General features: G+C 38.1%; 1 protein-coding gene and 1 long non-coding RNA gene across 2 annotated transcripts; both read right to left on the bottom strand.

Moving 5' to 3' along the window:
- Positions 1-4,854: 4,854 nt before the first annotated feature.
- LOC124949069 lies at positions 4,855-6,044 on the bottom strand. The gene is made up of 3 exons (XR_007100957.1): positions 5,853-6,044; positions 5,423-5,733; positions 4,855-5,357 (listed from the first exon to the last, which is right to left on the bottom strand). It is a non-coding gene; the product is annotated as an uncharacterized LOC124949069 (long non-coding RNA).
- A 3,321-nt stretch (positions 6,045-9,365) lies between these two features.
- LOC124949416 (phospholipase A1 VesT1.02-like) lies at positions 9,366-42,964 on the bottom strand. The gene is made up of 5 exons (XM_047494417.1): positions 42,889-42,964; positions 11,890-12,246; positions 11,488-11,730; positions 10,997-11,353; positions 9,366-9,481 (listed from the first exon to the last, which is right to left on the bottom strand). Exons 1-5 carry the CDS (start codon positions 42,962-42,964, stop codon positions 9,366-9,368), a joined length of 1,149 nt encoding a protein of 382 aa, XP_047350373.1.
- Between the last annotated feature and the right edge of the window lie 29,125 nt (positions 42,965-72,089).

Below are 72,089 nucleotides of genomic sequence, written 5' to 3' on the forward strand. Positions count from 1 at the left end.
AGGCTCAGCTCTTTTAAAGGATTCTCTTCGAGCTATTTAGATTATTATAAGGACGAGAAATGGAACGAGGAGCGTCGAAAGGGTGACCATTCGCTCCCAGCCATTTCCTAGCAATTTCCTGACGCTGTTTTTCATGTGAACTTTTGAACTCATCCTCCTCTCTCCTCTCACCGTTCCTTGTGTCCAGCCTATGGGCCACTTTTCCACTGTAAAATAGCCACTAAGTAGTCGCGGCTAGTGGAACTGGTCAGTTATAAATGGCCACACGAAAATATAGTTGGCTTTTGCGGATTGCACAGATGTGGCTGGTATCCTTAATGCCTCTCTTGGACATTCCTCGACGTCTACTCGAGAACGTCAACTTTCAAGATAAACGATCTCCTAGACGGAAAGAAAAATTATATATATATATATATATATATATATATATATATATATATATATATAGTACAGTATGTAGAAGAGTGTATAAGCATTATTTATGGAGTTACTAAAATTGTTGCAAATATTATATATATATATACATCTATACATATGTATTGCATATAATATTTTTCGTAAATGCATTAATACATTGCACTATGTATATATTTATTCTCATACGGAGTAGGTATTATAACTTCGATCGCAAAGTTACATCGAGTCGTAATGCATAAATTATCAACATTTCCTAATTTTACGATGTAACATTTGCGATTATTTACCACAATGAGCTACGAAAGTTTTGCTATTTGTGAGCACCGATTATTAATCACCCTTTTAAACATCGATTATTAATCATATCTTTCCTACTTTATCCTATGCAAAAGTTAATTATTAATGAACTCATGTTATAATGAAGAAGAACGCGTGTACCAATGAAGAATTAGTTAATGACGAGTATATTGTTGTCCCTTATTTTTATTACATTTGTAATTTCACTCCAAATTTTCTTAAATATTTCATTTCATCGAGAGTCTCATTTCGAAAGAACGAAAGATCGATAGAATATTTATGAACATGATTTTGTTTGTGCGTTTCGAACTGTTAATGAGCGATCGATTTAAGATAGCTAATGTAAAAAATTCTACTCTGGCCTTGAATCAGATAGTAAAATATTTCATTTCGTATTCAATTACTATACTATATTCGTGAAGTATTGTTTAAAACGAGCCTTTGATAGATTCGCAAGATAACGAGAGACTCGATATTCTCGTTATCAACACTTAAGTTAAAATTTCTAGTCGATATAACAGCAAACAAAGTTTTATACGTACATAAAATGTATTACTCTTTCGTGATTACGTTTTAACAATTTTAATAAAGCATCGTAATGGTAATTAAAGATTGCTTTGTTTACACAAAGTTGAAAACTAATTATTAACCTTTTTAATTATAAAATGTATAAATTAATTGTAACAGATAGAAATAATGATTACGGGCCGTTACCTTTGCGGCTGATAAATAAATAGTAAATAATGTAAATTAATTAGTTTCATAGTCGACATACGCTAACGTGACGCGCACACTTGTAATCGGGACCGTTTCGTACTCACCTCCCTATTGACTTCTCTCTTTAGTCTTTACGATATATATATATATATATATATATATATATATATATATATAGCGCTTTGCATTTATTGCCTTTATTATATAGCTAGCGCTATTTAATGTTCACGCCTGATGAATGTACGATTATCGATTACAATAATTGTATGGATTTTTCCAACGTTTATTTATCATGTAATTCATTACGCAAGTTCTTACGTTTGTAAAATCATTAGCTTATAACTTGTTCGACGATTTTTAATTAATGACGATTAAAGTATGAATGAAAAGTTTCGTACTTTTCTCTCTATTGACTCCTCTCTTTAGTCTTTACAAGAGAGGTATATATCACGTATAGCGTTTTGTGTATATTGCATTTATTTTTACTTACGCTCTTGAATGTTCATGCCTGATGAATGATCATCAATTAAAATAATTGTGTGAACTTTTCCAATGTTTATTTATTACCTTAATTTATAACACAGATTTTTAAGTTTTATAAAATTATTAACTCATGACATGTTCGACGATTTTTAATTAATGACGATTATAGAATAAATCTTTTATAAACACGTATGGTGCATTTTTTTTTTTTTGTTGCTATTTCTTGGATTTAGAACCATCAGTACTTTTAGATATTTCATCTGTTTTTTATTATTAAAATATTTACTCTTTTAAAAGGATTAGTCTCCGTTACTTGCAATAGGTAAACTGCGAAAGCGCCGTTTTTGAAAGACTAAAAATCGATCGACGCTGCTAAGTCAAGAAGGGTGGTCAGCCTTATTCATGTGCATACGTATATATGTATACGTGTGGTATTATGCATGTACGGAGGCACACGTGACCATTGGTACGCGGAATTCATTGGCCCTTGAAGGTCGGAGGGTAGCACTTTTCAGATCAATGCACCCTCATTGAAGGGTTGCTACGAGATCTTGCCCTTGCAGTACTCATTTAGGGCTATCGGAGAAGATGTTTCAAGCCACTCGATGATTCGATCATAGGTACTCAATACTAATTTATTATTAATTGTATCATGGAGAAAAGAAATTTTTTATTCTTATGAAAAGATTATAAGAAATGCTTATCTTAGTATTAAATTATGCATCTTCAAATGTGAAAAGATGCATATTAAGAAATTGTATCAAAAGTCAATCGACAAATCTATTCTTTCGCTTTTGTAATGATTTTTGATAATTTTTATTTACTTCAAATCTCTTTTTGACAAATACGAAGAAAATACTCGAATGTTGTGTAAAAATCTTAAAATAGACAGAATATTTGCCGGCAGCTTGGACTCGCGGGAAATCAGTGGACAAAACTTTGACTGTGCATTAAGCAGATCGCTGGTGCCATCTGTCGGTAAGTGTACGAACCAACGTTCCAAAGCGCATGCGTAATCTTTCAGAAAATTTTGAAGAATAAAGCTAGTCGGTAACGAAGATTCCTAGGAAGATCCGTGAAAGGAAAGGAACGCCAATGAAACCTTATCGAATTTTACGACCTTGGACATAAAAAAAAAATGTAAAAAAAAATAAAAAATAAAAAAAAAACTAAGAAAAAAATAAAAACTACAGAAAAATGAGAAAAATTCTTAAGATAATAAAAAAAAAAAAAAAAAAAAAAAAAAAAAAATATGAGAAAAGAATTCCGATGAAAGGCGGGTTTCGATCGTAAAAAAAAAAAAAAAATAAAAAACTGACGCACCAATACGATCCTTCCTTCTGTGCACGTTTGCCTGTAGGGTTGCATCAGACAGGCGTGCCTTATAATCATAAACTTAGAGTCACGATTTTTTATTATTCCACTTATACGCAAAAGTTTCGGATCAATTACAAAACTATCGAGTTCGCATTATTCGAACTAATTTATGTAAATTTGTGACATTTCTCTCTATTCCCTCCATTAATATGGAATCCAACATATCGAGTATTACTTGTATTACCTCGTGTACATTAATTAAAATTAGATATTGCAAGTAGGTGCGAAACAAAGATCTGACGGTATAACGACCTAACCATGAACGTTCACCCTTTTCCATCCTTCCCCGCTGATTCTCCAATGCGGCCACGGATTCAAATTGAAATTTTACCGTTAATGTTATTGATATTCCGTTAGTCCGTCTCGCTTTACATTCAAATTTTAACATCGCCTGGGTTGCAGAATTCGTACAACTGTCGGCGAAATGACGTACAGCCATGGGACCGGCTCGCACTGGATATCGGGTATCGATCAGGAAAATCACCCACGCACGGAAAAAAAGAATCGAGAGAAAGAGTGAGACAGAAAGAGTGAGATAGAAAGAGAATGAAAGAGAGAGAGAGAGAGAGAGAGAGAGAGAGAGAGAGAGAGAGAGAGAGAGAGAGAGAGAGAGAGAGAAAGAGCAATAGAGAGAAGCAATGGGAAAGGCTTATAGCCTGTGGGAAAAACAACATTCCTCACAAGGGTACACATTTTTACCGTTCTTTTTCATAACTCGGTCCGTACTGTGTATCTATTCGATATTGTACCTTTCAAGAGCGTTTTATGAAAAATCATGGTCAGACAACGAAAGGAAACCTAATAAGAATAAAATATAGTAAAGAATCGCAAACTTGCCGAATGAGAGACATAAAAATATCGGTGTAAAGTATGCAGAAGATTCCAATGACTATTGGTCAAAGGTTGCTTGAACGACAGGAGGTTAGTGGGGGGTGGAAGTGATAGCGGGCAACCGATAGGGTCCAGTCTTTCTCGTTTGGCCAATCGATCGAGCTGAAAATTTCCGACCCTTAATTAAGATAGCGAGAGCACTTGAGTTTTCAATTAAAAGGGAACGACGCTTCTCTATCGCTCTCTGTTTCTCTTCGATTCTCTTTTTCTCTTCTCTCTTTCTCTCTCTCTCTCTCTCTCTCTCTGTCTCTCTCTGTTTTCATCTGTCTCTATCTCTATTTCTATCTCTCTCACTCTGTTTGTATGATCTCACTCGCGCTCATATCACGTCGTCTTCCCAGTATCTCTTCCCTTTTTTATTTTGTCCGACTGATCGGACCGCAACATTAAATGCAATTTCGTATGGCGCATCCTAGAAGAGTACTCCTCTACCACTCATCGATTCTACACGATTTGCTTTTTCCTTCAGTCACTCCTCAACCCGTATTGTTTCGAAATACACGCGACATCGTGTGTGCTAACTCTCGGGTATACGAGGATCCTTTGTCGAGCAATATTCAAAAAATTATTTGCTGCTTCGTTATAACGCTCCAACGCTTTACTAATATTCTATCGACTATAAAAATTGAAAAATTTTGATACACTTTATACCATTTATTTCCTATTCCTCTATTCAATATTGATATTTGATTTAAATCTTGTCTTTTACAAAATAATAACTTTGATCTGTATTATAGATGAAAATTAGAATTTAAGAATTAATTAATAGGAATTTCAGATCGTATTAGTTTGATGAGAAGAGTATAGACACATTCTCTCGCGTGGACATATAGACATATAGCGAGTAGTGTAGAGGAGAGGAAAGGAAAGAGGAGACGAGAGGGAGAGGGTGGAGATAATCGCAGAGAAGGGGTGGTATTTTTGGCGAGGCAGGTCCATCCTCCCTGGTTGCTATCGGCACGATGCGATCTATCTCTCTCTCAGGCTCATTCTGCGTACAGGGTTAGCCCTCGCGCAATGACAATTTTTGCAGAGGCAGGAAACACGAGCCGCGTGCCGGCGCCCTGCCGCTCTTTCCCACCCACGCACACGCACCACCAGCCGGATACATACGTCCGATGATACCACAGCACCATGACCATGGGACACGGGACTGATTGGGGTGTGCAGTCGAGCTATGCAGTTTAATTTATGTTGCATCACCAGCCAGTCGGACGTGTATCAAACTCCTACGACCTACCTCGGCTCGTTTCTCTCTTCTTCTCCTTTACTTTATTACTTTCCTTCCTCCTTCGTTCGAAGTGACGACATTCCAATCGTGTAAACTCTTCGATTTGGCGTATTGGTGCTGATATAAATTTACTCGTGCTTTCACTCGTGACGTTTTTATGTGTACATACGTGTGTCTCTGTTTTATCACCCCAGTCCCTTTCCTTTGCTATCTCTTTTTTGTTCGTAACAGGTATCACGCACACATCACGTACCTCTGTGTAGAAGCTTCTGCGATTACAGGTTCGTAATCAGTCACATTGGTTTCGTTGTATTCGAAAGCTTAAAAATTTTTTATTAAATGCAAAGAATTTATTACTATTTACGAAAAACTAAAAGTCAAAGAATTCGTGATAAAATGAACAAAAGATTAACAAAATTTTTGGGTTCGGAAACATTACAAGTATTGCAGCTAGAGTGATGACTATTTCCAACTTCACGGTTCTCTCTCTCTCTCTCTCTCTCTCTCTTTCAAACTCGCAGATGCGAAACGCGAGAGATCAAATGAGCTATGAAGAGGCACGACGAGCTCGAGTCGCTACGTATTCACGATACGGAAACGGAATTCGAGAAAGAACGTGGAGGAAAGCTAATTAGCGTCGATCAAAGTTTTCCAAGCGTAATAAATGAACGGTCAATATTTGAATCGAGGATGTCCCCTCCTCCATTCCAACCCTTCGATTTTCCCCCTCTTTCATCCTCCGTTAGTTCGTTATCAGTTTTCTCCTTCTCCTATCTATTTTTGACTTCTTTAAATCCTTTCTCCGTTCGCATAAGAGGGTGAATCGTTTTACTACTTAGAACTTAGCTCTTAGAACATCCACGATGGAAATATTTTGTCTCTGTGCTATTTACTTTGTGCAGAGAGCAGCACGAGTCCGAGATAGCCGATGATTAATGGTCCTTCTTCAAGGTTTATTAACGAGCCGTCTACCCAGTGTACCACACGTTCTCCCGTATGGGACAGCCACCTTGAACGCTTTTTCGAAAATTTGACGGTTAGTAGAAGCTTGGGATACGCGTTAATGCTCTTTTCGAGTTTCTCTCAACGAACCTATCGCTCAAAGGAAACCTCAAATCATCTTTTTCCTTTTTTTTCCTTTATTTTCACTCGCGAAAAATAAATATAAATATTTTATTACCTTACGCACGTTCGACAACCGTTCTTTCTCTCTCTCTCTCTCTCTCTCTCTCTCTCTCTCTTTCTCTCTCTTTCGATGCGCGAGAGAAATTAATATAAATGGAATATTAATTTTACCTGTTGCGTAACAATTCTAACACGGATATCGTATCTCGCCTGAAAATAATCATTCAATTAAGTATTTTTATTGCTCTACCAATATCGCCCCGGTCGTTACCCGTGTTTATTATGTATCATTTATAAAATTAAGCGCTGGTAATCGGTACGATTGAAATCGCATACCCTTGAAATTATCCATCGATCGTGAATCTATGGATGTATTTATCAGGGTCACGCGGCCACCAGTTCGCTATTTATTTTCATTGCGTTTTTTCTTTTTTCTTTTTATTCGACGTAATTAATAATTGACCGAGTGTAATTAAATGTGCAATGTAAAGAGACAGAGACAGAGAGAGAGAGAGAGAGAGAGAGAGAAAAAAAAGGAATAAAGGAGAAACAGAAAGGAATACGAGAACGGAGCATGTATTACGAAACGAAAAATTAGATTAGATTACCACCAAAATAATGTAGAATGAGTCGATATAATGATAGTAAGGATTAATAAAGGGGTCACGATGAAGGACAGACAGGAAACGTGACTTCTTTCGTTTGAAGTCGACCACGACGTCACGCCATAAGGCACCGTATAAATAGATGGTAATCGAATCCGATAATAGTCAGTACGGTCAATTAAGATGACCGCTGGTAAGGACCAATTAAACCTAAGTGCCTGACCGTACTGGTTCGAATTACGTATTTACGATCTAAAATTATGCCTTCTCGTAGCACGTTCTCGCATTCATTATGAGCTTTATGATTTTACGACGTTCAACGTTCGACTTAATTTTTATGAAATAACATTTGATTGTAAATGTACGTAATCGTTCTTTTAAGAAACGTCAAAGAAATCGTAGGAAACGACGATTGACAATCATTCTCGAGAGGCGTACTCGAGCGTACGCGAAAATCGAGCTCATCGTTTTGCTGCGCGTGACCTTGGTGATTAATTGCCGTGTTAATTGAAACGTTCGCTTAATAATTACACCGAGAACAACGGCGATGCGCGATTCATTTAGCAATCATTTTATTTTGTGTGCGTACGGTCCGTACCGTGTGCTCTGGCCCTTCAACGCAACTCACACAGGCATACGTACTATGCCGACACGATAATGCGGAAAATTCTGAAAATGAACGGTGACCGTAGATAATGACCGATTTATATTCGATTTTCGGCATTTCACGAACGATTGCTCGCGGGGTGTCGAGGGATAATAGCCACGGTCAACGATACACTTTTGCTTTTCACGCGAAACGCGCGAATTCCGATTCTGCCGGATTAGATGAATGAATGAAAGTGTACTACCTCCTATTAGACGTATGTATGTGTATCTGTGAATACATATACATGCTTCTCTGTATTTGCATCTCTGTTTAGCCATGCTCAAGCCACGTCTTCCGAGACGTATACTCTTTCGACCCTTTTCCTGCGGTTTTCCCACGACCACGAATGGTCGGCAAACGAGTTTCCGCGAGGTCATAAAAAAATAAAAGAGAGAGAGAGAGAGAGAGAGAGAGAGATAAATAGATAGAGAGAAAGAGAGAGAGAGAGAGAGAGAGAGAGAGAGAGAGAGGAAACAAGAAGTGGTTATTAAATATACCTACCTCGAAAAATAACAAAAAAGAACGTGTAAGTTACATCATCGTGTTTCTCTTTTCACACTTCTCTCGACACCGTATGTTCTATTTAAAGAAAGTCACGCTTCCTAAGGATATTTAACGTCGGTCGTTTAATTATGTTTTTAAGTAGTTTTCTATCAACTAGTTGGTTTTACTCGTAAAAATTTTTCAAAGGCAAGTATCCTTCAGATTCGATACATTATACGAAGTATATGAACGATCATTTTGTATTTTTCATGAATAATTATTGAATTACAAAGTTGCAAGGAATTAATTACGTCTCTTAATTTACTAATTATATTAATTAGATCGAAAATGAAAATGAAATGCAATATGGAATTATTTCGTGAATGCTTCCGTCTCGAAAATCGGATCTAATCTTGCTCGTAACCGATTTCCAAGAGTAATAGCCGATCGCATGTGAAGGGTGCCGAACGAAAAACATCTGAATAGCTCCGATCGAGGAATTTTAATTTACGAACAATACTGTACTACCGGTCACGGTTAAACGTGCACGAAACGAGAAGGCCAATGCAACACGCGAAAGAGAGAAAGAAAAAGAGAGAAAGAAAAAAGAGGGAGAAAGAGAGAATAGAAGAGCGATCTCGTTCGGGCATCGATTCTCTCAGAAAAATAAATGGCGCGTGAGTCGGCCGTTGGATGGAAGAAGTTTATTCTATTTTTTCAACGTACGAACGTACATCTCCACCCGGACAATACTTTTACCATTGAACACGTAGGAAACGGAGGCTATGTTCGCTGATGTATGGAGCCGTCTCTCGTTGATAGATAACAGAAACTTTACAGGCAGAACTTTTTTCCCGGTGCGTCAATGTCGACCTTTAATTTTGACCAGCGACCCACTCTCGCGCGTCCAAGTGGACAAAGCTCGACGAAATGTGGCTGAAGAGGTCATTTTCGAAATATCCCAGTGCCTAATGAATAATTTCACGCCCACAGTCGTGATCGTTCCGCTCATTATGATGATTTTTCATTGGGACTGAAGAAAATTAGTAACGATTATTCGATCGATGAGTCTGCGCGAGATGAACGCGACTCATCGAAAGTATAATCGCGTTGGTAGCCTCCACGATGGTCGAGATATCGGCACGCCAATTATCTCCGAGTCGATCAATTGAAAAACCAGCTGTTGGTGATTGGCAGCTTCCAATCCTGAAGCAACATTAATTGTTTCGTGCGAAACGCCCAAATCGGTCATCATAACGGGAAATATATTTTTGAAATTCGGATAAAATCAATATATCCATATTCAGTCTCAAAAATGGCTTAATATTTCAGTTTTTACCTTTATTTTAAATTTTCATATCTCAAGGAACATTGTGCCAGTTGATATCATCTTCGAATTTAATATTGACGATTACGCGACAAATCTAACATGCGGGCAGCCTACTTGACCACGATATAAAAACGTAATGGCGATCTGGCAAATGCGAGAGATAGATAATATCTTCGGCATTTACATTGAAACGATAAAGTATGACGGTGCGGCAACAATTGAATAAATCCGAAGCCGTGCCGGCCGGCGTAATATTTATTCCCGCGGTAGAGGTTAATCACAATTAACGCCAAATATTTGTCATGCCGATGAGAGCCACGATTTTACGTGTATATTTAACTGTATCCATTCTTTCACTCACATCCCTATTATCACTCTTTTGCGGTAAAAGATATAATAAGATTTTCGAATGAAAGAACTTTTTGAAATTTGTATATCATATCATTGCTAATATTCGCTTGAGTACGAAGATAAAACATTGTCAGATTAGATTAATAAGTATATATATATATATATAAGTATGTAAGATGTGTTAAGGTTAACGAGTGAAAATGACTTTTTTTTTTTCTTGAAAAAATATGGATTTTATCTGTACAAGAATACTCTAGTATATACAAAACACAAATCTTATCAGCTTGTATCATTACAAATCGTAACATAAATTGAACTATCTTTCGTTATCATTGTTTTAAGTGGTTCAAGATATATAGAAAAAAACGAATATCAATGCGAAATTCATATAAAACTTCGACTGATATTTATCCATATATTCTACTCGAGGAATAAATAAGAGAAAGATTTCTATCTTATTCAATAAGAGATTATGAAATAGTAAAATTCTTATCGAAGTTGCATTCATTCGATTCCAATTACGCTGATAGGAAACGACAAATAATATGAATACCTCTCATAAAATAGATGACAATAGATGATCACATAATGTGATAATACGATTGACAAAAGAATATATGCATCAATTGCTGAAAAACAACTGAAACGAAACATATCCGATTATTTTATAAAAAAAATATTCTTTTATCAATTATTTCAATGAAACTTTCTCTAAGTATCGTTTATATATCTGTGTATCTCTTTCTCTTATTTCCAATTGCTTCTAATAATATACTCAATCAATTCTAATCACTTGTAATATAAAAACAGATAATTTTGTAGATTAGAATAATTACTTTCCAGTATAATTAAATTTTTTCGTTCGATTTCGAACCGTCCTTTTTCTCATTTATCCTGATCGATCAAACTATCTTATTATTTTATAGTTGACGAAAAAATATTCGATTAAGTAATAGACTAATAATTTCACGTATCGAGTGAATCTTTTAATTAACCCTTAGCAAAGGGTGAAACCGGATTAGTATCGAGAAAGAAGATACCTTTTTCGACGAAATGTTTCTTAATTCCTCCCATGATCAATGATAATTTTTTATTGCAAAGTCCAAGTTTGAACCGCACATAGTTTTCGCATTTCTTCCCACGGAATCCTATTTTACTGTTGATTGATTCGGCGAACAATTTATAAGCCCGTAAATGTGAACACGTACCAGTGGCGTCGACTGTACAGCCTGCTTGTTTTACACCTCCGTTTGGATAAAAATCTACATCACCAATAGAATTTAAAAAGCCGAGTACACCACCGTTCGTGTGAATGATCTCGACGTAATTAGCATCACCTTGTGAGATACGCGAGCCTTCTTTAGCTTTAATGAAACCCGGTAATGCTGGATCCAAACCTAAAAATTGGTATGTCTTTAATAAAATATAAAAATTCAATATATTTTATTAAACAATCAAATTTTATCGATGTTCGATTTTTATCGATATCAATGATCTTACATATTATATGGAAAGATTAAATCCGATTTACCAATGATATAATTGATGGTGCCTTTTGCGTAACGAGCAGCCAAGCCAACTATGTGAGCTCCGAGAGAGTGGCCAACCATTGTAGTCGTTGATAAATTCATACCTTCTTTTTCGAGGAAGTCTAACATAGTGCTGACATATTGGCCGACCATTTTCACACGTGTAATGGTCCAAAAATATGGCTTGACAGAGATCTTACTCCAATCGATTACAATAACGTTGTAATCATTGTGATTTAAATATGCTGTCAATGTAAACGATTGATGTTATATAAAAATAAAAAATAAAATCAATGTTAAATAATAAAAATATAGGAAGTGATTACTCATGAATTATATATGAGAATAAACTTTCGTTTGAAAAATAATTATATTTGATATTTCGTCAAATTTATATGACTCACCATCGCGAATTAATATGCATGAATCGCTATTATGAGAATTAATCCATCCATGAGTAATTATTTGAGTTGTTCTGTTGAAGTTGAAGTTACTTTTCTTCAATGATTCTAGATCGTTAATGGAAATAACATCAGGGTCTTTACGATTATTGATAGTGTATAGATAAAAGAAAACGCGATTATGTAAATCTGCTAAAGTATCTTTTTCCGACTCTGCATCTTCTTCGGCGTAAAGCAGATCCGTTGTTAGAGATACTAAATTATGATCGTCATTCAACACATAGAAGTAGCTATTCAAAAGTTCTATATCTTCTGGTCCAAATTGAAACTGGTTTTCAGTCTCCTCCGATACAGAAAGACCTATTTAACAAAATGTCAAATTTACAACCTGTTACAACATAAATAATTTATATATATATATATATATATATATATATATAAATTTTAAAATATTAAAACACTATCGTTTGTACAATTATATATAGACATTAAATGTTATGACGTAATATATATTTTTTTTATCATTCATAATAACTCGATTAGAGCAATATTGTAATGAAATTTGAAATGTATTTTTTACCGATAACGATGTAGAAGAACGTGAAACCAATCAGGAAGTGTGTCTTCATGTTCGTCGTATTTTGATTGTAATTTACTGCGAACTCTGATATATAAAGAAATTGATGTATTTACCAAATCATTTTCTACTCATATTGATAAGATAAAATATTTGTTTTCATATATATCAATAATGAAATCTTTGATCTTATTATAACTATCATTTTTATATCAACAAAATAAATTATTTATTCGGAATTAATCGATCAAAAGTAAAAATCGATTATTGTTTTATTTAAATTTTCTTCTTTTCGATTGTCCTTGAACTCGCTAAGATGATTTACAAAATGTAGACTATTCTTTAATCTAATTACGATAGATATTTCTTTGTAATGATAAACTTTATATCATTACGTTATATTACCCTCTATAAAGATATATATGTATAAGTATTAATAACAATACATTAATTTATATAATTAAAATTTTTATTTCATCGTGCTTTAAAACGATCGATATTATTTTTAAATTCTTATATTAATACCAATGTGATTTGTATTACTTGTCAATTTTAATTGTCATAAGAAATTCTTATATAATATCGATTGACTTTTATTTTTATCATTTGCAATATTATATCATACTTTTGATAAAATTTTAATAAATAAATATATGTAATTTGTATCTAAAAGATTCGTCGCAAAAAATATATATATATATATATATATATCTTATTGTTATCCTGATAATCAGTTTATTGTTATTCTGACAAGATCGCCGATCTTCTATTAAGTGTACATTAATAAGCTACTAATGATAACGTAACAAGTGTTACGAAGAAAAAGAGCAAGGAAAGAAGGGAAATTGATAAAAATGTTACAATCGATGAACAACAAATTAATATCAAGATTGATTGTACTAACATATATGATCGTTAACCTATAGATCTTCTTAGAAATATATCTCAATGTTATAATCATTTGCACTAAATTGGCGAACTAGTTAATGCAAGGACATATTATAATTCAGAAGATTCTAATAAATGAAAGAGTCTTAAAAAAAAAAAAAAAGAAAGAAAAAAACAAACAAGAAACAAATATCGCTTTTAAATGTTTAATTAACATTTAAATTGTATATTTCCATATATCAAATCTTTTCCGATATAATAATATTGATAACGTACGATAAGACTTACTTAGTTTTTATCCAAAATCGATGATTGGCTATTTAATTGGCCGGATATTGAAAAAAAAAAAACCAATCGAAAGTTTTCTTTTTTTCTTTTTTTTTTTTTTTTTTCTTTTTTTTTTCAGATAATCGAGTTATATAAACACCAAACTTTCGAAATAAATTCAAAATCTTCGCCAGTAAGAATATTTTTCCTGTATGATATGAATGAATTTTCGAATATTCGATTCATTTTGAATAGATAATTATATCAATAGTTCCGAATTTCATTTAGATCGGATAAAGAAAATGACAAGGAAGAAACTATTTGTCGATTTCATCAAATTCACTCGTCATATTAAATTATTAACATATCGGAGGAACTCGTTAGTAATGCGAGTATTCTTTTTCATAAAAAAAACTTGTTCCGAGAGAAAATTCCAGCCTGTAAAGGAGCACTGGACAAAATCAAACAGGTTAGATTGTTGTGTCAAGGGTTGGAAACCTGTTTTCGAGAGCATAAGGCTTATGAACTTTTAACGTTACATTATCAAGGCTAAGATACCGAGATACTATATTCTTACGATCACCGAGAAAAAAGAAAAGGGAGAAACATTTTGTGAGCTTGAATAGAAGAAAAAAAAAAAAAAAAAAAAAAAAAAAAAAAAAAAAAAAAAAAAAGAGAGAAAGAAATAACAGGTGTTTAAAAAAGAAAAAAAGAAAGAAAGAAAGAAAGAAAAAAAGAAAAAAAAAAGAAAAAAGAGAAAAAAAAAAGAGAAAGGACGAAAAGTCGATAGTTTTTTTTGCGACGGCGCAGGTCATCGTTCCGGGCGATGCCAAAATCATGCTTAGATGACCGAAGCGAAGAATCTACAGAGGCGAACAGGGTGCGGGCGCTTGCGTGAAGCTCGAAAATGAGGCTCGCGCGTTGGACGCTCGTGGGAAGGGGGGTGCGTTTGGGGGTTGTGAAAGCGAGGGCGCCTGCAGTGACTAGCCTCCATCGATTTACCGTGCGCCGCCATCTTGCCACCCTACGCCATAGGGGTTGACCACCCCTTTTCCTCCACACCACCACCTCCTCCCCATCCCCCTTCCGTCCCGCCTTCACCATCGAGTTACCCCCCTCGAGGCAACGGTAGAGGCAGACATTTTGAAAAATGATTCCGAAAGTCATCACCGTATCCTCTCTTGTTTTTGTCCAGTGGCCGGTCGCTACGCTCCAGCAAACTCACCCTCTCGTTTCTTTTTTCCTCTCTGTGACCCTACCTCTCTTTGAATACGTCAGAGCATCCAGAAAAAAAAAAAAAGATTAGCGCGAAAAAGGAATACTTAGGCGGAGAAAAGGAAACAATGAGCCATGCTAAACGGTCAGTCTATCAAAGTCTATTAATCCTGAAAAATTTTTCGAAAGATATCTTTCCGATAATCTGAACAATAGATTCGAAGATTGATTTTCTTATGTTAGAAAAAGATACGTATCCTTTTTTCTGAACTATAATTTTACGTATAATTTTGTCGAACGGAATAGGTATATCTGAAACGTTATTTTTAATATTTTATTAAGATCTTTTAATACTATTCAGACATAATCGATTTTATTAAAGAATGAAATCGCATAAAATTTTGTCGATTTAGAAATACGTCGTAGAAATGTGTTTCGTTTTCTCAGCCGTCATCGCTATTATTATTCTCAAATAGAAAATATCGACGGGAAACGACACTCGTTACCTCATTTTACTTTAATTTATTCCAAATGAAATTGTCGTTAGCAGGACGATTTATAGTTACAACGATACATCTGACTCGACGATCCGTCCATGCGATATTACACTTATCTTTAGACGTGCGATAAACGTTCCGCTTCAGGGGGCTGCCGTACACCAATTTTTCCATGTGCTGAATTTACGTTGGATAATCGCAAAAGTAGCAAAATGGATGAATACCTAGATCATTTTTAACGATCAATGATACAATCAAATAAGTGTACATCACTTTATACCTTTTTCATATGCATTTTTTCTTTCTTTTTTTTTTCTTTTTTTTTTCTTTTTTTTTTCTTTTTTTTCTTTTTTTTTCTATAAATCTCAATATCTACGAGTATTTTTCTTAAATGAATTTTTACATAAAATTAAGACATTTTGTATTTTCCTAAATTGCCAATCGAATCTCATTTCAAGAGAAAGGTGATAGGTAGGTTTAAAACTCGTGATGCCAACGACAACGAGAAAATAAAAAAAACAACGGAGAAAAGTGGAAGGAACAAAAGTAAATACGTGGTAGGAAGATTTCAATCGACGCTATACCAATCGAGGGACGAACAATACCTAGCCCCTTGGACTACCCGTCGTCCAGTTGATTGGCTCTCGATTAACCTAAAAAATATCTCCGTTCGTAAAAAGGCCACAGCTGAAAGCAACGGGATTCTGGATTGCGATACACGCCGTCGATATATCTTTTTCGATGGAACAGGAAAGCTTATAGTCGATTGAAAGAAGACATGCGATTACGCTAAAAAAAAAATCAGGAATGATGTACATGCGAATTTTAATTTATTATTCTTTCACGCAAAATTTCAATAATATTTCAGTTCATATAAAATAAATCAAATAGAAATAATTTCAGAAAGAGAAAGAAGATGATAAATAGAGACAGAAATCAAAAAGAAAAAATGAAAAAAAAGGAAAAAGATAAAATGAATTTTATACGTTGATTAAATGAGACTAAAAAGTATATGCCGCGACCTAGTCTCTTGTTCGACCAATAAAGAAAGTAGTCGTATTAGAAGATCAGAAGAAAAAGGGTCAGAAACTAGGTGGTTCAGGCTTTGTGTGCGTGACTCGAGGGAAGGAAAGGGAAAGGTAGGGAAGGGAAGGGAGATGAAAGCTTGCTAAGATCGAATGTCCGGCGTGTGCAAGAAGCCGACCGGGTGTGTACGGATCGTCGCAAAAATAGTATTACCGGGCGGACGTGGTAATTGAATTTCGAGGACGATAATGGCCGAGCGACAAATACAGCGAGAGCGGCCGCGTTAGATCGCTTTCGATGTGTGGCGTGCGGGCATTCAGCCAGGCCAGGATGGATCCTTGATGACTAGATTTAAAAAACTGTCCCTCTACGGCACCCAACCCTCCCACCCTCTCTTCCTCTCTCCTCTCTTCGGCTTCCACCGCCATGTGTTACGGGGATGGGGGTGAAAACGAGGGGTGAGAACGGGGAGTGAGAGAGGGTGGATTGTCGGTGCCGCTGCTGTTGGTTCGGTCGGCGGCTTCTGTATAACTGATGGTGCTTCTGAGTGTCAGGGCCAGGCTGTCCACTTCTTTGCAAACGTGTGTGTTCGCGTTCACGCTCGCGCGCGTGTACGTTATCTCTCGACGTAAGCTCCATCGTTGATCGTACGATCAAAGATTTTCCTTTTCGAACGTCGATCGACGAAAGATTTTCCTCCGATTTGTCATTCTTACGAATGCATATATTAGAAGTAATAATTGCAATCTTTATATTTTTTCGTCATTTTTTCGTCTTTTTGTCTTTTTTTCTCTCTCTGTTTTTTTTTCTTTTTTTTTTTATTTGGTTCATCCCATTAATCAACTTCTTTTTCTCAAATCTGTCTTGATAATTAATATTCTTCATAAAACCTATAATCATTGAGAAACTATTCTTTTATCAAAATAAGTGATAAACACGTTTGATCGGATGAGCAAAAAAGATGGAAAGTTAATCGACGTTTCTTAACTTCCTCGACACTTCTTTTTCCATCTCCCTTATCGCTTCTTATCGAAAGCGAGCACACATATTCTCATCCGCATTCTCCCCTTTCCCTATTTCGCATACTCATTACGGTATTACCTCGTTAAGTACCGCAAGGTCTTTGCTTTTATCGGCGATATTGAAAAGAGGAAGAGGCGCCGGAAAAAAAAAGAAACCGACGTCGAGAGGGGAAGGAAAAAAAAGGATAGCAGTCGGTCGAACGAGTCAATTAAGGTCGATCGAGGAAGCATCCTCTTTTCTATATATGCACGACGCGCGGAAACGTCTACATATGCGTCTACAGTCAAACGTACGAGCATACGGACGTACACGCACGTACATATCGGATCTATTGAAAGAGAGACAAGAGAGATATCGCCCGTTCGAGAGTACAGCAGTACGAGAGAGTGAAAGAGAGAGACAGAGAGAGAGAGAGAGAGAGAGAGAGAGAGAGACAGAGAGGTCGAGAAGAGCGATGGAGATGGCGGAGTGAGGAGGAGGGATAGTGCATTGTGGATACCAAGGGTCAATGGTGGTAAAACGTTAATAGGCATACACGAGCTCCGAGTGAAGGAACGGTGCCAAGTCCAATCCTCCTGACAATAATCGGATTGATTAAAAGTCGCCGTCCACCGGCAGCGACTCCATTGCTACCCCCACCAATCCCTTGTTTCTACACCCTCTACTCTATATCTGTTCTTTTCTACTCAGATATCGGTAGGCCAACACGGGGTCTCCGTTTGCGTACGAATAAATTCCATACATTCTTTGACGAAAAGTATATCTAGTATTTAGTAGTATGGTTACATATGTTTAAAAGAGAAAGAGAGAGAAAGAGAGAGAGAGAGAGAGAGAGAGAGAGAGAACCAAAAATCATCCGTTCAAAATCAACGTATTCATTGTTAATGAGTCGCTAATTACACTGCTATTCGGTACGAGCCTCGTAGCTTTGTAGTTTGAGTCACATGTTATACGATATTACAAAAATCAAAACGGCTTTTTCTTACAGGATGATTCTGAATATAGTCGAAGCTCAAAACGAGACGCATAACTAGGCTCTATAATATATGTGATTTTAATGATGGTTATTAGAGAGATTCATTTCGTTTGTTTAAATTTACCGTGCTCTTTATTTTCGAACTTCCACTATTATTACTGTCATGTTGTACTGTGGATTAAAGAGTTAAAAGTAGTTGATATTATTTATTCTTTTATTATCTTTTTACTTTTTTATTCTTTATTATCTCTCTGTACCGTAAGAGTATTTGTTATAGCATTAAAATTCCAAAATAATTATCATAAGAAACTAACATGCTATTAATTACAACAAATAGAAAAATTATTAATCATTGAAAATCCATGTAGTTAATATTTTCTTTAATTTTTGATAAGAATAAAAACTTATTTGATTTCGATAATTTTGTTTGAATATTTGACCAATATACGAGAAGTAAAATAATAATACTTGAAAATTTCTGAAGATTTAATCTGAAAAAAGATGAGAATATTTTACGTGTTTCGTAATGAAATATTCCAAAATATATCGCTCGTGTTCATCTATACTTTAAAATCGACTACAACTTTGCACCGTCAAATTTCCAACGTGGTCCTTTAGATCGGTAACATCCTTTTGTTCCATTTTCGAGCGAATTAAACTTAAATCAGAAAGCTCTTTGTAGTTATCAGGATGCATTGCTGTCCCAAAAGCTCCTCGTGCTGTTAAACAAAATGAACTCTACGAACACCGATAATTTCCATAATTTTTGAGTATAACGCATTTCAGCCGCAGATCGTATGGGAAGTTTTGAAATTATTATATAAAACTACCGTTGTAAATAATATTCGCGAAAGCTATCTCGCTCAATTGTATTTCGAACCTTCATTAACCGTTAATAATAATTATACTTCTTTAAATTCTTTCATCGGCTCGTAGTAATTTTATCGTAGTTTAATGAAAATCATCGTATTTGTGGTAGCATTCTTCGTTAAGCGATAATTACATAATTTTTCCAGAAGAATGATAATTGACTCGTTTATAAAAAATCATAAAATATTATCTCGAAAATGAAATGGTATTCTAATTTCATGTTTCAAAAACGGAAGTAAAGAGGTGATGCAAAAAGAAAAAAGAAAAAAGATCGAAGGAACGGAAAGGAATTGTGTATGTGTGTGTGTGTGTGTATGTGTGTGTGAGAGAAAAAGAGAGTGAGGGCGATAGAGGAAGTTTCGCTAGGAGTAATAAGGCGGTAGATCGGTATTTTTGAACTGTAATTCAGTCTGCATTTAATCAACGTTTAATCACCTTGTCTACGGACCGAGTTAATCCAAACAGGATACCTTGGTCGAGGCATGGATAGGTAGTTATGAAAATCTTGTAGAACAGCGCCATGTTTAGACTCATCGTTATTCGGAACGTTAATGGAGATACGAAGAAAAATAATGTTCATGAAATATAATGTTAAAATAATATGTGATGCAGCTGATATGATTCTTTGTGTTTGTTTATAAAAATAGAATTTCCTTATTGACGATAAATCTCTTTATATATCATATCAAGTAATTATTTTAATATATTTTAATAATCGTTTTAATAAAATTATATTGATGATAAATAAAATTAAAAGGATTGGCATTGCTAACAAAAGAACACTTTTCAACACTTTTCCTCTTTCTGTCTCCTTTTGTTCAGAAGAAAAGAAACGAAATTTCGTAAAAACAATTCATTGTTTAATCGCTAAGGGAAATTAACGTGGCATAGTTCACTTTGCATTTAGGCCTTCATGGGCCAAAGAGTCGTTGCGAAGGTCTAAATTACCACGGGTCCGGTCCTTCGAGTTTAGAAGCTACCCCCGTCGGAAGCACTGTTCTCCATTCCCCTCGGTCCCTTAACCCCCAACACGGCTGCCGACCTCTATAAATTCCCTCAGGATTTTTCTTTCCTCCACTTGCCTTAATTAAAGTCCTCCTCCCTTACTACCCTTATGACTGCGTCTATGGATCCGACCTTTCTCTCGCATTTATCCTAACCATGCGACGTCTTCATACCCGACAGGTACGCAACTCTGGCTAAATGTCAAACGAAACGAGTCAAGATAAGGGTCTTTTCAAACATTCAAGATACATGCACAATCTGATCTCTTTGTTTCCATAATTATTAATAAATTTACATGTGTATATTATCACAGATATATTCTGTAATTCATTCGTCTTCTAGTAAAAAAAAAAAAAAAAAGGAAAAGAAAAATGACTTTCAAATATAAGCGAGATTAAATAAGATTCCAAAATGATAGAAAAACAAGATGACAAAGATTCTATAATAATCAAAACGATAATATTGATGACACAATGAACATGTTAATGAAATTGTTCCGTAATGCAAGAACTTTATTTGATTTTAATAAAAAATAAAACGTTGAAATTAAAACGATCAAATACAACACGAAGGATTTCTTCTCAGTCGTGGCTTAGTATGCGGATCGACGTCATCCCACTTTAAATCCACCGTAAAACTTTCCAACGCTTGCTCTATCTCTCTTTCTCTCTCTCTCTCTCTCTCTCTTTCTCTCTCTCTCTCTTCTTCTCTTTGCGAATGCGCTGACGTGTAGAGGAAGGGGGCGAATGGTGAGAATCTGACAGGAGCGGTGGGGGATGGCTGAGGTAGTTTGAAAAGTTTTCGCGCGCAAAAAGCCGAGCTTTTCGCACTTTTCTTTGTCGCCTGCGCGGAAGGGTGCGCGTAAGAGTGCGCATTGCGTCGTTCGTAGAAGGGTGATGTCGTCGTGAGGATGGTTTTGTTAGTGGTGGTGAGTTGGCTCGTTTCAAGTGGTAGTGATGCCGACGCTAGGAGGGTGGTATCCGTGGGTGGCACGGTAAAGGACACTTCGAGAGTAGGGATTGGGGGGATACAGATAAGAGAAGATGAGTAAGAAAGAGAGAGGGAGAGAGATACAAGGATGAAGGGGTCGACAAGAGAAAGAGAGAGAAGGGAAGACGACAAATAGGAACCTTTCTCGGCATCCTAGATCACTCTACTGGAATATTGAAATCCTTTTGGGATTCGGTACGCGTTTTCTCGTCCAGCAAGGATACATTATTGCGATTTGAAAAGCAAGATGGACCGCCATGATTATTTCGCGAGCGTACAAATTATTCATTCATTAGTAGCTTCCTCGCTGGCGGCGGCGTAGTAATCACTTTGAAAGATGCCATATACCATATTTACCCCTATCTAGGAAATAAAGGGAGACAGTCAAGATAATACGATTGTGAACGAAATTATTTGATAAAAGGACATCTTCAGTGATTTAAAATTACATAAATCTTAGAAGAATTTATTATTTATCTAGATCAATAGATTGTATTTTAACTTTATTATTATTATTTATTTCCTACGCATAAATCCTTGATCCTGACTTTCCGCAGTATAACTTTATTAATTACATAAAAATAAAGAGATAAATTTTCAATGATTACCATCGCAAACAACCATTCGATAAACCAAAAAAAGAAACAAATAATAAAAATAAATAAATATATATATATATATATATATATGTAATTACAAGTATATTCTTTCGTTTAAATATTTAATATGCAATTCGCCTAATGTATAGTACCTTTGTGAAGCGGACATCTATAAGCTCTATATTATCATAAACTAAAATTCGCGTAGCCATTGTAGTGCGTCCCATGGAATGAGGTAGATGACTAGTAGTTTACATCAAAGGATACATCAGCAGGCAGCTCGTCTCGTCTAATTTCCCAGCTGGATGACGACGAGCTGCTAGAAACGACGTATATATATATATATATATATATATATATATATATATATATGTGAAATCGAAATTGTCCTTTGGACCTTTAAAAGAGACCTTATCACGCTTCGTTGAACGCTTTTTCCTTCTTTTTACTCGATCGTCGTCTTTTCGTAATCGAGACATCGTAGGTAAACATGCAGGTGCAAATGGAGCTTTAAAGGCAAAAGATGGGCTTGTTCGAGGATAGTGTGAGTAGGTTGGAATGTAGTGATGAGAAGGAGAACGAGAAGGTTCGAACAGGAGGAAGCGGAGATGGAGGTGGAGGTGGAGATAGAAGTGGAGGATGGGAAAGCATAGAGAAACTACCTAACTATACTCGTATATGGCGTCGTAAAAGAGGATCGACAAGAGGAGGAGCACGAGATGGGCTAGCTAGTATCCTCGAGAAGCTTTTGCAAACCGAGTCGAACTTGTCGCTTGCGTTGTGCGCGGTGCTGATGGTGGGGAAACTGGTCGGTCGATGCGCTCGGTCGCTGCTGGAGCTGCAGGGGGCTGTTTTTGCGGGTGTGGCTTAACGCACCCCCTGTCGCCCCACTGACCCTCGCTTCCTTGCCCCAGGAACTACCAACCCTTCTCTCTCTCTCTTTCTCTCTCTCTTTCTCTCCCTCTCTCTCTCTCTCTCTCTCTCTCTCTCTCTCTCTCTCTCTCTCTCTCTCTCTCTCTCTTTCTCTTCGACTCGCTTACTCTACGTCGATTTATCCTTCTCTCTCATACTGCGTGTTTCTCTCTTATCCCCCTTCTAACCCCTTACCTATCTTCTTCTCTTCCTAAACTACCCCCTTCTATCACCCCACCACCACACCTTCTCACCAACAGCCTTGTGTAGCCCGAGGACGAGTATGAGCACGAAACTAACGTTGCTCGATCGTGTCTACGTGATCACCGGGGAGCTTACCTCTGAAAATGCGCTCGAAATGTTGAGATTAATCTAAATATCCTTCTAGCCACGATCGGTATATCCTCCAAGACTGCCTTGCTCGCGCTTCGAGCTGCTTTCGGCCGGGGATCTCGATCCCGGCCGAACTCAAGCCACGAGCACGTTATTATGGAGATATAATATCACGAAAATTGACGAGGTATAATGAAACCATTCGAACTTAACCGCCTGTATGTTTTTCAAAAGTACGCTTGTTTCACGCTCGCTTGATTCTCTTAATTTTCGAACACAAAGTTTATTTTCGATGAAACTTCCATCATGCTTGAATCGATCTTTCAGAGTATTAAATACTTATCGTTTTATTTTATTTCATAATTACGAATCATTAATATTCTAAAGACTTAAATAGATTCGTTGCGATTATTAGTCTTTGTAATTTCACATTATGATTTTAACTTCGTGTCTTATATATATTAACGATCTTTAAAATGACAGATTTGTAAAAACCCAAAGAAATATTTATTTTTTAAACGAAACAACAGAGTATTCCAATGTTGATCAGCAAACAATGACCTACCCATTCGGTATTCCATCCATCGTACTCTTCTTAATTCGATTGGACACGGATTAACGTGACATGCTCATCCTCATCGATTGTTGCACAAGCTGTGATAAAATGTGGTTTTAACGAATTTGTGAAATCCTTTTTTTCCACCAAATAATACTATCTATGAATGTTTTATTCTGGTAACAATCGGTAAACAATCTTTCGATAAGATTCTATATCATGATCGTGTCGATATTAAATCGATATAGTATAATCGACATTTTTTATTTGTATTTAATATTATCTTCATTTGCTATGTATGAAAAATTATAGTCACTCCATAATAGTGGTATCGGAAAAATATTGTTTACATTTAATGAATAAATTTTTTACTCGTGGAAACTCCAAATCCATTTATTTTACGATTCGTCGTTATTATAATAACGAAGAACCTCGATACTACATCGAAAATGATTACATTTATTATAATGAAGAGCTTTGATATTACTCATAAAATAATAATTGGAACACACGCTCTCCAAGATCTTACTATTGAATCATATATTTATATTTTAGTCAAGTTCAATCTTACAGAAAATGTGCTTAATTACAATTTACTTTTTAAAATAAAAATTATTTTGTTTAAATTATTCGATACAAATCACATTAACCATTTATCGAATAAAATATAATAGATATAATCTTTATTGAAATCTATACACTATTTAAAACTGAAGAACAATGACATCGTTTAGGAAAGAGAAGTCATTAATCATTCATTGACGTTGTATCGAGATCGAACGCGCGCGCTATATGAACGCGTTAATCAGGCACCTTCATAAAACTTCTTAAAAGAGAATTCTCATGTAATTACGTTGAATTCGATTTGCGAATAAATATCAGAGGAAAAGCTATTGAATGTGTCGTGAGATATGTATCGTGATATATATATATATATATATATATATATACATATCGTTGTTCTTTGTGAGAAAAAAACGAAAAAGGAAAAATACACGAATACTAAATAAATTAATTTATGATAACTAATGTTGTTACATTAACAAAGAATTAAAAATACAATACGAATCTTTAAATAAAAAAAAAAACCAAAAAAAAAAAAGAGAAAAAATACACGTTTAACCGATCGTATGAGCATCTGGATTCTAATAAATCGATTCGAAATCAAGTACTTGGAACGGGATACGATATCTGAGGCAGATGGCATATAGAAACGTAGATTGTGTCCGACATGTATATAGAGATACATGTACGTAGAGGTTGTTTTCCTTTCAGCTCTGTTATCGACACGTTCGATTCGGGGTCTACGGTCCGGTTTGCTTACAAAAAAGTAAAGCGAGAGGCAGCGACATTGAAACAACGTGTTTCATATGATCGCACCGCGACGGGATACGACGTGTCGCGACGGCCAGGCCACGGCCGTTGCCCGACACGCTTTCGATTGTTGTGTTGCTGCTTTCCACCCCTTCCTCCTCATCTCCCCACCTTCCTACGCGTCACACTCATCCCACTTCGCCTACTTCTTCTTCCTTTTTTCTCCACCTTCTACTATAGCGAAACAGCTGTTACTTCGCCACCACCGCAACGACGACGGGGCGCAAACGCAAATTCAAATTCGTTCTTTTTCTTTATTTCTCTCTTTCTTTTTCTCTCTCTCTCTCTCTCTCTCTCTCTCTCGCTCTCGCTCTCGCTCTCGCTCTCTCTCTCGCTCTCTATCTATCTATCTATCTATTTATCTATCTACCTTTCTCTCCCACTCTCTTTATCCTTGCCTTTTTTCTTCGTTACACGTTACACATATATACATTTATAACATTTATATATATTCTAGTTCGATTTTGATATAGATCGAGTATTGCAAAAATTAATTGAATTAAAAATCATTTACTTTATTTACATCATCCAAGTCGAAATCAGTTATCATTTAACATATTTTTTATGGTTACAGAAATATTATATATTCATCTTGAAATAAGATATTTAGAATAATAATCATTAGATTATGCGCGTATTTATTTTACAAGTTTCTTGATTTTAACATTATCTTATTGACAGAACATTATCTTATTGATATCTTGATGATTGATTATGATCAATACGTGCTCGAGATAACAATCAAGTAATGCTATATATATATATAAATAATCGAACGAATATATATACATTCGATTCTTCATTAACGTATATTTTTGATATCGATAGTTATCTAATTGATCGATTATTTTCATGTTATTCTATGACAAATTGTTTTCTTCTTTTCCAATTGATTGTTAATGTGTAATAATTAATATATATATATATATATATATATATATATATATATTAATTATTACACATATATATATATATATCTTTATATATATATATATATATAAAGATTAGATATAAGCAAACCGTGATCTTATTTAAAAGGTGACTTTCTTAATGATTCTGAAATGGACATTAAGACGAGCAACTCGCGTGCTGAATGTACTCTCGGAAAGGTCAATTAACCACGTGACTGATTAGGAGCAAAAAATGAGCGTAGCAGCACTCAGATGTGCAAACATAATTAAGGGATAGTCGTCGAGAAATAAAGAAAAAGGGGTCGATTGTTTGAGGACACACGATCTGCCTTGCGCTTGCCTTCAGAGTCTACGATAACCGAGTGGTCATTGCTAATGGCGTCGGTAAAAAGTGTTTACCCGCGTTTACAAAGAGTTCGTGAGTGCGCGAGGTCAGAACATGGGAAGTTAACTTGGTAAGCTCACCGTCTACTCGATTAGATTCCCTGCAAAGACACATAAGACCGATAAAAAGTCTGTAAAAGAAATCGAAGATTATAAAGGAATATTTTTTTTAAATACCCCAACATCCTTTTTTAGAATGAATTTTACAACCTATACGAGTAACTAAAGTTCATTAAAATTTTTATCGCTAGGAGTAAACTTTTCCTTAAGTTACTACTTTACGAAGATAAAATTATATTCATTTAAACTGAAGACTTAATTACTATCCCATTTACTATTAAATAAAACTTCGTAAAGCTGTGATAATTTAGACATATTCCTTTGAATAGAAAACTTAATATACAAATCCATATTAACCGCGCCACCGCATAATGTGTTAAATTTGCCGTGAACGTTTATACATCTTTCGTCTCTCTCTCTCTCTCTCTCTCTCTCTCTCTCTCTCTCTCTCTCTCTCTCTCTCTCTCTCTCTCTCTTTCATACATACATGTATACGCACGCGCATTTCTCTCTTTCTCGTCTTCTCCTATGCTCTCTGATATGAGAAGCCGGCTTTCCAAGCGCTTACAGATCGCGTCAATGGTCGAACAATCACTGGACTATTAGCAAACTATTACAATATCGATAGCAGTCGATGGGTCGATAGATACACGAGCCATCAGCTGTTGCGCTGATCGGATATCTCCGATAGGCCAGAGTTGCCTCTGCGGATACGCGCTACGAACGATCTCCAAATTATCCCCCAGTCGATTGCCAATCTTGACTTCCCTTCGAATCTTCTCTTTCGAGCTTCATTTTCAAGCAGATAAATGAGTCCATTGTCAATCAAGTAATTTCTTTTTTTACAAATTACTTTTTCGTCAGGCTTAACTTCTTGTAATTATCTAATGTAATTAATAGCAATAATAATTGTTATTAATATTCCTACAAAATATCATGATTTGATTGTGAGATACAGTACACATTATACCGACAGAAAAATGTTCCATCGAGCTCGTCAGTGTTTCCTTTGAAAACGTAGACGAAAATTCCGCTTACGCTTACCATGGAACAAAACCGTACGAAGCGAACATGAAAATTACTTGGCTGTGTAATACAATATTTTGATATCGTATCTAGCAGAAATATTAGCAGCTTCCAATGGTATAATGGTCCCATCCTACATATATATTTTAGTTTTCGTAGCTTTTGCGGTATGTTTAAAACGCCCCAACTTGATAGCACCTAGAACTAGCTGGATTTTAGTAAAAGCTTCGTCCTGAAAGTTTTTCATTACGCATATTGTTTAGTGCCTCTTTTGTTCAGGACAATTTCATCGGGGAGCCGCTATTCCTATGTTATATTGCCCAGCAGTGCGATATCATCGAGTCGTACAATTTTTATTGTTCCCAGAGTCGACGAACTGTAAACCATCAGTATTAGAGAAAAATATAGAAAAAGAGGACTAAGAGAAGAAAAAATAATATGCTTGTATAAATGCAATCCCAATCTACTGGGTCCCCGATCGTGAAAGTAAATATATCCATTAATTTATTCAAAAATGAAAATATGTATCCAATTAAAAAAGTTTAAATATATATTTCGTTTAATAATCTCAATGACAAACCTGCCATTTTACAGGTACGTCCATACATTGTCACGCTTCACGCGTGATACGTATATACGTATATCAACGTACGGATTATATACCTGCTGTCTAATTCCTTGCTACCCTTTGAACAAAAATCACAAGCCAGATATTATTCTTCACGAGATGCCGTATTCAAATAATTGAGCTCTCTGTCTCTCTCTCTCTCTCTCCCTCTCTCTCTCTCTCTCTCTTTCTCTCTCTCTCTCTCTCTCTCTCTCTTTATCTCCTACTCCTTCTTCAAGCACGCGTCGAATTTGTTGCTTCGTTTAATTTTTAAAACCCCACTTTCAATTAACAGATTGATTTTATATGCACGATTGATCATTTGAATATTCTCTCGCGTACTATCAATAATTCCAAAAAGTATTAATCTTACGATTAATGACAATAAAAGACAACGTAAAAGTTTTCTGAATAGATTTTCATCAATTTTAACGAAATATAGAATAATGAATTTCATATGGCACATCAGAACGTATTCGTTGCTTATAAATAAATTTCTATTTCTGTATACTACGTTTTCCAACTTTCATTTTCGATTCTCTTTAACTTTCATTCTTTAACCTTCCATATTACTTTACATTATTTTATCTTACTTATAAGGTTACTTTACTTTAATCTATTGAAAGAAATCTTGCAAATGAGATGCAAACGAAAGAGAAAAAATTTGATCCCGTCGATCGAGCTTATTGTTCGTGAGTGAGAAGTAGGCGGACTGAAAAATAGCAGAGGGAGAGACAACAAAAAAAAAAAAAAAAAAGAAGAAAAAACTGTCACGGGAGTACATAAATGTAACCCCGACCTAGGGGAACGTACATGGCGGGATGGAGTGGTAACATGGTGGGGGGTCGCGCCATTCAAAATCGATTCCGCAACGCTCGCCGTTGTGCGGTGCCTTCGATGAACGGGACACGAGTGAGTGGAAATATGAATGAAAAACGGCTCTGCGCGGTTCTTCGGGAAAAGCCCCGCCTGGAAAAAAAGGAGGAGAGCCACGCTGGCCGACCATCGATCGACCACGTGCTTCGGCTTCTCCTCTTCAGCTTTACCGCCTTTTCTCGGATCTACTATCACCCCCAACCCCATCGTCGTTGAACGTTAAGCCAAGTTAGACTTTCCTTTTTTATCAAAACTTTACGTCACACATCTAAGTTACACACGAAAACTAGTTGCTATTTAAGATGAATTTATTAAAATTGTTAATTAATGATTTATATAGAATATAAATTAATTATTCGTATAAATATTTGAAAGTGAAAACTGTTTGTCTTAATCGGTGATATGATTGTTAGTTAATAATATAAAAAATTGTTCGTTCCAATAATCCTAATTGCTCGTAATAAATCGAACAAGTCCGACTTGCCAGCATTGAACTTTCCATGATACGAGAGGAAAAGATTTTCAAAAGAAAAAAAGCAGAAGTAATCGGTGTACTCGTGTAACGTCAGTGTGGCTAACTCGATTCCGAGGAGCTATATTCGGGCAGAGAAGGGGGGCATAGCATAGTAGCATCAGTAGTAGGGGGTAAGTTCGAGCAACTAATTATAAATTTCCGTGGACCGCAATTAATTTTCCCTCGGAACGAAATTGCCGGTAAATTGACGGCTCTCGGGCTGCGAGTGTCCGAGTAGGTTAGTCCGTAGTAGTGTCACCGGCAAGAGTAGTAGCTATAGTGAAGGTAGTAGAGTTTGCTTGAATATCGCAACCGTAGAAGTCGTCCTCGTCGTCGTCGTCGTCGTTGTTGTTGTCGTCGTCGTCGTCGTCGTCGTCGTCGTCGTCGTCGTCGTCGTTGACGGAAGCAGCGACTGATGGTGCCCAGACGACGTTTAGGGATCACGTCAGTGCCTTTGTACTCCAGGGGTTACTATCGAGTATGGGAGAAGGGATGAAGCTCGGTGAACGAGCGAGTAGATGACAACCGAGCGAGCTAGAACGATCTAGCGAGTGAGCGAGTGAGCGAGTGAGAGCGAGAGAGAGAGAGAGAGAGAGAGAGAGAGAGAGAGAGAAAGAAAGAGAGAGAGAGAGAGAGGACAGATAGGCGGATAGATAGAGGGAGCGAAAGGGAGAGAGTGCTTTTTGGTAGGTGGGCTACAAAGGCTGGAGGGTGGCCCGCGAGGGTGGACCTAAGCGAGGATAAAGGAGAAGGAGAAAGCACAAACCGCTATGGTGTGTGCTTTCTCTTCGCCCCTTTGGGAGGTAGGTTGGTGGACGATCAATAAGGAGCAACGATGGTGGGGGGTCTTACCAGGACCTCAGGCTCTATCCCTCTACGTCGTACTGCTTAGGGTGAGGCTCCGCAAGAAAGAACCGAGAAAGTATTCTGAAAGGGGTCGCCCACTGGCCGTGCGCGCGCCTTCGCCCTGTGTTCCCTCGGTCCGTGAACTTTATCTCCCCACCCGTCTATCTATCTCTTCTCTCTCTCTCTCTCTCTCCCTTTCTCCTCCCTCTCTCTCTCTCTCTCTCTTTCTCTCTCCTTCCTACTCTCCGATTCGCACATATAACACTAGCACGCCTTCATTCGATCCTACTCGCGTATAGAGAATACACGAGAATTCCAAGGTTCTCTTACACATATACTCTTTCTTTCTTTCTTTATCTCTTTTTTTTCTCTCTCTCTCTCTCTCTCTCTCTCTCTCCCTCCCTCCCTCTTTCTCTTTCTACTGCGACCCTGAGAGCTCAGAAAATTCCAACAAAAAAAGGGCCGAGAGTGGTAAAAAGTTGTACGAGCAATTACTCTCCCGACCCTTTTGTCGATAAACACGATTTCTTTCGGAGTTTTCGTACTCTCCACTCTCGGTTAAACGCCGATGCTCTTTTCCCTTTCGTATTTTTCGATCTTTCTAATCTTTCTTCTTCTTCTTTTACTTCTTCTTCTTTTACTTCTTCTTCTTCTTGTTATTTCACTTCACAGTAGAAACAAAAAGAATAAAACGTATTATAAAGTACCTTTTCTGAAATCATTTATTTCTTCTCCTCGTAGAAAAGATTATTGCTGATATAAGAATAAATGAAATAGTAAATAATATCAACACGTATAGAGTTCATTTTATAGAAGAAAATTTGATAACACAACGTCGAGCGTAAGGTCAATCGTAATGAAGTATGCCGGAAAGGCATATCAAGGAATCAGTGTCAATTAACGACGATGAAAGCAAAGGCTCGAGGAGAATATAGGTGGAGAAGATCCAGCATGAATATTCATCCGATTCGGAAAATTTAATAGATAGACTGAGACGGGGCTTGTCGGTGAGCGTGTATGTTAGCGTTAGTTTGCTAGTCGATCATTCATTGAAAGTAGGAAAAAGAAATTGAAAAGATATAACGCTAAAAAGTATGTTACCGACGACGACGATGACGACGATAACAACAACGACAAAAGGTTCTAACGTACACGTATGTGCACGTGGGTATAGTAGTAAGTAGAGGTAGTAGTAAGCCCGCGGAAGCGTCTAATCCATCGGGTGGGCATTGTTGTCAGACATATTGGGGTTTGTTCTTGAGGCGGTCCTAGCAGGGAAAGGGTTCACCCCCGAGCGGACAGGTGGATAGGTCGAAGAGGTGGTCAGAGGGGGTTGACGAGGGTGGTTAGCATTATTGATCTGTAAGACTGCCAAGCTACGAACTCTCTCTCTCTCTCTCTCTCTCTCTCCCTATTTCTCTCTCTCTCTTTCTCTCTCTCTCTCTCTTTTCGATCTCCACATTCTCCATCAGCGCCTTCTCTCTTCGTAGGAACGTGTGTGCGTGTGAATACATTTGAAATGCGAGATGGAGAGAGAGCACGCGCGCGCATATTGTCACTCTCTCACTCTTCCTACTTGCTCCTCTTCTCTTCTCCCCCTCTCTATCCTACCGTCCGGTAAGCTTCGCATAGCTACTCCGGCCACCCTTAACGCTGGCTTAGGAAGGGACAAACCCCCGACCATTTCCTCTTTCAATCCCTCCTCTTCATCCTTCTCATCCTCTCTGACCGTCTCTGATGCCTTCTCTTCCTACTATATCTCTACTACCTTCTCCTGGAGCAACTCGGTTCAGCCGGATTCACGAGCAGCAAACCAACACGCAAGTAGTTTAAACCCACGTTCCAGCCGAGTCTCTCTTTCTCTCTCTCTCTCTCTCTCTCTCTCTCTCTCTCTTTTTCTCTCTTATTGTGTGTTTGTATAACGACCGAAGACCTCACCGACAATACTCGTTCGCCGTAACTTTCTCGATGGCTCACCTCGACGAAGCTTCCTTCTATCTCACTTTTCTCTACTTCTTCGCGAAGCGAGGATAGCGTTAGTTTTTTTCTCTCTTTTTCCACTTGTCCGCTCTTCTTTTCTGTGGCGTGAATGGAAGACGAGAGCCTGCTAGAGGATGAGTACCGGAACCTCAAAAAGTTTCCCTTTTGTTCATCGGACAACGGAGGATGACTTGACTCTTACACCCCTTCGACAATTTTATATAATCTCATTATGTTATTTTCTCTTAATAATAACGAGGACATCATTCATAGGACATCATTCCTAATCTATCAAGAAATAGATTAATTACTTTTTAATGGAACTTAATACACGTGTGTATGCGTGTGTATTTGTTTAAACATTTATCAACGATCAATTCATGACCTGTAATTAATTGATTGAAATGAAAAAAAAAAAAAAAAGAAAAAAAAATGATCAATCGCAATGTATTTGAAATTTTTAGAAACAGACTATTTCCCGTTGGTTTTATTTACTTTGTATAACTTTGTTATACATCGTTAGCCATGAAGCCACAAAGAAACCGAAAAAAAGAACGAACGCTTAATTAACGAGTTCCCTTTTAATCTCCAATCTAGACTTTCACATTTCCTTAAAACCTTCTATTTGAGACGATGAAAGTTACGACGAAGGGGATGTAGACCATTTCTATACCCTTTTTCCCCTACCTTCAGTTTCGATTTACCCTCGGACGTAACACCATCCCTCTACTCCGTCTCTCTCTCTCTCTCTCTCTCTCTCTCTCTCTCTCCTTCGTCTTGCCCCCTTCTCTCTCGCATTTTTCTTACATTCCCCTCTCTTCCCGTCGACGTCCTTTCCTCCATTCTCGTTCTCTCGACCTTCCACTCTTCTCTGGAGGGTAGAACACGCGTTGCTCGTACCACCCACGCAGGGAGAGTACGAACAAAGGCGTCCTAGCCATACGCACACCATGAAACATAGTGCTTCATGTATGATGTGAGATTAAATTCTAACGGGTTGCCTCCCTCTAAGGGTAGAGGCATTTTTCTTAGCTCGTCGGGGAAAGGACTGCGTACCTAAATTAATACTCCATCCCTCTCGTATTCTTGACTTCGTCGTAAAGAACGTTGGAAGTCACGTATACGCATATTGGTATAGGTATATATACGCTAAAGGGCACACGTAATCGCGTATATACGTGTGAATGTGTATGCGTACCTTCGCCATAGTAGTCCATACAGCCGTTCCAACCCCCACGGCGAATTTCTAACGGCCATTATTTAGCGCGCTTAGAACTAGCTGCCGTTGGGGTAATGGCGCCCTTCCGTCCGCCAACGTAACGTACATACATACGTTACGTTACGTAGCTCTGTATAAGCGAAGCATAAACCGGACGAATCGTCCAGCTCGGAAGGACGAGAACAGGACGACGAAGAAGGAGAATCTAACCGAATCCTCGAGCTGCTAGCTCGCGATGCCCGAACTCCCAGCAATCTGGGAATTCCTGTTAGTTCTTTCCCCGTAATGAGTCCCTCATCTCTCTCCTCCTCCTACCCCCTCCCTCCCCCCTCCCCACCACCGACCATCGTTTTCTCCCTTTCGCGGCGAAATTACGGAAAAAGGACCTTATGGACGGCATGCCTGAAAAGCGAACTCGTCCGTTCTCCGACTTCCGCAATCGAACAAAGTTTCTCGGTCGGACTATAGTTTCATGAGGGAATACTTTTCGAATTAATAAGAGAATAGTTTCTACCTTTTCTAATTTTCTTTCTTTCCATCTAAAATAGAATCGTCTTTGAGCATTATAACGAGCTTTTGTTTGAGCCAATGATATATGTTTTACGTTCTAATGGATAACGAATGAAGTATCTATATAACATATATAACATATATAACATATATAACATAGTTAAAAATGATGGAATAGTATAATGAAAGATCTCGTTATTAGAGTTTGCCATTTGAACATTCCTGATATATACGCTTATTCGACTTTACATATACATCGATTCACATATAAGTTGAATATAAATAAACGAATAGACGAACCATAGCGAGAATAGATAATATCGAATAATGCAGGAATAATGCTTTCTAGAACGAGTGTACCGCCCCGGCGGACTTAGATTTAGGGGCTGCTAGTTGGAGGCAGTTCGCTGGGGAGAGGGGTGGCAAAGGAGGTAGAGGTGGAGGAGGAGATGGTATGGTAGAGCTCGGTGGAGTTCAAGAGAGAGAGTCAGGGTGGTTAGGGTGGTTAGGAAAAGGGTGGAGATGGCGAGCTCACGACGAAGAGGGAGGGTCGGTTGGTTCGCATTTACATAGCGGACCCAGCAGGACTAGATGACTAGGCGGTGGGGTATTAAGAGGGAGAAAAGGGGTGTTGGGTGGGTGGTGGCAATTCTGGCAACATGGCCGCGACCGAGCCGCGCGACGACGTACATACACGCACACGTTGAGAGGATAGGAAATGAGAGAGAAAGGGTTACCGCGAGTAAAGCGAGTAGAGATAGATAGATATATATAGAGAGAGAGAATGAGAGAGAGAGAGAGAGAGAGAGAGAGAGAGAGGGAGGGAGGAATAGCTGGATTTCCTCGGGCACACTACCACCCTCTTGCCACCCTCCAAGCGTCGAGCATATCCCCCGGAACCACCCTACCGGTCTGCTTAGACGCGATTCTCCGTGCAGGCTTTATTCGATTATTAAGGACCACTATTGGATTAAGCGCGATTCCGCGCACCTCCGCGACTGATTTCAAACTCCACCTACGCTCGACTTTACCACCCTCTCGGACGTCCTCGATTTCCCTCGATTTTCACCCCCTCCTACTTTGCCCTTATAAGCTTTTCGAATATATGTCTTCGTCCGTGATAGTCTCATGAAAATCATCCCCCTCTCTTTGTGAACCGACCGTGATCGGTTTCGATATCCGTGCGTATAACTTTTCTCGACGGAAAACACGAAAAGGGGAGAAAAAGTAAGAAAGAGAGAAAAAGAGAGAAAGAGGCTTTGGAAAGGCAATTAGGTCCGTGATTAGCGGTGAAACGCGTGAAATCGGGCGTGCGTAACGATCCTTCTTTCTCTCTCTTTCTTTCTCCTTTCGTAGATTTCTCGCTTGAGAACTTGGATTAACGTAGAAAGGAAAAACGCCGCGGGAAATGCATACATGTGTTTGTGTGTGGGAGTTCTTTCTTTACCACGTGTGCGATGGTGCGAAGGAAAAGTGCTAGCTTATTTATCCTCTCTCTTTCCTCAACTCGGCAAAGTTTCCAAGGATATAAAAAAATCGTTTTTTTTTTTCTGATAACACCGTGAATGATCTTATCCTCTTAGATTGTTATCATAAATTACAATCCACGTTTTAAATCGATAAAATAAATTGAAAGATATAATGCATTTTATAATTGTTATTGAAGAATAATATTGTATTTATTTAAGGCACTTTCATTTTTTTATCATTTTCCCTGACTATAGAATTAGAATTTAAAAAGTATCCACATTGAAAGATATAAAGATATGAGAAATATTTTGACATAATAAAATGTCACAGCTATTTCCGTCATTTGTAGGAGGTATAATATATTTGTACATTTATTTGAATATTGAATATTGAAGGCATATCACGAAAAATAAATATCGTTTATGATGTCTAATAATTTTTCAATAAAAAGCATCGTTTGATTTTTATATATATTATCACGCTTTTTAATGTTTGTTTTATTTCACTTTCTCTTTTCTTTCATCTCTTATCACGATTAAATTCTTAAAAATTTTTCATCAAATTTAATACATGAATATCTCTCTCTCTCTCTTTCTCTTTCTCTCTCTCTCTCTTTCTCTCTCTCTCTCTCTCTCTCTCTCTCTCTCTCTCTCTCTCTCTCTCTCTCTCTATCTATCTATCTCTTTGTTTGAAGTCTTTATTCATGCCTTTAGCGTGTTATAACGTACACATCTATATTTAATAAAGTCGTAAAATATTTCGACTTTGGAAATAATAATTCAACACAGAATGTCATCCAGTTGTTTACGTTTTCGTTAAAACTTCGTCCTACATGGAACAGAAAAAGTCAAGCTGATTTCTTAGAAAAATGTATTAGCTAAAGATCATAGATATCACTGGAACAATATCGTACGGATATATTATTTATAAACATAAGAGAGTTTCATAGTAGTATCTCATCGAAGTCTTTTATATTCGTTTCTACCTCTGATCAGATAAGATCGTGCGTTAATCCTCGTCGACGTAACTTTTAACAACAGTAACTCATCCGATCAAAACCGTGAAACTTGGAGGCACGAAGCTTAGTCCTAATTTAAGGGTGGAAGTGAAAACCACCCCTGCCTGCGCTAATTTAAGGCCGGCACAGGCTGCTCATTTGTTTTAACCGCTCTCCCGTGGGAAAGTGAGAGGGAGTGAGAATGAAGGTAAGAGAAAGAGAGAGGAATAGAAAGAGAGAGAGAGAGAGAGAGAGAGAGAGAGAGAATGTATACGTGTTTCAAGCGTCAAGGGGGTGAGCCTGAGCGGGGAGGAAGAGGGTGGTCAAGCACGGAAGTGGATGGGATAGATGAAACGCGGTTTAGTTTAGTTGCTATTCGCACCAAAAGCACGAGCGAGAACTAGCAAGCAAACGGTTTTACTCTGCGTTTCAAAAACGCACCGAGGATATACCGACGTCTCATCCATTTGATCACACCGCGTACGTTCTAAATTCCGCACAATTTTTTTGTTGTTGCGGTTTTCGTTACGCTAGTTAGCTACTCCACTTCGACAAAAAAAAGTCCTGATTAATCGTCACCGACTCTTTGCACCACCACTCTCTACACTTTTTTTTATCGTAATAATGATTCTCGATCTTTTTTGTAAACCCACGAAATTGGATATCTCGTCGTAAATTTATAACTTAGAGATTTGAAAATACGATCGATATTTTATTAATATATTTTCTAATCGATCAAATTAATGCACGAAGAAATAAAAGAGAAAGAGAGAGAGAGAGAGAGAGAGAGAGAGAAAATGAAAGAGAAAGAAAGAAAAAAGGTGCGACATTTTCGAAAAATCTTGCATCTTCCTAACTCTCACCTTTTTATAGTCCGAGAACAATGTATCGCACTTTCCCCACATCGGTTAAGGAAAAACTCACACCGTAGAGAAAAAAACCACGAGAATTGTGGGGAGTATAAGAGAGAGAGAGAGAGAGAGAGAGAGAGAGAGAGAGAGAGAGAGAGAGAGAGAGAGAAGAAAAGAGCGTCTCCATTCGGAATTTAAGCCTGACAGGTGGTTTCGAGGTTTATCGAATTCTTCGATTTCACCTCACTTTTTATTTCGATTTTATTTTGTTCCCGCGTATCCAGCCGCCTTCGTTTTTCCGCTCATCGCGATCGCTTTTAAAGCTGCTTTCACCGTCGCACAACAGTGACGCTTTCCTCTTTTTCCAAGCTCCTTTTCCTTTTTTTCCTCTTATACCGGAGGTACGTGGTAGCGTGCGCCTTTCTCACCTCATCCCCTTCATCCTTTCTATCTTTTCTTTCTTTTTTATTCCTGCGAATCGCATGGACACTCTCACTCACGACGTAATAGAATTAACTTGCGATTTACCGATTATTAGCGGGATGCTGCCCGTCCATCGTCCTCTAAGAGCTTGTCATCATTCTTTTTTTCTTTCTTTTTCTTTCTTTTTTTTCTCTCTCTCTCTCTCTCTCTCTCTTTTTTATTTTATATAGACACCAATACTGACGGCCGACCTCTATCGATTCGCCCTGAAGGTAACCTTCGTTATATGCTATCGTATATATAACGTTTAACGTCGTAGACAAAATTTCACAGATAATCGGATACGTAGGTTGACGAGATTAGCAAGCAAACCAACTACACGTTGTTATAGAGTTTATATTACGGAACATATTTTCGATCGTAGTGAACAAAAGAAATAATAATTCTTTCGAAGGATAATTATTATACAAATTTAATGACCCTTTGATATCATATAATATTAAACCTGATCATAATCATGATATCAATTTCAAAATATATGATGAACAAATGTAACGATAATATAACGATAATTTTAATAATAAATAAAATAGATTACGAAATAATCTCAATCGACTTATCTTTTATTTTATGCGTTCCAGTATGTATTTCGAGAATCAGTATGATGTAGAGCTGTTGTCGTGATAGTCAAAGGGAACGAGTAGATCTCGTGCTTTTCGCATGCTTTTATCACAGAAGTCGTATCGTTTTGTTCGTTTGGCTCGCGGCACGACGAAACAAACGCGAAAACGACCGCGACGGAACTAACGTTTCAAAAAATATACCAAAGGCGATATACCACTAGAAGATCCTTGCGATCTCATGAAACACGAACGAATCTGAATATCAAAGAGACCCGAATGTTAACGAATGAAAACTTGAATGACGGCTGGGGGTCTTTCGGTCCAGGTGGGGTCTACACCGGTCCTTCTAGTTCATCTTCTATTTCCTTCCGAAAAACTGGACCACCACGATCATTCCCCCCCTCTCTCTCTCTCTCTCTCTCGCGCGCGCGTTCTCTCTTTTCTCTCTCTTCTCTCTGTCAGCATTATCATGCATCAACGCGAAATACAGCATCCCTCTTGGTGGTCCAGCGTTACTTCTTCACGCAAAAAACTCGTTTGCTTATTTCTAAACGAGTCTTAACTCCTCACCCCTCATGGTGGTCCATCAAGAAACTCGTTTTGTCAAAAACATCCGTTCGATAAATAATTCCGGTATCTTCTCTTTCGTCGATTCCTTTTGAAACCGTTTATTCAAACGAGTTTTTGCTTTATGATCGTTAGAAAATTCTACATATCCGTTACGCATAGAAAATAAAACACAATACGAAGGAAGAAATTTTATTGTCTTTTGATACATAGCATTTATTTTTAGCAAAATAAGAATATAACAAATTTCTAACAAATTCGATTTATCATTCGTTCTATCTTAATTTTATTTTCTATAGGGAAGAAAATTATCGCATTACAGAAAATTTTCGCAAACCGATATGTAAAAACACGAGGCCGAGACCAAGGCGTGTTTGTTGTAAAACGCTAAGAAAGATACGATAGACGAGCCACAAGCTTATTGGATAGCGCTAGCTTGGCCACCGCAACTGGTTAATAAAGCTCGAGGAGAGCGAGCATCAACCATAAGACACAGAGAGAAAGAGAGCGTAAGAGAAAGAGAGGAAGAGGAATAGTGAGGAACGCTTAAGGGGAGGAACGTTAATGATGCCCGCATTCCCACGCATTTTAAGAGGGTCGAATATAAATGGTTCAAGTCTCTCGGCCTCCCTTTTTCACAAAATTCCTCTTTTCCGCCATTTCTCGAGCTCTTTCTAAACGTGTATCTAGCACAAGCAAAAGGCATATGTTACATCATGACACGTGTCGTTTGTCATTTTCGGTTCACAAAATGTCGATCGAAAAAATAATAACGAGTACAATAATAAGAAAGAAAAAAAAAAAGAAAAAAGATAAATGATAACATTAATTTTATCTACTTCGCATTTTTTTACAGCATATTAAAAAAATATTATATTATTGCTTCGCATTAAACTAAAGTTGCAAAGGGATAAGATATTTAAATAATATAACAATGAAACACAATGAAAAAACATATAAACGACCTTTTCACGTATATATAATATATGGAAAAGTACAAAAATTTGATTCGCTAATAAGAAGAAAGAAAAAAGAAAAAAAAGGAGAAGAAAACCTATATAATCAAAATAAACTTGCATTCATAATCGATCGATATAGCAGAGTCCATTCTCTTCTTTGCTGTTAAATATACTTCACAAATGTCTAAGCCTTAAATATAATTTATATCTCGAAACAGGCAAGATCTTTCTCGTTCTCTGCGTCAACTAGAATTCGATGAGTATAAAAGTGTGCATTGTTTCATAGCTTTCATTAGCACTCATGCGCGCGTGCGCGCGCGCGCGCTCACTCGAATACCTCGCGTTAACGCACGGTTCCATTCGCGATAATTATAAAAACGCAATTCGTACGCGTCTGAAAAACATGATGAATATTGTAAAGGATAATAACATTCTTTATGCAATAAAATCAGTGGTCGACGTACCCGATCCATTATTTTGTCGATTATTTTATGGACACGCGCGTGGTGACATGCAATCGCGAATTTTTTGTTAGGTGCTAACAATAATGAGAGAATACATGTGCGAAACGCAAAACGCGACGTTATCCTTACGGATCGGTCGAAATTATCAACGAAACGAGAAAGCTTTATCGAAACCTCAAAATCTCTATACTAAAAGGTGCGTCAACTATTATATTTTGATTTTCGTCTATGAATTTGCGCTTATTTTATTTCCTTTTATCTCTCTCTCTCTCTCTCTCTCTCTCTCTCTTTCTCTCTATTTTTGTTCTTCTTTATATCTATAAGTATATATTATATATATATATATATATATATTTCTTTTGAATCATATATTCTCTCGAAATACATTCATTCGATTTTAAAAGTCTCTTAGATATACATATTTGGAATTTGCATAGAATAATTGAAGACTGCACCGGATATTATAATGTATTGTAATTATATTGAAATGCGTGTAATCATACATATTTCATTCTTGCTTAGGGCTATTACCAAATGCGAATATATAATCTAAAGTGAAATTTCTTTGTAAAATATTTATGATACTTATTAGTATTTTTTATGTCTTCGCAAGATCACGAACATCGTTGATACTTCGATGTTATTTTTTTTCTTTCAATAATCATTTTTCTAAACGATTCTTCGAAAATAAAATTTCTATGAAGAGAGGACACGTGTACAGGGACACGACCGAAAAGGATCCCACGCGTCGCAAACTTTTACTAGCGAAAGTAATGATTTTAATTAAAGACTTCCATGATTATCTATCTACATCTTTATTACGGCGTATAATGAAATACGGACTGTTTCATAAATTTCTCTAGGATTAAAAATTACCGCGGTGGAACGAGAAAGCATGAAGAAGAACCGAGATATATTTACCGCAACACGGCACGCCGGATTTCCTCTATTAATATCAAACTTTACCTGTTTAAGACTTTTTCTCTCTTGTTACATAATATCACAAGATACATTTTCATTATTTTTTACATCTTAAATTTAACGTATGCATCCTCTTCTTTAATCTACCGCTTAAGATAGTTTTCAACTATATATAATTGAGGTATCCTAATAATAACGCACGATAATGAAATTTACAAGAAACGATAACTTTCACAAAGTCACATTTTCTTTAAATATCCGAAATAAATTTAATATAATTCTATATTTGGTGAAACAAGTTCGTCATTTTAACGCGGCCCTGAGCATGCGGCCCTCGCTTTATCCTTCTCTTATACGCCTTTATACGCCGGTCGGTAGTACGTCAGCCGGTTGTAACATTGTGTAAAACAACGCGGAACATACGACATGTATCCCGGGCCACGTCGTTACGTCGCACAGTATGTAACGTGCACCTCTATATGACGAACGATGAATAATAAACGGTCGAGCCAATGAACAACAAAACGGCGAGAAGTGCATGGAGAATAATAATTGCTAACCCTTTGGCAATGTTCGTGGTTTACATAAAAGGAGAAACGATACGAAAAGTATTTAGAAAAGATAAGTTGAGATAGTGTTAATACCATTTTATCGGGTAACAATTTTCTTCATTCTCGCATTACATTCATCGAAATAATAAATAGCCATTTTTCGTTCTTCTTTTATCGTACAAATAAACGATATCTATATATTTTCGTCTCTTCTTGTATTTTGTTTTTTTTTTTTGTTTTTTGTTTTATTTAAAGAGACATATTTTTTTTCATAACAATGACATATTAAACATTCTCTAAGAAAAATTCAACTAAATTCGTCACATAATCTAATAACAAACTCGCTATCCTATTGTTGCCATTATATTTGTTCCTCTACGTAAGTAGACGATCGAGATAAAGTGATTTAACAGCTGATACTATATTCATTAAATCCTAAACGTTTATCAGATATCTGAGAAAAGTCGATAGAATTCGAAAGGAATAGAAAAATCAGCTGATAAAAAAGCCATCGTGAAGAACGAAAGCAAATAGCCAAAAGGACTCGCGGGAGTTATCTGAAATGAGAAAAGGGAGACGGAAGTGAGAGGAACGAGGCAGGAACGACGTAGGAAAGGCAGAAAGGCCAGGCAAGCCCGGTGAACCAATCGCACGCTGCGTCTGACAACCAGCCGACTACTATACTGCACCATTGCGACCATTTGAGTTTCCTACTACCGACGAGTTTCTACCTCTCACTCGCCCGCGCACGCTCCACTATCGCGCCTCTATCCATCTATATTCTGTCCACCCTCTCTCTCTCTCTCTCTTTCTCTCTTTGTCTCTTTCTCTTTCTCTCTCTCTTTGTCTCTCTCTCTCTCTCTCTCTCTCTCTCTATCTATCTATCTATCTATCTCTCTCTTTCTCTCTTACAAACTCACGCTCGTTCACTATCCGTCCATCCTATTCCAACAGCGGCCACTACCCTCTCGGTCTACCGTTCCTATTCCCTCTCCCTCCCACTATTTTCATCTCTTTCTCTCTCTCTCTCTCTCTCTCTCTTGCTCGATCCATCCACCTCTTCTACATTCCCCTCTTTCTCCATCGCCGTCTCTATCTCTTTCTCTTTCTATCTCGCTCTCAGCCAGGCGCTCACGAAGCGACGGAGCACCGGCCGATTTTGCATTTAAATTTGGTAAATTTGCCGGAGTTGGCAAATGAGCTGTGGGCATGGTGTCTAATACTCGCGCACGAGCACGGCCGCCGATACACTGCGTCTAATGCCTCTGGAGAGGGTACACCGGATACACGAATACAGTCCTTTGCAAAAGTCTCTTAGAAATAGAGATTTCTTTTTTCTTGTGCAAAAGTTTGATCTCTGATCGATGGTATCTTTTTTATCTAAGATCAAAGAAAGAATAAATAGGGTCATTAATGAAACCCAGATGATCAAAATTTCTCAATAGCCTGACGATAAATCGTCTTCAGGATTGAAGAACATTCAATGAGATGTTCAGTTCTATTCCTTATTAAGATCATTTTAAATCGATCAATTAATCTTTCCTTCTTTAACATTTTTTTCTTATTATTAATTGACAATAACAAAATATTTCGTATGCGCAAATAAATACATGTTGCACGTCATCGATCTACTTCTAAACAGCTAAGTTAATACTAAGAGGAAAATAGTGATAGATTATAAAATGAGTTCATGTATGAGAAAATAAACGTGGAAAAGGGGATATACCACGTAAACTTTCAATTTCGGTTACAGTGGACCTATAGAGAAGAATCGGACGATAATGGAAGATCGATTTTGAAAAGCGCCAGGAGCGCGTAGAACAAAACGAAAATATTTGGGCGAGTGTAGAAAGCCGAAAGCATTTTTTTCCTCCCTCTCTATCAGCCATCTCTTACCCACCCTATCGTTTTTTCTCTTTCCCTCACTCTCTCGCCACTCAACCACGCGGTCCAGTCTTTCTTTTTTTTTTTTTTTGTTTCATATTCCGGCACGGTAAACTGATAGAAATATTGCATCAGCGAGTCCGTGAATCCGCAACGTGTGTATCTCGTTTGCGGTGAGGTATCCAGCTTTCGTACTGGACTGTACGCACCCACACGTGGGAAATAGTGCATAGGAAATGCAAACGTGTAGCGGAGAACTTCGGACAGCACCCTCTAATTTTAGCCCGCAGAGGGCAGCACCCTGTCACGCCTGTACGTGTCTGTCCATGTTGTAAAGTTGCGTTCCATTTTCATCGTAGTCCTCTTTCCAAATTCGACCGTAGCAACTCTTGGAAACCCGACTAACACCGATCGCTGCGGTTTTCTACCGGCCAACCTGTCGAACTTTTTATGTAGTTTCCAGTCCTACACTCCTTCCTTGGGTCTGAAAATAGTCAGCATAAATGCGGCTTATTAGAGATATATCTTTTCTCTCGTTAATTGTTCTTTTGAATATACAAATGACAAGTCCATTGTTATATAGAACACAATGATATGGATCACGTTTCCGTTTATAAGTAATTAGCTTTCTATATAATATGGGATCACGATGAATACTTGCTCGTCTTTGTTGAAATTACAATACATCGTACGCTTTTCCGTCCGTATAACTATATAGATAAAATTTCGATAATCAATAGTGTATTTAATCTGATTACGACAAATATATTTCTCCATAAAGCGAGAAAGAAAGAGTAAATATTGTTCGTTTTGGACATTTATGTGAGACGAGCAAAGCAAAGTAACCGTACAACTGAAAGAGATCGATAGAATACTACCGTTTTTGCAATACCGAAGAACTAAATCGGAATTGAACCACGAGGGGATGGGGCAATGAAATAATTAAGAACAAAGAGAGCTAGATAAAAATATTACAGTCCTGTGCCCGCTTGCCAATGAGATTTATATGAAGTTATCTGAACTCCATAGAGACAAGACTTTATCATTCATCGTGGAATTCTTCATTGGCCGATTTTCTCTTGGGCACCTACTGAAAGCTCGTTTCTATTGAATCCATTCATAAGGTAAAAAAAAAAAAAAAACGATAAATGTAAAAATCAATGAAAATATACTTACCGATATTTCATCGAATCTATAAATAATCTCTTCGATTTATGAATGTGAATTTTATAAACATATCAAAGCTCGTCCGTCTCGTGATCAAGGAAAAGTCCATTCCAGATTCCAGTAATCTGAAAAATATCAAAGAAAAGCTCGGAGAATCGAGAAGCTTATTGGTCCCGCGAGATGCAAAGTAAAAAAGATGTTGGACGATAAGATGACTTTCTCGCGTATATCTCATTCTAATTTGCGATCTCGCCTTTAAACAAAATAGATATCAAAGCCGTAGCTTTCGCATAAAGAGACAAAACACAGAAGACAGTGAACTAGAGAAAAAGAGAGACAGAGCGATAGAGAGTTGGTACGAGCGAAACGAAACAAACCGGAGTCAACGCACGTTTTTATCGCAACGAGCCAAAAGAAAATCAGATTTTCCGCGAGCTGGTACGTCGCTTTTACATGGACATTCGCATTCGCACGGTGATTCAAATTCGTTCGTTACAGTCGTCATCGTCGTCGTCGTCGTCGTCGTCGTCGTCGTCGTCGTCGTCGTCGTCGTCGTCGTCGTCGTCGTCGTTGTCGTCGTCGCCACCGCCGTCGTTGTCGTTGTCGTTGTCGTCATCCTCAGGCAAAACGCATTTCTCTCTTCTGCGGAAGCATCAGAAACGAAAGGATGATAGGATCGAAGAGGGTCGGAGGCCGACTCTCGACGTTTGCTCTCTCATTCTCTTTTTCTCTCTCACATCATTCGCAAATGAGAGTAAGAGAGAGATAGAAAGAGAGAGAGAGAGAGAGAGAGAGAGAGACAGGAAACGCGAATAGCTCGCTCACACCGAAAAGCGACATAGCGACGTAACGTAATACGGAGAAATAATGGGTTGATGAGCGAGATAAAAGAGTTGAGAGAGAAGAAGAGAGAAAGAGAGAAAGAGAGAGAAAGAGAGAGAAAGATAGAGAGCTAGAGAGGAGTCGTCAACGAGAAAGAGAACCAAAGGGGTTGACGAGAGAGACGAGGAAGAGGAAAAAAAGGAACGGAAAAGTGTGAGAGAGAGAGAAAGAGAGAAGCAACGCGTCCTGTTCATTATGCAACGACGCGACTGCACCCCTCAAACCCTCTCTCTTTCTCTGTCACGAATGAACGCGCGCGCACACGCTGCTGCGACGACCGGGCGTCGGTTCACCACTGCTGCTGCAACGGAGAACCGACGCAAAGTACAATCGGGAGGCCCCGTGGTTAATGAGTCGGCCGAACAAAGCGAAAAACCGTCCATTAAATAATGCGCGATGCAACGTCGGCGCAGCCGACAGACTGCAACGCTCCTGCCATTTCTCTCTTTTTCTCTTTCTCTCTTTTTTTCTTTCTCTCTCTTTCTCTCTCTCTCTCTCTCTCTCTCTCTCTCGCTCTCTCTCTCTTTCTTCCTGTCTGTTTCTACCGGCTAATTCAGGAGAGAAAAATTTTTTTCACCCCAAAAAATTCGATACCTCGAATCTGATTGTGAAAGGCATAACAATCTCAAATTATTCTTCAAAAGATATTCTCGCAAGAGTGATAATCTATATTTATTGGCACGGATTTGCTATATCGAATTCGGCAATACGATTTTGATCTCTTCGACGTTCACCGATTTCAGCCAGGAAAATTTTCCTCGTACGATTCACTTCCCGTTAATATACGATTCTTCTCGGGTACTAATAATTCTACGATTATACGAATTAATTCACGTTACCGCCGATATTGTACGTGCATTATAGGTAAAATACAATTAAATTTATTAGATTGATTATGCGCGTGTAATATTACGTGATTATTAAATGATACATTATCATTTAATCCAAACGCATTCGTATTATACGGATGATGTTTTCTGAGTTAATGACTAATAAATTCAACGAAAGAGAAAAGAGAGATAATCAATATTATAGGTGTTAGAAAATGATCTTTTCTTTTTTTTATTAACGAGAAAATAATTTTCTAAGACTCCGTTTTCGTTCTGATGCCAAAAGTGCTTCCAACGTTGGTTGACGCACCCTGGATTTTATCTAAACTTTCATCTAACCTCCCTCCAGCATCTAATCGCGCTACCCCACCACTATGTTCTATGAAAAGGCTAGGGAAGGATCTAGAGTGGGGAATACAGAGTATGGTGGGGATGAACGCACACATATACACACACAAACCATAAGCGCGCCAACCTACAAGCATGTGTGGATCGGCATGGGGGAAGGGGGATAAGAAGCCTTAATAAATGCGCACTCGATGGGGACGCAGCAGCTCGTGAAAGAATATTAAGGAAGATCATTCTGAAGACTTTTTGAGACGTTGAGCGTAGCTGCATAAGTTATGAGTTGTTAAATTTTAAAAGAGAATTCTATCTCTTTGTAATTAATATTTCTCGATGAATAATTTTTCTCCGCCGTTACATAATTATCATATATAAAATATTTATTATTTTGAAATCTCTTAATGTTTAATTTGATTATCGATTATAATTTTTTCAATATAATACACGCGCACACGCGGCAAAATATTATCAATTATTCATAATTTAAAGAGTGAAAGAGAAATAAAAGATAATAGTTTCGAAAAACGATTGGTATAGATGGAAAATTTGCATTCCGTAACGTTTCGAAGAGTCTTTTTGCGTCACAAGGAATAAAAAGTCACGATCTCTTGGCATGAAAGAAAACGTCGGAGGCAAGAAAAAAAGAGTCGTAGGCACAGAGAGACTTAAGGCGTCTCTGGAAACGATGAAATTTTTCGTTTCTTTTTTTTTTTTTTTTGTTTTCCTCTTTTCCGTCCTTTTTCCTGGCAAAACGGTTAAAATGTAAATTAAGTCAACGTGCTTAAGAATGTGAGATTATTAAGAGAGACCGCTGGCTTGCCACCCCCGCGGGTACTACACGCTTGCAAAAACATTTCCTCAGTTTTTATTCCTTTTCCTCAGGCACGCATTATAAAGCACATATTACTCTCTTGCCTTCCGAGCTGCATTCCTCAATTTTTTCTTAGAAAACCGCCCTTTCTCTTTTCCACCTTCTTCCGAGTACAGCAAAATATTATCATTCGTACGATCTTCTATTTTTTTAATATGAATAATAATTTAACGTGGAAAATAGATGGAAAATAATTTACCATTAATTTTCTTTTTCAATTAGATCCCACGATCGATCAGTAACAAAGGGAATTGTTGACGGAAGGAATATAAAATCAAATGTCTACTGCGTTTAATCGATTTATTAAGAGAACCTGTACTGTCGCTCAAAAAAAGAGGGCGCCACATTACTATGGACACTAGGAAAAGTAGAAGTTGCCACCCCAGGCAATGTCGGCTCTCCCTTAAGACAAATATTCTCCCTTCTTTACTTAAAAAAAGGATAATCGATTTGGAAGAGAAGCATTTGTAAATCTTCGACGGAATGTCAAGGATAGATAAAATACAAAATCAAAACAAATGATTTAAATAATCTAAGGGAATAATTAGACTCAGGTACAATTATCAATGTCAATTACTTGAAGACATAATCGAACGATTAAACGGTATTTATTTTTTTTTCGTCCGTTTAAAAATATGTTAGAATGCAAAAAAAAAGCCGACGCTCAGAACGATCGACGTAGCGGTGGAGATCGGCTGCAGGGTGGAGAAAACGGCGGCAGCAGGAAGAAGAGGAGGAAGAGGAAGAGAGGAAGAGGAAGAGGAGAGTCGGCGATCACGAGAACGACGAGGGAGGCCGATGGCGAAGGGGCACATCATAGCTTGGCTGTTCGACGCTGTGGTGGGGTTAGCCGAACGATGGTGGGAAGACGACAGGGGGTAGAATGGAGAGGGTTAAAATGCAAAAAGGCGCCGGCGGCCTCGCTCAATACCGAAGCGGCGGCGCAAGCGCCTTCATTTTGTTTTTCCTACGTCGCTGCGACGCTTTTGTTTTTCCAAGATGGCCGTATCTAGGCATCCGCCGGACGACGTCGGTAACAGTTCTCTTAAGAGAAAACGCTTGTCGCGCTCTGCTCTACCGGCTGAGACTGCAAAATCCCCGAATAAGGCCACCGTCGCGCGGCGCTTCGTTCGCTCTTTTCAACCCCTTTTGAACGCGATTAACCGAGAGATTTCGATATTGCCTTTCAAATTTTTCTTTTTTCTTTCTTTTTCATTTTTTTTTCTTTTCTTTTTTTTCTTTCTTTTCTTTTTTCTTTTCTTTTTTTCTTTTCTTTTTTTCTTTTTTTTTTTTTTTTTTTTCATTCTTCCCTTTTCTTTTTTTTGTTCTTTTTCCAATGCTCTTGAATTTATTTTATTCTAAATAATGAAATATATACTAGGATAAATCTGAAGCTATCCTTTTTCTGATTTTGTTCGGATAACGCGCGTCATGTAAATAAACAATCGTTTCAAAAATTCATTTTTTAAATAATTTGTCATAATCTAATCAGTTTTTATTATATTTATATTATATAAGATTATAATTTTTAATATAGCGTGTATATACGTGTATAGATTTTGATACAATATAATATTTGATTTTTTTCTGTAAAAATTTTTTATACGATCTTAAATTATGATTTCAAAGATAGGGAGAACCTTCTCCCTAAAAAAATAATTGGCAAATTTTGTATGTAAAATCGTGCAGGAGTACGATAAACAGCAAAACTTTACAATCTACCGAAGATGTTACTATCGTTAAACATCTACTATACATACATATGTTTCGTACTCATACAATCACGAGAATCACGTCCCGCAACTGATAACCGACGATATTAAACATAATTCAAGCGTTTATCGCACCGTAGTCGCTCATAATCCTACGTTTGTCGCATTTCGCTTTCTATCTCTTTCTCTCACGTTAAGTTCTCACGATGGCGGTGATGGCGTTTCGACCAGCATCGTGCTCGTTTATACGAGAACCAGAAGAGCCTCCCGGCAGAGATATAAAAGAAAATCGATTCCACGGAAAACAGAATCCGGAAAAGGAAAAGAGAAGAAAAGTGAGCAAGAGAGTCGTTCTACAAGGTAGGGTAGGAGAAGGGTGTGGAGGCTTGAAAGGTTGCTAGGGAAGAGGAAATATAGAGAAAAAGACTCAGACTACCGCCGCGGACATTAAGAACGTTTCGTGCGGCAATTTAACAACCGTCGAGGGACGTCAGGGACACCGTAGGCGGCGTCACCAAGCGGACGAAAGTACGGAACGAAGAGACGCCGAGGGCTTCGGAGGGTGTAGTGGGAGAGAAGAACGAAAAGAGAGAGAGAGAGAGAGAGAGAGAGAGAATGAGGGCGAGAAACGCGGGGTTGGAAACAGCAGAGTTTTTACGATTTCTACAGCGCGTGCGCTGGCACACCTGGAGATTAGGTTTAACAGCCTTAATTTTAAAAAATTGCCGCCTCTCCCCTGTCGTTTCGACTACCCTTGTCTCCTTTCCTCTTCTCCCTCTGCCCCTTCCATACACCGTCCGAAACGAAATTGCGTCGCTTTGCACTGTCCAGGGGATAAAATTTCTGGATAGTCCACCCTCTCCTCCCACGCGAACGTTTCTCCTCTTTTTCTACCGTGAATGCCGTAGGAGACAAGAATATTTAGCCCGTTTTCACCCTCATCCAAGTGTGTTAGCGATCAGACATCGAGGAAAACTCTTTGTGACCGATTGATCGATCCTTTATAAGAATCATGAGATTCGAAGGATATGAACGACCATTTAGGATTTTATTTTTTAATCTTATTAAAAATCGTTAAAGTTTTGTTTGTCAGACAAAGAAATGAAAACTGACGTTTGTTAGAAAAAGAAACAAAATTTCATTGTAAGCAAAACGATGCAAATATAAAATATGGAAACACATAGAGGAATGTAATCTCCAGTTACGAACTATTTTCATAATTTTGATAAAATCCCGTTCGTATGTGGATTTCGCGTGATCCGATTGTTCCACAGAATAGTACGATATCGTGGTGGGGTAAATCACGAAAAAGCAACGAACGCATTAAAGATTTTTCTATAACTCCACGCGTAATAAATACAAAAATTTTATAAATATGAATAACTAATAATATAATCCGTTGAGTTTTTTGTAATAGTAATAAACAGCAGAGGAAAGTACGTGTAAACAAAGAATCGAATAGAATAATTAACAAAAGAAACAGGATAAAAGGGGAAAGGACAATAGATCGGCCGTCAGTCCTTCGATAGGCCAAACGGTGGATAGCGTGCTTTCCTCATGTAATGTTAGATCAAACGCGAAAACGAAGGGCTATCTCTGAGAGGGTTCCCTTTCAGAATGTACTCCGATTGAAGTCAACACGTTCCGAATCATTCAATTCCAAATGTATGCGAACTAACGTAGTCTTTCCTTATTCAAACTTGTATCTAACTTAATTAACGAGCATTTTCTCATAGACAATCTATACGTTTATTCACCGTTTACTCGCCGATCTCTTTTGGCAATTCCATGAAATTTTTGCGTTTTCAGCCCTCGGGACGCCCGCAATAAAACCCACGTTGAGCCTGCTTCCAGACTCGCGTGAAATATCGTTGCGAATTATCATACCATCTGAAATTAAAGGGCTGAAATTTCGGCTGGTACCGCGAGGCGCTGCAGTGTTACCCGTTGGAAAATAATTTTGATGCTTGCTCTTTCTCTCTCTCTCTCTCTCTCTCTCTCTTTCTCTCCTCTACTCTCCTCTACTCTCTCTCTTTCCCTCTCTCGCTTTCTCTCATCCACGCACATGGCTTTCTCTCATTTTCTCTTGCGCACGTATAAGTGCTCGCATGTACACGTTCCTCGTCATCCTAGCAATGTGAAAGAGGAAGGGGAAAAGAGAAAGAGAGAAAGAGAGAAAGAGAGAAAGAGAGAGAGAGAGAGAGAGAGAGAAACCATCGAGCCAGTGGTGGTTACCGTGACGGCGAGGCGGCTCGGGGTACGAAAAGGTAGAAAAGGGAGAATGGAGGGAAGCAAGAAGAGAGAAAGCAGGAACGAGAGAAAGAGAGAGAAAGATAAAGCTTCGTCCCGAAAAGTGCGCGCTCTGTCGAGCGAAAAGGCGCCCTCTTTGACCGCTCGTGCGCATTTTCCTCCCTCTTTCGTTTCTCTCTTAGCCAGGCACCCTCTCTCACCACCTACCCGAGCGTCCAGACCACCCTCTCCGATTTTTTCGTAGCGTCGAGAGCGTCGGACGGCGCGACGCGCGCCGCACTGCTTTTCATCCCGCGAGCGAGGATTTTTCTTTACAAGCGTCTGCGCAGCCACGCCCTCTCAGCGCAATGGCCGCGTTCGAAATCCGTCGCGAGGGCGTCGCCCTTTTCTCTCTATCCATCTATCTCTTTCTTTCTCTTTCTCTTTCTATCTTTCTCACTCGCTCGCGAATCTTTTTCCTCCCTTCTACGTAGGAATTTTTGTTTCTCTTGTACACCTTCTACTAACTTCCTCTCTCTCTCTCTCTATCTCTCTCTTTCTCTCTCTCTTTTACTCCCTTCTTCTCTGTCTCTCTCTCTTTTTCTCTCATCTCGATCCCAGGGGTGTATTTTAAGAGGTCCCTCAGCCATATCCTACGTCCACAACGCGATCTATCCATGCCAAAATATATGTCCTTGGATCGCATCTACCTAACCGATAGCACGCACGCGTCTTGTTTGAGCTTTCGTCTGATCCTCCTACTAGCAGCCGATCAGCGATTCGGATGATCCGTGAATCGTTGCTGACCTTGTCACCGATTGCAATATTTTATTTTTTGCTAGCCACTCGACCAATCGTTATTTCGTTTCTTTTTTTTTTTATGTATATATATATATATATATATATATATATATATATATATATATATATATATAGAATAACATGATGTCTACATGTGTACATTAAAGTCGCGCGTGTAACGAAGTGTTTATTCTTCGATATAACGAAATATAGAAATATAATATAACGATAGATCTACAGATTCTTCTTTTGGCTAACGTGACTTTAATTTAACCGAACGAAATTGAATCGATCGTTTCGTTATTCATTAAAAGGTATTCCTTCACGTATTATAATATTAACACGATTTTCTCTTTTTTCCAAGTATCCCATACTTGGCTCGATAATGGATTAATCGTTCCTCCTTTGACGCCTGTAGGTATTCCCGCGCGTGGAGAATATCGGAGATTAGCGGCGCTATAGGTAATCCAATACAGTCGATAGCTCGTTGAAATATTTATGCCTTTGCGATAATAATGAACGACAAGACACTCGTGCTCATCATTGAAGAATCGATTAACTCGTATTACACGAAGTAACGATCAATTTTTCACGTATTCTATTTACCCGTTTATCAGTCAAATATGTCAATCAAAATATAATTAGAATTTTAATATTTTCCTTTTCCTGGTTTTTCTTTTCTTCTCCTTTTTCTTTTTTTTTCTAAGTAGTCGTCACAAGAATCAAAAAAATTGGAAAGATTACGATTGACACGCACGTGCTCTCTTTTACTCGCTAAATGAAATAAAAAAGAATTACTATAACGAACGAGATACCATTTCGAAGAATGCTAAGGATAATATCAAAACTCGTAATATCGAAGATTACACTTTAATTATGTTTATTAGCTAGCAGACCAATTTGAGCCGCTTCGTACAAACGTCCATAACTTCCTGTATTACGGACACACGTAAGCTCGTATTATTTCTCTCTTCCTCTGGCCTGTTTATGTACGATTCGATCAAATTTAAAGGGCTAATCCGCGATGTTCGATAATTATGAGAACGCATGCACATAATTATGCTCGATGTTTTCTGTCAGCAATGAGTAGATGTTAGCTACATATCAAAATGTTAAGAAAACAAGAATCGGCTGAATTATCAAAATTTTATGAAATGGCCAGTGTTGCCTCAAAACCATAGAATAGCTTGCTTTTCATTCTATACTATTTTCCTTGATTTTTTTTTTTTTTTTTTTTTTTTTTTTTTTTTTTTTTTTTTTTTTTGTTAATTTTCAATATCTAGTCGGACTCTGTGATATTTCCAAATGTATGATTTTTGCTCGAATTTAAACATAATTCAATCAATATTGATCCAAAAAAATAGTTTTATCGTTGTACGAAAATGTACATGTTTCTTCAACTTTACAAAAATTTAACATTACGCTCCTAGACTTATATAAACATCAAAACAAAAAATTGAACAAAATAATTTGCAGAAATAGAGCAGTACTGAACGATATGTTCTATCAATAAGTTTCTCCAATTTGAAAACAATTGAGTTGATCGAGTTTAAATTGCTTAACCTCATTTTCTTAAAAAAGACAAAATCTAAAATGAGAAACGTTTAATGATAGAGAAAAGAAAGGAAAAAAAGGATGAATGCTTTCTCCGTGAACGGTAAGCAAGGCATCCGCCTTTTGTATCGGCTCACGCTTCCACGGCTTCAGTAATTAGGAGGAAACCTTGGAAACTGATCGGTATATGTGATATACATATGTATATACGTAGCAAGCTCGTGTGTGAATGATGTCGCGTCGGCTTTGCTGCGTAGCTCCAGGAAAAAAACGCGAGTACGAGAAGCAACTTTTGGTGGGGATTCAACGAGGTTTGCGCAGGATACGAGGACACCAGGCGTCGGTGGTGGACAGTGGTGGGGTGATTTCCAGTCGTGGAGACGGTTGCTGAGCTCTCCAGAGAAGAAGGGAGAAAACTCGAGTTTGCTGTTGGTACCTCTTGTAGTAGCGGCTGCCGTTAGGAGAGAGTGGGAAAAAATGAAAAGGATAGACAGATGGAAAGAGAAAGAGAGAAAGAAAGAGAGAAGAGCATATCGACGAATATTGAGGGGAAGGAAGAGCCAAACAACGCAAGTCAATCGTGCGTCTCTTAATAGAAAAGTGGGGTCGATTTATGGGTTATAGGTAAACTGCACTCTCGTCCTTTTCTCTTGTTCCCTCTCTCTCTTTCTCTCTCTCCCTCTCTCTCTCTCTCTCTCTCTTTCTCTCTCTCTCTCTCTCTCTTTTACTCTTACTCTTTCCCTCTCCTTCTATCTTCGCCGGTGGGTATGCAACACGATTGTCCAACAGATATCATCGCTCTTTCGTTTTCCATCGCACCTATCCCCCTTTGTCGAACGACAACACCCGACTTCACAGCCCTGACCGACTGCCACGTGTGAATTTCTTCCACGTGACCATCACCTCAGACTATTTCCGATCGATCGCCACAATCGCTTTCGTATGTCTTCATAAATAGAATCTTTATTAAAACATCGACTCGATCACTTAAAGATTATTACTGATTTTCTAACATTTTAATAATCACTTATCATTCTATTTACATGCAACTTTCATTATTTTAAATCTCTTTGTAATTATTGATTAGAATTGATTATAAAAATTATCCTTACTTCTAAGCCGATTATCCTTTGAAAAGAATATTTTTATTTTTAATCATCAAAGGAACCTTTGAAAATAAGATCTCGAAATAACTTTTGAAAAAGGGCTTTTTCAAAAAAATTCTTCCACGTGTGCCACAATACGGGAAGTGACCGAAACGTCAATTTGGGGGAAGCTACCGATCATGGTTTTCGTGCATAGGCAATACGTCTGAACTGTAAAGGGTAACATCGATGTGGGAAGAGGGTGTATCATTCATGGGTTTGATGCAATAGCAATACCTCCTAACCCACATTTTTGCGGCACGCCATATATTATCATGACGGATTAAAATATTTTGTTGCAATACAACATTATTCATTCCATTAAACGAATCCCTCGTAAATTCGATATCTTTAATTTATTGATATTTCTCGCGGTTCGTGCCAAATACATGATTAAACATTTTGTTCGAAAGATCACGTAAAAAAATTCAATAATTTTTTCCTCAACACTTTCTTTATATTTCGATCGATATAATTCGCATATTTTAGATGAATCTTTTTCAAGTAATCTATCATTTTTTTTTTCATTGAATCGATTTATTTTATATCAATTATCGTTCGAAAGTTTGCTCGTAGTCGTATCTCCTTCATCAAGATATAAACAAATCGACAAAGAGAAACGGAAAGAGAGAATTCTTTTGTCTCATCAATGAATTTATTAAAAAAATAAGAAAAAAAAAAAAAAAAAAAAAGAAAAAAGAAACTTGAACAAATCCTTTCATTCTTCAAATCGTTATCATTTGAATCAGCCGATTCGTTGACTGATAACCTGATTTCCTGAAAAAAATTTTGTCGTACAACGTCCCTTTTTTTCCTAGGAAATAACCGGTTTAATCAGGGACGGCTTCCTTCCCGTGCTATTTGCACGAAATTTCGGAGTTTCGAGCCCGCACGATACATGTGGGCAGGCACAGCTGCGCCAAACGCCGACTAAAATTAGGATATGCTCGCGTGTGTGCTCGCGCTCGCGCGCGCGCACTCGTTCTACGTCTTTCTCTCTCTCTCTCTCTCTCTCTCTCTCTCTTTCTCTCTCTCTCTCTCTCTCTCTCTCTCTTTTACAAATTCTCTGTAGAGAGCTCACGCGCACCCGCTCGACTGGATACGTGCTTTTTTCCTCTGTGTGCGCACGAAGGTCGGTCGGTGGCTAGGAAAGAGAAGGATGAGTGAAAAACGAGAAAGAGAGAGAAAGAGAGAAAGAGGAAAAGAGAGAAAGAGGGAGAAAGAGGGGGGAGAGAGAGAGAGAGAGAGAGTAGAAGCCGAGAGGGTCGATAGGTGGGCACAGACCACTCCAAAAGTCCGCGCACTACCTCTCTTTTCCCTTCTCCATTTCTACCTCTTCACCTCCTCCACCACCTCCTCCACCACCTCCTCTTCCTCCCTCCGCCTTCTCCAACCAACCCGTTGCAAAGGGTCGACGGGGAAAAGGACGATGTGGCGGCGGCGGGGGTGGCAAACCAGGGAGGGTGCCCGTCCGACGCTTTGCCGGAGAACGTTAAACAGTTCGCTAGTTAGTAATGAAAAAAGGAATAACGTTTGATATCAGTTCCTGGAAGTATGAATTGTTGCTCCTCGTTGAGTATTTTTAATGCACGGAATTATCGAGACAATGTTAACTTTTTCCGACATAAATCCGATCGTGATTTCGTCCAGAGGATATGACATTTCGAAATTTTTTCTTGGTTGAAAAGAATAGAAATTGAAAAATTCAATGAAATTAATAAAATTAAATAGCCGAACATTCTTATTGAATTCATCCAATCAAAGTAGAACAACAGTCGAAAGATTACTTTCGATTCTTTTTCGTTTTTCCATCATCTTGAAACAATTTCATTAAAAGAGCCTTGTCAAACGCAGCTACTTTAATTATGAACCTGCAAGCAAAGTTTTGTAATATGAAATAAATGCACGGTTATGTGTACGTCCGTTTTCAAATAAACAGAGACGGCCGTGTTCATTTCATTATTTAACCACCGAAGATGTGTACGCGCGTGTGCGTGCGTGAATTTACTAACATTGTTACACGCACATACCGTACACGGTGCGAAGTCGCGAGCTGGTATTTCAGATATGTAGGAACGTCTGCGTACTATGACCGCGAACGAGAAATATGTAAACCTTGCGAACCCTTTCAAAAATCTACGAAATAACATTATATATATATATATTAACATAAGACCAGAATTCTTTTGTCTATCGGCAAGAATAAGTTTCATTTTTCTTTTTCCAAACTTCTTCGCAAATAACTTTTTAACGTAATGAAAAAGTTACATAACAAAGTCCGTCATACATTTGGAGTCAGTATCCTTCTTTCCAGCAGAGAGAAATTATAAAATTTGATACTTTTCGTAAAAAAAAAAAAACAACAAAAAAAAGAAAAGAAAAGAAAGAAAGAAAGAAAAAAAGACTTGAAACTGCTGGCGTATAAAGAAAAAGGAAAGGGAAATTATCCCAAAAAAAAAAAGGGAGGCAAACTTTAATTACAATTTTTATAAGAAGCAACTAACACCTTAGGTACTTTAAATAAATTGCTTGATACTTTCGAGGGTAACTTTAGTTATTTAAAAATGATAAAAAATTTCTTTTGGAAAGTTAAAATATAATGAGTAAAAAATTTATGAAAGATCTGTCTTCATTTACTATCTTTCTTTACGATACGCTGTACTTCTTTATAGGAAAAATATGAAAGGTAAGACGTGCTCGTCTGTCTCAGAGTGTTCAGTTTCACGTATAAAAGCGAAAGACGAAGTAGACACTTGACAGGAAACGTCTCGGTCTCTTTCGAGACGGCGTAGAACGGTGGCTTGACGTCTGAGATTTAGAAGCCGCAAAATAACAAAAGCTTAAACAATTTCCGAGCACAAAAGCGTAGCCATTCTCGTGGGCGACGTCACGCCATTGTTTGGCTCTGCGGGGGCTCCAGCAAGGACAGCCAGTCCGCGAGGGCAAGAGACGCGCGCGCGAACGACCGAGAGAGGAAGAGGGTGGAAACGCAAAACGGTGGGGTGGACTTGGGCCGTGGCTAAGGGTGAAGGGGTGAAGGGGTTTGGCAACGTACCGCGTTAATATCCCGCGGACGCAATATCGCTTTAACAGCCACGTTGTATTTCTATAAGGAAGTTGGTGAAAAGACGAGAAAGAAAGTTGGCATAGTTTTTTACGGATTCCTCAACTTCCGCAAAGGAAAAAAATAGCAGCTAAAAAAAAAAGAAAAAAAAGAAAAAAGAGAGAGAGAAAAAAAAAATAAAGACAAATACTCTCCGAGTTTTTTTTAAAGTGCGATATATAACTTTAAATTCCTTTATTGAATTTTTATTTGTTTCTATCTAAAAGATATCGTATTTAATAGAATATATATCTTGGTTATTATTAATAATCTTGACTATTCTAATTTTTTCGATCTTATTGTTTGTATAGAATCGACGTTATCATCAATACAAAATTAGCCGGGAAGTAAAGCCGACACGATCATGATTTAACGAAACGAAACGAAAACAAAAGAAAAAACAAGAGAAAAAGGGAAAAAGATAGAGAGGGAGAGAGAGAAAGAGAGAGAGAGAGAGAGAAAAAGAGAGAGGGAGAATCATCGGCCGTTATCACAGTCTCGCTAACAAAGAAATGCAACCGCGTTTCGCGTAGCTAGCGAGCAGTGAGGACCTTCATCATTGATTTTTCATTAAACCGACGTGCTACTGCACGCAACTTTATTGAAAATATCGATGAACCGTTCCGCGTGCCTAGATACGAACTTCGATTTGGAATCGCTATCTCTCGCGCTATCTCTCGTAATAAAAAATATTTCACAGAAGAGGTAAAAGAAAAGAAATCTTTCCGTCGTAATACGAATTTTTCGAAGAAATAATTTTTCTAAAACAATGACGACATTGTCGAGAAGTCCGTAAACGATGAAATATCAAAAAGAGGGTGGTAAGTGGGTGGTTGGGCGGTGGCTAACGGTGGTTCGGACGACGGTTATCAAAATTGCGCGTGCCATTATAATTTTAAAGCCGGCTTTCCTCGCAGTACCACCGCCGCTTGCTCGTTGGTCCGCAGAAGGCGACGTGAGGGGCAAGACGAAATAGAGAGAGAGAGAGAGAGAGAGAGGAGAGAGAGAGAAAGAGAGAAAGAGAGAGAAAGAGAGAGAAAGAGAAAAGGATAGCTCGATGGGTTGCCGTCGACGGAGGAGGACCACGGAGGAGGATGGTGGCGGCGACGGTAGAAGAGGAAGAGGACGGATTCGTGCACACTGGGGATTGAAGTTCGGGACGCTCGGGGGTGGCTGAGGTAAAGAGAGGGAGGGAGAAAAAGAGAGAGAGAGAGAGAGAGAGAGAGAGAGAGAGAAGGGCCAGAGAGGGTGGGTCATTTATTTCCCTCCTGCACGGCATAATTTATCGCGAGGATTTTCGCGAGAGCACGCAGAGAGAGCCGCGATAGAGAAAGAGCGAGAGGTGGATATATATGTATGTATGTATGTATATATACATATATATACTTTGAAAGAAAGAGAGAGAGAAAGAGAAAGAGAGGGCGTCGGGAAAGGGATATCAAGCAAAGAGAAAGAGAGAGATAGAAACAGAGGGTTGAAAATAGATGCCGCTTCTGTAGCCGCTCTTGCCTCGGGCCATCAAGAAACCGAAGTAAATGACGGTAAAGTATACGATGTTCTATGAACCGCCTTTTCCGTTGTTCTCGCCATTCGCCCTCAGACTATACTGAGGGTCAACCGACTCGAAAGCGATAAAATACTCCAGATAAGTTTCTTTTTTAGTTGGGTATGGGCGGTAGGTGAAGGGAGGAGGAGAGGCAACCACGAAAAATGTCGACGCTATATTTTATATACAGGGTGACTTGCCTAAGTTATTACCAATCGGTATCTCTCTTTTTAATAAAAGCGAAAGGAAAAATATTGTCTTTAATAACGATAACATATTAGAAAACTTAATTGGTATAATATTTTTCCAAATCGTTCGAGTATTTACAGTGAGAATTTTATTTCCTTCTTATTTTTTTATTTCCTACTTTTTTTCTTTCTTTCTTTCTTTCTTTCTTTTATTAAATTTCTTAACAATCGATGTAAGATATATTTTTATGATAAGTTATAAGATTCGTTCCGTATTAAATATAGATCGGGCATCGATATTTTTTAAGAAACAGTAAACTATTTGAACATTCTTCTTTGTCAAAAGATTTTTATAAGTCGCGATAAACATGAAGATAAATACGAATATCAAATAGAATTTACGGAACAATTATCGTTAGATTTAGTACGTGAGCTTCGATAAAACAGATATTCTCGTATGCTCACTGGTGGAGAGCCCCCATGGTATTTAATATAAACATCGTCTGTAATGTTTGTAATAGCTTTACAATATTTGCGATATCATGAAAGAAACAAAAGCTTCGAGAGGCCACGAATAATTAGTTATCATTATTTGTGAGAGTTTTGTTAACACTTTTAAGATTTATTTGTTGTAATCAGTGTCCACAAAATTTTATACTACCCGGCAATAATTCTTTAATACTTTTCATATCTATACGCTTGTTCCCCTAATTTGTATATCTAAATGGTTTCTGATGATACATTATTATATTATATCAAATGTCCCTTTGTTGGTATCATTAGTGTAATCAAATTCGTAGTATTATTTTACTATGAAAGTATTTTATTATTTAGATTATTAAAATATTCGCTTTTCCCAGATGTAATATATAGATTTATTAATAATATGAATTATAATTCGGTATAGCGGTCGTAGTACATTATATAAACAAATGAGATAAAAAATATTATAAAATGTTTTTATCAATCATTTAATCGATATCAAAGGACGTATCAATTTATGTTCAATATTATCAATTATCATTTCAGTGTTTTTAATAACTAACTAAAATTGTTTCTTTCTAATTATTCAATCTAAAATATATCTTAGTCTTTCAAATATTATCAATACGACTTAGAATCTATTAAATTCTCACTTCGAATAATAAATGAATCTACGCACAGTGCTCGATAGAAAAGTAATTAATCCAAGCAATTTACCGACGAAAGGGTTACGCGATGATATTCTGATCTTGACTTTTCAATTAACTGCTCGACCACTTTCCTCGATCGCGCATATCCTTGTTGAAGGACACGTAGTACCAGAAAGAGAGAGTGTGCATGGTAGAAGGAGTGGTAGGAAAAAATGCAATAAGAAGAATATAAAAGAAAGAAAGAAAAAGAAAAAGAAAAAGAAAAAAAAGATAGACGACGGAGAGAGACGAATGAAAGAAAAACGGTAGGCGAGAAGCAGGTTCTCATGAGAGGTCGAGGTGGGAAGGGGTTGGTCAGGCATGAAGAAAAGGGGTTGAAAGAGACGGAATTCGAATCGATTTGGGGAGCCTCGAAAGTCTAAGGGATGTTATTTCGAAATTGATCTCGAGCTCGACGCCATCGGCCGCGTAAAAGTTGCGTACTGCGCACACCCCTGGCCCGATACCCCTTCCACTCACCTTCTCCACCCCTTCTACGAGCACTACGACGACGACTACGAAGCAGAAGAAGAGACGTGGTAGAGGAGAGGGTGCCGGATGAAAAGGCAGGCTCGCGACCTCAGAGGGGAAAATACAGATATATGTATATAATATATATATGTGTATGTATATATATGATATACATATACTTTAATATATATATATATATATATATATATATATATGTATATATATATATATGTATATACTTTTAGATTGCGCGAGAGTCGCCAGCTAGGTGGCGCTGGAATCACGAGACGCATTGGTAGCATAGCTACCACTCTTCCTGCTACCGCCTGCCCGGCTAGTGGTGGAAAGGTGGGCAAAAACTACCCCGAGTCCCGATTGGATCGTTGCGACCGGGTAGGGCACCTTTTCGACCCCTCTCTCTTTCTCTCTCTATCTTTCTCCACTACCGAAAACCGTTCGTTCCTTTCCACGCTCACTGCCGCATTCGTGAAAATCCACCTTCCCACTCTTCCACTCTTTCCATCCCTCATCTACATTCTCTCCCTCTGTATCTCTCTCTCTCTCTCTCTCTCTCTTTCTCTCTCTTTCTATCACCCATCTTTCCCAAAGCTTCGTCTTTCCGACCGAAAATATTTTCTACCACATCGGGGCGCGGGCACGCGTCCTACGTTGTTTCTTTTCCGTGAAATTCTTCAAACGATGCTAATGCCTTTTACGCACATTCAATGCCTATAGAAACGATAATAATCGTCAAAATAGTTTGGACGTGTGTATAGAGTATTAACTTATTCAAAATGAAATAATTACAGAGAATTTATAAATTCTGAATCAAAAATTCATGCCAGCTAAAATCATTAAGTATTTTAACGGCGTTATACTTTTTTGGTTATCCAAAAGAATAATTTATACGAGATACACTTGAATATATTACAAACGTGTGTTGCTATGTCTATCTAGTGGCAATAGTTCTATGAACATGTATAAGTATAGACGCGCACGCGCTCCTATCTATATAACATTACGTAAATTAACGCTACGTTTTAATGCGCATTACATACGCATTGATACCTTTAAACACTCGCGAACGGCGAAGATACTGACGGTATTTCATTATCACTAATGTTTCCATTAGCGATCGCATAAGAGGCAAAATATAAGATTAATTTGTACAGATTATGAGTTTTACTTTTTCGTCTGCTTTTCTCTTTGTTTCTTTCTTTTTTTTTTTCCTTTTCTTTTTTAAATTTATTTTGAATTCATTATTTGATTAATTCGTTGAATAGTAGAATATATTTTTTTTAAATAATATTCTTCGTCTGTGCCGAAAGACGAAATTGCTGCAAGTTTATTCGCCGTCATCTCGTCGATCGATTTTTGCGAGAAGGGCACCGAAACAAACGGTAGGAACGAACGAACGACTGAACGAACGAACGAACGAACGAACGAACGAACGAGCGTGCGAACGGCTTCTTGTCGTCTAATGGAAATTCCTCGTTTTAACGTACAAACGGACGGACGGACGGACGGAGTGGCGGCGGTAGCCGGCACCGAGACACTCGGAAAACGTAAAAATTGTCACTTTCAGCCAGCTTTCTTTCTCTCTTTATCTCTCTCGTTACCTCTTTCACTCTTTTGCATAATGTGCGTTACGTAGCGATCAACATTCATAGAATAATTTCGTTCTAGAGACGCGAGCGCGCGACCTATCTGCCCGTCACAGCTGACAGCTTTTCAGCGGACCCATTTTAATTATCTCATTCTGCAAATTATTCGCCTGAGGAAATTTACCCTCTTCCTATCGACTATTTCCGCCATCTTTTTAAACGTTTCTTGTCGAAGACTTACTATTATTTCGAAATAGATCAGATAATTTTTCATCTTTAAGAATTTCTATGAAACTCGTTTCAATCGTTTAAATCGTTAAAACGTTTAAAGAAAAAAAAAGAAAAAAAATAAAGATCGTACTCGAATATTATAAATTTTAACGTACTGTCAAAAATATTGATAATGAAATGTAATACTAACGAACAAGTAATGTTTGAAAAGATACGAAGAATAAAATGAAAGAGTTTTAATTATTACTACAGTGTAGCAATCGTCCCTTAACAATGGCAGAAATAATGGCGATGACAACTCGAACTTCTCTGAATGAATACGAACATCCTAAAACACGTCTTCTCATCTGCAATTTTGCAACGAACATCAGAAACGTTCGTATTAGAGGAAAGCCAGCAAAACACGCACGATTACGATGTGTCCATACGCATCTTGCAGCCGGGAGAAAGAGCTCGTAGTAATTAAAGCCCACCCTCATCCTCTTCCACCCTTCATTCCTTCCTTCCTTCCTATCTACCTTCTAATTTATCACCCGCTAACAGTCGGACGTATACATCTACGTTTCTCAAAAATTATGCACGACCGGATGCCTTTTCATAATCCTCACGTTCGAACTTTGATACGACGAAAACATATTAAAGATAGGAGAAAAATGTTAAACAGAGAGAAAGAGAGAGAGAGAGAGAGAGAGAGAGAGAGAGAGAGAGAGAAAATAAAAAAGAAATGTAATAAAATACAAAAGAAAGGAAGCTTCATTTTGGTGAACTGTAATTAATCAATCTAAGAAAAGCTCAAACACGTGGAACATCAAACGTATCGACGACAGGAAGGGATAGGAAGGGTTTAAAGTAGATCAAGAGTATCGACAGAAGGGTAAAGAGAAAAAAAAGAAAGAGAGAAGAGACGGTGATCGAGTTGGAAGGTGGCAGCAGCTTGTAGGTAGGAAATTTGGCGGGAAAAACGAATCGAAATACAAACGTTGTGTAGTGTTCGGGGGTGGTGGGACAATGCAAGGAACACGGCGGGGGACACGCGTGGCAATACATCACGCAGGTTTCTCTCCGCTGGTAGAGGGAGCGACAAAAAAAACCGAACGAAGAAGAGAAAAAGAGGAAGGGGGGAAAAAAAAGAGAAAGAAAAGTACTGCCTAGTCCTTTGGGGTACCCTTTCCCTTCCTTCATACTCTATCTCTTTCTTTTTTCTATTTTTCCTCCTTCTTCCTCTCTTTCCCTATCTGACTCTCTCCCTCTCCCTTTCCCTCTCTCTCTCTATCTATCTCTCTCTCTCTTTCTCTCTCTCTCTCTCTCTTTCTCTCTCTTTCTCTCTCTCTCTCTCTCTCATCCAAACATCCCCCACTATTCTCTTTTCGAACGACTTTTTCAATAGTGGGGGAAGAATTGTAGCACCACCCCCGTTCATTCGCCCTCTCCACCTGCCCCACTCTTTTTTTTCTCTGTCTTTCTCTCTTTCTCGTTTAAACGAAGCGAGAAGAGCGTAGGCGAGGACGAAGGGTAATTTTTAAAACGCCGCTTGTGGGAAAATAAAAATTAGCGGGAGACGGAGCCACCATCGGTCTTCTCGAAAAGAGAGAAGTGAAGAAGCAGAGGAAGGAAGATGGAAAAAATGTGGTAGGAGAGGAGCGGGGGAAAAGGCTCATTTTTTCGAAGGAGAGGCAGATCGGAGAGGGAATACAGCGTGATCCGAAATCGTTCGTGGTGGGGTTGTTGGAGTGTGACAGAGACAAGAACAGGGGTATATCTATGTATACGTATACACATATATATATATATATATATATATATATATATATATATTGGATGAAAGAGAGAGAGAGAGAGAGAGAGGGTGGGTGAGAGAGTATCGGGAGAACGACACTGCTGTACGTTCTCATTCCTCCTATCCCCTTTTCCTGAGGGAGGATCGGAGATATTTACAGGCTGTTCCAGAAGATATCGCTTGGTTCGTGTTTATTGGCACACACGATCCGTCACAGTGAAAGCGGTTTGTAGCTGGCCATGCGATCGTTTTGGCGGGAACCGATCGACCTCCACATAAAGGGAACAAAAAATTTGATCTCGAAACGCAGGTAAAAGAGTACAATAATAGCATTTCCAATACCGCTCGTTCGTAAACGATCGCATTGTAATAATTTTTGTTTGCTTCTCTCCTTATCTTTAGATCATAAGAGATATGAAAGAAAATCGCTATTATTATCGATCACGTAGTTAATATAATACTTAATAAAGAAATTCGTGTATATCATAAATCATCATAGATTAGGAGTCTTATACTCTTCGAATATTTAAAGTTTAATTATAATCGAAAGAATTAATTATTTAATATATCGATTTTTTCAAATTTGATTTTCTGCAAATCATCGCTTTTATTATTTTATCGATTTTATTTGGAAATGTTTGCCAATTTTTTTTTTTTTCACGATTACGATTAGATAACGATCATCGATAATAAGAAAGGTGAAGCTTTAAAAATGAAATAACAAAGAATCTTCGAAAACGACGACAACCCATTTTATAAATCGTCTATCTAATGTCTATCGAGGATTTGTATAGAACTCGTCAGGATAACGACATTGATACGGTGAGTTATAAATCATCTTGTGAAGGATCGAATTATCGTGGGACGAAATAAATTCTCGTATTACAGGCGCGCGCGAACACGCGCTTACTGCTCGCTTGTACTCGTATTCTATAGTCTACAGTCTGTTACGCGGTATAAGCCGCATACGTTGGAAACGTTCAGCTCGTTCCTAATTAAATTACTCTTCCTCTTCGTTCTAACACGAATGAAGCGTTCGTAGAATAGAGCACTGCTCGGCGGACATTAGTAATTCGTAGCAGCCGGACGCTTAGTCCTACTAAATTGCGTTCGCAAATTTAGTTAAGGCATCGTTCCTGTTGTTCACGCTACTACTTGCCGTTTCTATACTAGCCGTTTCTATTAGCCGTTTTGTCGTGAAAGGAGAAAAATAAAATCGGTATTGTCTTTCCCCGCATTCAGCAAATCTCAATTTTCCTCAAACCAAGTATGAAGGTATACGTGAATATTCGAAATTAGATCGTCAAGTTATTCGCAGTTCAAAACATTTGTCGCCTATACTGTGATAATATCAACGAATAGACATTGATATACTGAACATCGGCTTTAAAAAGGTCTATGAACGAAGCCGATCGTCAAAATCACGATATGAATTTTTTAAGGCTGGGCAATGGAAACTTTTTCAAAGGAAAATATTCTGACGAATACCTGAAATGATTAACGCGTAATAATATATGCTTCCGTGCATTCATGTAAATACTCATTTACTCGCAATTACATGCTCATAAAAGCTAGTTCATAAAGCTAGAGAATGTGTAAAACGAGTATAGCGTGTATCTACGCGATTCGAGCGAACATTAATGAAGGTAAGCGGCCATCTTTCTTTTTCTCTTTGTTGCACACGGAAGCTACGAACAGGAAAGCGAGCATCGTTTTCACGAAGAATTTTATAATTGTACGAACAAAACGGGACACCATCGAACGTGAATAACATATGTCGAACGTAATTTTTCCAATTCTTCTCATTTAACAGTAAGCAAAATATAAAGCAGGCGAATTCCACGTTACATTGATGTCGAACACATACGAATATTCCGAAAGGAACGCGAATAAAATGGGATGCCATGTTTTCTCGTCTACTCGAAAAAAATATCTGATGAATTGTGCGTACTGATTAACTACAAAATGGTATATACGACATGAATTTATGTAAATCTAAAAGCACGGAATCCGTCTTAAGCCGCGTTCTCGCCGTCGGCTACGATACCACACCCACCCTTCTTAACTCCTCTTATATTTTATTAACTCCCACTCTCTCTTTTTTTACGAAACGGACGTTTAACACTCTAATTAATGTAATTTGGTTTCTATGCCCGGATAACTCCCTCTCTCTCTCTCTCCCCCCCTCTCTCTCTCTCTTTTTCTCTCTTTCTCTCTCTCTCTCTCTCTCTCTCTCTATCTATCTATCTCTCTATCTATCTATCTATCTATCTATCTCTCTCTATCTCTCTCTCTTTCTGTCCAAGCTCGTTCCTCGTCAACCCCCGAAGCCAGCACCCCTTTCGTAGGCCACCGAACGACCCGACGGTCATCTAAACTTTTCCCGTAATTAGTTATAAATTTCATTCGCGTTCTATGTAACAATATTCCTATGCGGCCTTCCTGGAACATCATGTAGCGGTGATGGAGGTGGAAGAAAAGAGAGTGGGAGAAAGAGAGTAGGAGAAAGAGAGAGAGAGAGAGAGAGAGAGAAAGATAGGGAGAAAGAGAGGGGGTAGAAAAAGAGTGGCCGGAAAAGGGTGAAAGAGAGCAAGAGGGGAAGTCGAAGATAGATACGGAGGGTGGCTTCTGCTTGTGTCGAGGGTGTTGGGAGAGTGGGGATAGCCGATAGGGACTCTCGCGAGTGGTTGGGGTGGGGGTTACTAGAAACACATGGTGGGGAGACTAGTAGTGGGTGAGACTCCGGAAGGGATAAACCTCGTGTGTGAGAAAGAGAAAGAGAAAGAGAGAGAGAGATGCACTAACGAACGAACGAACGAACGAACGAACGAACGAACGAACGAATGGGGTATAAAGAGAGCAGGATGGAGAAAATTCGAGTCCTCTATGCGTTCAGTCCAACCGGCAGGCACATCGGCTGCTGATGGTGGTGGGGGTGGCGGCCATTTTGCGAGTCACGCGAAAAACAGCCCTCGGCCGAGATGGTGGTGCCGTGAAGGGAGATTTCTCCACCCTCTCTCTCTTTCTCCCTCTTTTTCTCTCTTCATTCCCTCTTTCTCTCTCTCTCTCTCTCCCTCCCTCTCTGCACCCTTCTACCCCTCTCGTTCGTCGACCCTTCGCACGAACTCGTCGCTCTTATTCTCCGCATTTTTCGCGCAAGCCTCTATTAAAGTACAGAATGTGAGCGAACCTTCGAGCCGGAGTTAACGCACGTACGCGTATTCTAGAGTCACCTTGTTGTTACTAATAACAGAGAGAGAGAGAGAGAGAGAGAGAGAGAGAACGAGAGAAAGGTAAAAAAAGAAAGAGAAAGAAAACGGAGTCCGGCGGTGGAGCTTCATGAATTTGCCGAATCGAAGCCATTTACGCTCGGCCTCGCTTTTACTCCAGACGGAGCCCTCTTTTCTGCACTAATGTCCGGTTAAAATACACGGTTCTCTTTCGAAGATAAGTCGTTCAGAAATGAAAATGTTTCACGAATTTTCTTTGATGAAAATTTTCTCAACCTAAACGCATGAAAATTACTTTCTCGAGGTTAATATATCGATTTTCGAACGGCAAGAAAATCCTTCTAAAAAAGGCTTACCTTCATCCCAGATAGTCCTTTGTCCGCGGTTCGAGACCTTCGACTTGATTGGAGGAATTAAACTAGGCTTTAGTACGAAATCCTTACGCTTTATTAGCCATCTCTTCTCGGCTTAACTCTCATTTAATCGCAAATGCAAATCGCAAGAGTTTGTTACGGCTGACGTCGAGCGTCCAAGGGATTTGGAGAAAAAGATATGAGATTAAGAAGTGGCTCGTTACAAGTAAACTCTTCAGGAGTACGGTGGTCGTATCGTCGTGTTAACTTAAACCGGTCCTTACTTCCTCTTTATCCGCGTTAGAAGGGAAAACAAAAGAGACAATTCTAGCTTATCGCTTAATCGCACTAGTCTTTTATATGAAAGAACAAAGAAAAGAGAAGAAACATGGACGTAAAATCAATAGTTTTGTTAACGGCAAAACCCCTTGTTTTCTTTCTATTACAATAACATAACCAAAACTTACTAATTACGTATCCCCTTTTACAACGAAGCTACTCACTAATAATCGCAAAAAATATATAACCGATGCGGCGTTTGATATTCATCTCTTTGTATAATTCTCATCATAATACCGATCATTTTGAAAAATAAAACGGTTGATATTCTCATATCAGCGATAGTATGTTTTCAAATATGTACGTACGTCGTAATGATATTTAAACATTGTTACAAAAATCGAAAAAATTCTTTACGATCGAAGCCGATCATCTTGCGTTAATTTATTTTCCTACCTAACGATCGTTTGTTCGTACAAAGGCAATTACGATATTCCTTACGAAATAAATAAAATTATTATTATTCGCTGCTTTATCAGATAAACGCGTATATATCGTATGTGTATGTAATGCACCGTCGATGCAGTTTAAATACCGTGAAATCCATATTTTACAGAAATTCAATTTATTACCATTCGCGGAATCACCTGTTACTAGTACTCGATTCATAATGACTCGTAAAACGTAGAGGTCATGCGATTTCATGGCATCACGCATCATCATTTAAGTACAAATATATTTAACATAAAGTGTAGAATAAATTTAAAGGGATTGAAAGGTTTGCATTGTTAAACGAATTATAGAAAAACTGATTCCGGCGAGTCGTTGACTCTTACGCGTAATTACGTATCAATTATTTTGAGAGCACAAAAAAATAAATAGAGAAAAAAAAAAGAAGAAATCCCTTTAAAACACACATACTCCTGACCGACGAACAATGCGCTACTTTACGATGTTACCACCCCTTCGAGTCTTCTCTATCCTTTTTTTCCTCTATTTCTTCTCGACTCATGAATATTACATGGTCCATACCTTCTTTATTAACTCCGTCCCGACTACATTAAATTCACTCATCTTTCCTCGAGAAAACGCATAAACAGAGTCTCGTTATATATTCAACGTATTATAATTATTATTCTTTTCCGAACGTGTTCGTCCGTGCAAAACGTCCTCGAAAATGAATGTTAAACGCTTTGAACGGCGATAGTAATCTGTGTGTTAGCATGTGTCACCTTTGATCAGTGCGAAGCACCCTTTTTCAATAACCTTTTTTAATAAATAAAAGCAATGGGGATAATACCTTTAGATCAAATTTATTAGAAAGCGAATATAATTAATTTTTCTATAATTCATTTAATTAAACCTACATACATTTACCAAAATGAAATGGATAATAATCGATGGAGCAATGGAATGGAATTTATTAAACAAGATCTTAACTTTTTATATTTATATAATCTGTTTGAAGAAAACCTATAAACGAAATGAAAGGCCGACAAAGAATAAAAAGATAATCGGAAGTTGGACATGGAAAAAATGGAAAGAATGGAGGATTCGCGCAGGCCATCGACCGCGTTGCGAGCGACACGCTTTCACAATATCACTCGGCGTACCGACACATCACCCTTAAGCCACGGAGCACCGATCGGAGGATGTCGAACAGGTCCTCCCAACGACCAGATTTGGGGGTGGTTCGAAAGCCGCAGGTGCAACGAGCGAAAAATTGAAGCTGTCCCGCAAGCGCTTAGGGACTTTATTTGAAGAGGTTTCGCGCTCTGTGTTTTTCTCATAGAGGAAAAGAGAAAGAGAAAGATAGAAAGAGGGGACCACCTTCCTCCGGAGACCACGAGTGCCCGGGAGGGTTGTCCCTGGCTGCGTAGAAAATAGGGTCCAGAAATGTTCCCAACTCAGACGAAGAGGATGAGAATGAGAGAGGACAGACCTGAGGACAATCGAATTCGCAACGTCGTCGTCCCTTGGTAGGGACCAATCCCTTATTTCGACGTACTTTCTTCCACCTCTACTATTTTCTCCATTTTTCCTTTCCTCCTTTTATTCCCCCTTCACTTTCTCTCTCTCTCTCTCTCTCTCTCTCTCTCTCTCTCTCTCTCTCTCTCTATCTATCTATCTATCTCTCTTTCTTTCCATCTCACTCATCCTCTATCGTCTATCCCTTTGTCTCTCTTTCTCTCATTCCCCTTCTTCTTTTTCTTTCTCTCTCAAGCAAACATTCACACAGTCGTTAGTAACAAGAGCATTACGTCCAATTACAAGAAGCTTTCAGCAAATCAAATTCGGTTTAGCGGAGTTTTGATCACGACCCAGAAGAGCGACTCGGATCAATTAGAACAAAGCTGAACGTTCCTCCCTGTGTCGCTTTAAATTCATTTCGCGATTCCTCCTCTCGCACCTTCCTTTCCCTTTCTCATCGAAATCGCCGAAGCGAGCTCTCGCAGTCGAGTTCCTTTCAAACGGCCTTCATTTCGATTCACGATCAAAATAGACCAAGAAAGGAAAGTGTCGGTAAATGGATCGAATGCGAGAAGATAGGTACAAGTAGGAAGGAATTATTTAGGAAGGTCAAGAACCGATCGATAAGTATTCTCGTATGATCGATTATATATGGTCAAAGGCACATGCAATTTCGAATGATGATATTGGTTATTCGAAATAGTCTACAATTTAGAAACTCTATTGCATATAGCAGATACTATTTCACTGGCAAATTATAAATTGATTATAAAATAATTTTGACAGATATAATAGAATAAATAAAAATAAAAGTAATCCCTTAGATCTTTCGTAAAAATTCGTAGATAAAACTAGAATCATAACGAATACGAGATATTCTTAGTGACGATGGTGGATATTATCAACGGTGATCTAAAGATATCTATTTGGCGTGGTCGTTGAGCAACAAACACGACATGTGGCGATCCAAGTAAATGCTTAACTATCGTGG

The sequence above is a fragment of the Vespa velutina genome, chromosome 5 (genome assembly GCF_912470025.1).
Source record: "Vespa velutina chromosome 5, iVesVel2.1, whole genome shotgun sequence".
Lineage (NCBI taxonomy): Eukaryota > Metazoa > Arthropoda > Insecta > Hymenoptera > Vespidae > Vespa > Vespa velutina.

Coding starts and splice junctions, on each gene's coding strand:
- LOC124949416 (XM_047494417.1), bottom strand. CDS start 42,964: ATGCCCACAGCTCATTTGCCAACTCCGGCAAATTTACCAAATTTAAAT. Junction 11,354..11,487: donor CACCATCAATTATATCATTG/GTAAATCGGATT, acceptor ACCAATTTTTAG/GTTTGGATCCAGCATTACCG. Junction 9,482..10,996: donor GAAACATTTCGTCGAAAAAG/GTATCTTCTTTC, acceptor ATGTTGCTTCAG/GATTGGAAGCTGCCAATCAC.